This window comes from Poromitra crassiceps (genome assembly GCF_964638095.1).
Source record: "Poromitra crassiceps genome assembly, chromosome: 2".
Lineage (NCBI taxonomy): Eukaryota > Metazoa > Chordata > Actinopteri > Beryciformes > Melamphaidae > Poromitra > Poromitra crassiceps.
The window spans coordinates 13370369-13433312 of NC_139624.1; the positions used below are offsets into that span (position 1 = coordinate 13370369).

At 44.4% G+C, this 62944-nt stretch overlaps 1 protein-coding gene across 1 annotated transcript; it reads right to left on the minus strand.

The window, feature by feature from the left end:
* Window positions 1-25998: 25998 nt before the first annotated feature.
* On the minus strand, window positions 25999-54934 carry LOC310798410 (NLR family CARD domain-containing protein 3-like; the record flags this gene model as incomplete). The annotated part of the gene is made up of 8 exons (XM_083660960.1): window positions 54867-54934; window positions 51072-51215; window positions 50326-50445; window positions 49557-49679; window positions 40600-40704; window positions 37348-37472; window positions 34369-36265; window positions 25999-26080 (listed from the first exon to the last, which is right to left on the minus strand). Exons 2-8 carry the CDS (start codon window positions 51194-51196, stop codon window positions 25999-26001), a joined length of 2577 nt encoding a protein of 858 aa, XP_083517086.1. The 5' UTR covers window positions 51197-51215; window positions 54867-54934.
* Between the last annotated feature and the right edge of the window lie 8010 nt (window positions 54935-62944).

Consider the following 62944-nt stretch of genomic DNA (forward strand, 5'->3'; position numbering starts at 1 on the left):
CACATTAAAGCAAACTGGCGAAATGATCTTGTCTAAGCCTAATAAGAGCAGTATGTCAGCTTGCTGATTTCCGAAGGCAACCCCGGACACATCAAACGAAGCCAGTCTGTAAAAAGTGCTTCAACGCACGCAGGTGAACGGATAAACATCGAACCAGCAACTATTTCTCTCAGACACGGATCCCAACTTCTTCAAAGTGCATCATCTAATCATTCGCGCACATCAAAGCAAACTACTTCCACATTTCGCTTGTGCATTTGCTTTCTCATACATAGGCTACAAGCGTTGGGCAGCTTGCCTTGCAAGCCTCTGCCATTCTCGCTGTGTCTGTCCTGTGTCAGGCTGCTGTATGGAGAGAGGACTGAGTGAAGTTTTGCCGACCCCCCAAATAAGCTCCCCCCTCCCCCCTCCCCCGCCCCCAACATACCGGCTATTTGACGACTAGATTCTCATATGCGCGCGCTAAGGTGTGAAGGGAAATTCAGGGAAATGTCCGATATTGACTTACAGGTAATTTTCCGGTACGCATGTGGGAAAAGGGCTTTGAAGACAGCCTGGTCCCCGTGCTCCAGCCTGGCGCCTCCTTCTACGACAAAGAAAACCCACCCCGCCGCTGGAGAGAGACACTGTTTTCCTACGGCTCTCAGATATAAAGCACACAAGAGCGCCACTCAAACTCGGGCTGCCCAGAACAACATAATCGTCCTGGCCTCCTCCGCCGATTCCCTGCTACAAGACCGGAGCAGCGAGGTCCCCGCCCAGGTGGTGGGAGAGCTGGTGGCATCTCTTACGGCTATCATGCAGCTGGCCCAGGTGTCAACAGTAACTTCCTCCTGCACCATGGCTTGGACAACTCAGATCCAGAGGAACATTTGACTCGAGAGCTCCATCCTGCCACAACAGCACCAAACGCTGCTGGAAGGGCCGATAACCCCAGCCGGCTTATTTGGCCCGTCCACACAGGCGGCTCGGGATGAGCTCCACCTCAAGAAGGAGGTGCACCCGGGGAAAGAAGAGGGCTTCTTCTTCTTCCTCCTCTGCAGCTCCAGCTCCAGTCCCGCCAGTGTTGCCAGATGGCAAATGTTGAATTATCGTACCAGAGGGTCAAAATTATCGTTTTTGGAGTGAAATTATCGTACGCCCCGTCCCCAGCGCGGCGCGCCTTCGGCGCGCCTATGTTGGGGGGGCTGGCTGATCACAGGCTACTTTTTGGACTTGACATGATTTTTCAACACTGTGATCTCAGCCTGCATTGCAACAACAACAAAACACCCTGCAACAGCTTTGAGCCAGCCAGTGAATAAAGCGTTGGATGATTGTATAAACAGATAGAGTGATAGACGTAGGATTCGACGGAGTGTCACAAAATGATGAAATTATCGTACATTTGGGGGATTTTGGGATTATTGATCGTACATCGTACAGAGGTCGAAATTATCGTACAAATACGATAATTATGGTACGTCTGGCAACGCTGAGTCCCGCTGAGTCCTGCTCAGATGAAGAGGATGGAGCAGCTCAGTGTCCCCCCTATCCCATCTCCTTCTCCCCGGTCCTCACCACCAGCCAAGCAGCTCAAATATCAGATAGCAGTGGAGTTTGATATAAAGCCTAATATCACCCGCCTGGTAATAAAAACACTATAAACCCCCTCCCTCTTAAAACTAAGATATCAGAGATAAAGTGTAATGTGTTTTTTAATAGTGTACAAGCATTAACGGCTTCGGCTCCAAAGCCCAATTCTCCAGATGGGGCTGGTGCCATTCAGAAAGCTAGTTTGTCTAAAACACTTTTTGAGTCTAAAACAGGAAAACGATTAAATAAAACGTTTCCCGCTGGACCACAGCTTTATAATAATAATAAAGCTGTGAAAGAGGCTCGTGCCTTTAATACAACATCACAAAGCTGTGTGTGTGTGTGTGTGTGTGTGTGTGTGTGTGTGTGTGTGTGTGTGTATGTGTGTGTGTGTGTGTGTGTGTGTGTGTGTGTGTGTGTGTGTGTGTGTGTGTGTATGTATGTATATGTGTGTGTGTGTGTATGTATATGTGTGTATGTGTGTGTGTGTATGTATGTATATTTGTGTATGTATGTGTATGTGTATGTGTATGTGTATGTGTATGTGTATGTGTATGTGTGTGTATGTATGTATGTGTGTGTGTGTGTGTGTGTGTGTGTGTGTATGTGTATGTGTATGTGTATGTGTATGTGTGTATGCGTGTGTGTGTGTATGTATTAGAGCAGGGCTACCCGGCCCGTCGGACTCGGAACCCGAACCCGGCCCGACTTACGGGCCGGGTTCGGACAGAAACATTGAAGTCGCGTTCGGGCTCGGGCCGGGCTCGGTCACGTAATCAGTCACTTGTTTTTGCCTTCAAATATATCTATCATCAGCTCCTGAGCTAATTTACTACGTTAATGAAAGCACCTGAAGGCATCGAATGAAACACGCCCAGACATGCACTCTGCTGCTCTGCCCGGAGTCAGCTGCGTGTAGGCTGGTGTCGCCGACACCGTGCAGTACTTCTTTCAGCGATGTGGGACTGTGTGGGCAGTGCACGGCACGCACGAATTAGGCTGTTTGGTGCTTTGCTTTGTACATTACGTATTAATCATTGACTGCTTTGAATTACGAGGACTGATTTTGGTTTGGGATTATATAGGGCTGTTTATAGGCTGGACAGACTCATTGAATTATGCGCTCGCTGCGCTCCGAGGGGAAAAAAAAAATCACGGAGGGGGTTCGGGCCGGGCTCGGACAGATTATCAATTGACACCTGTCGGGCCGGGCCGGGCTCGGCTAATAATGTGACGGGCTCGGTCGGGTTCGGTAAGGAAAATTCAGCCCGAGCCCAGCTCTAGTATGTATGTATGTGTGTATGTATGTGTGTGTGTGTATGTGTATGTGTATGTATGTGTGTGTGTGTGTGTGTGTGTATGTATGTATGTATGTATGTGTGTGTGTGTATGTGTGTGTGTGTGTGTGTGTGTGTGTGTGTGTGTGTGTGTGTGTGCGTGCGTGTGCGTGCGTGTGTGCGTGTGCGCGCGCGCGCGTGTGTGTGTGTGTCAAAGCTTGGTGACTTCCACAATGCCGTCAAATAGGCTCATTCTCCCTCCATAAGAGGCCGGGCCGGCAGCTCCACGCTCAGCTTCACCCGCTGCCTCGGCGGTGCTCTGAGAGGGCCTCAGAGGTTTTACAGCAGAAAACCTCAGACAAAAGCAAGCCTCCTGATTGGCCTATAAGACTCACCCTTTCCGTCCAATCACAGGAGGGGAAGAAATGCACCAGAATTCACATTTCTCCCCACGTGGGCTCACTCTGAAAGAAGTGAGATTCCGGCTCGCACTCTACCCCCTCCTCTCTGGGACGTCAGTAACCACACCTACTCCTCGCTCTCTGTCCTATCACAGGAGGGGAAGCGGTGTTTGCCTAGGCGGCCTCATTCAAAAAGAGATGACTTTTCCTCTCTCACCTGCTTTACAACAATACCAGAGGAGAGACAGAGCAATCCTACAAGAGATAACGCTCTCACTCTCTTTCATAGTGGCCCCTGCGCACACAGCAGCAGCACGGTGGGTTGAAAGCTGCTGTTGAAACAAATGAAACATACAGACCCATACAAAGTACAGCCTGCTGTGAAGAGAAATCTCCCAGGGCCAGAAATGGCTTTGGAACACAATGACAACAGGTTAAACTCTGCAATTCAAAACAACACCCTCCCATTCAAGGGCCAGCTGGAAAGTATATTTCCCAGATGGAAAGTTGGCTCTGGAGACAGAATTGCAAGATCTTCTATTAAGAGACGATTTCCAGAGTTCCCCTGAGGGAAGTACAGAGCGGTTTCATATTCCTGTTACTTCCTCACAACCAAGAGGTCAGGTGGTGTTCGACCGATTCTGGATCTGTCATATTTCAACAATTTCATAATAAAGTGTCAGTTTCGCATGCTGACAGTCAGACATCTGATGTTGTGCAGAAAACAACACGATTGGTTTGTGACAATAGACCTGGCGGATGCATATTTCCATATTCCAATCTGCCAGGCACACCGCAAATACCTGCGCTTCGCCTCTCAGGGGGTAGCCTATCAATACAACCGTCTCTCCTTCGGTTACGCGCTAGCCCCTTAAACCTTTACCAAGTGCATGCTAGCCTTAGCCCCTCTATGAAGGAGAGATATCAGGGTCCTCCACTATCTGGATGACCTGATTCTGCTGTTCACACATGCTTCCCTCTCCAGATGGGGGGGGGGGGGGGGGGGGGGGGGCACACCCCCCTCCCTGCACATAAATGCCCTGGAAGCACTTTGCCCCCCAGCTGTCAGGTTATCACGTGCTGGTCAGAACCATTGAGATATATATGAATGGAGAAAGCGTGCCTATCTCCTCCCTGTATAGTCTATTGAAGCCAAAATCTTCTCAGATCAGAGAACCAGAGTCTGCACAGTAGCCCCCCCCCCCCCCCCCCCTCTATCCCCTCTATACTTTCTTATGTAGAGCTGCTGTTTCTAGATTTGCGCACAGTGCGTTGTGTAGTCAATCCTCTCTAGCTCTGTAAATATGGCACTTTAAGTTCTAATATTTTTTCTCTCGCCAAAAGTAACCATGTAGATTCCCACTACGAGGTCAGTTTATCAAAATAACGCCTGTATGGAAATCACAATTTCGTTGTCGGAGATTGCTCCTACCAGCCAGACTCCGGGGTGCTCTCTGGCACAAACCGTCACAGGGGGAAATTATTATCCGATGAACTGATCTTTGCAGGTCTGTTGATTAGCTAATGTTTCCGTAGCATTTGATTAACATTATGATTTAAGATGGCTTCCGGTTTGGCGATGAACGGGTGAGACGTTTGTTTGAGGGTCTCCCGTTTCACTACCTGAATTTACTTCAAAGCACCAAAGCTAGAACGAAAAGTGGCTTTTATTTTTCGTTGAGAGAGTTGCGGGGGGCGCCCGGACTATATGATGAGTAAAAAAGACAAGAAGGACTCTATCAAACAACAAGCTGTCCGAGATACACGCTTAGCTGGGAAACTAGCAGCAATGGCCGACGCAGAGAAGAACGCCGAGATTGGAGCAGGTGCTATCACAATGGCTCAACTAACTGCGGAGCTGGACAGACAAAGAAACGGCTTCAAAGAAGACATGTCCTCCTTAATAAGAGAATCAATCGAGCCTGTCCAGTCCTCCGTGGATTCACTTTGTAAACGTATGGATGCACTCCGGAGCCGCCTCGACCACACAGAAACTTTAGCTGGCGAAAACTTTGGAAAACTCACTGCAGCCGAAATTACCATAAAATCACTGCAGACACAAAACACCTTATTACAGGACCGTGTTGATGACCTGGAGAATAGGTCCCGTAGGGCTAACCTACGTGTCATAAATATTCCCGAGGGTAGCGAATCTGGCCGGGACCCAGTCGTGTTCATGTCTGAGTTGCTGAAGGAGACTCTGGGCCCCGACGTGTTCCAGAAACCTCCCAAACTTGAGAGGGCACATCGTACGGGACCAAAGCCAGGACAAGGTGGATCGCTGAGACCCAGGACGTTCCTGGTTTGTTTTCATCATTTTCCTGAGAAGGAACGAGCTTTGCGCTGGGCAAGGCTAAATGAGGTAAAGTACCGCGGGGCCGTTTTGAGGATGTACCCAGACCTGAGCAACGCTCTCGCCAAGAAGAGGGCGACATTCAACAGCATCAAACAAGCTCTGTATCAGAGAAAGATAGCCTTTCGCCTGCTTCATCCTGCCCGACTACAGGTCACATGGAGTGACAAAATGCAAGTCTTTGAGACACCCGAAGAAGCACAATCATGGTTTCAGAGTCATGTTGAAACAGGTTAATTGCATCGCCGCGACCCGTCTATTTCCTGGAGTTGGCGTTCATCGAGCCGATCACCGACTAACGTTAATCCCTTTCCCCGACCAAAAAGACAATGGAATGGACACTTCAACCAGCTGATTGCGTGGGACTTTATTTTTATTTTTCTCTTTTCTTCTCTCTTTTACTCTATCTCTCCTGTTTTTTTTTTTCATATTATACTACTATTTCTTTTGAAACCAGCTCGACTCTTTAGACCGTCTTGTTTAAATATGATCAAAAGTACTCCCCCTACCGCTTTCCGCAGAGGTATGTTGTTGCTTTTTCTTTAAGTAGTTTATTATTTTTTAAATAAATTAACACTGTAATTGGTTATATTATTATACTTTGGACACGTTTGAGGCCTCAATACTCAACGCTACTTCCACACTAATCTCTTATTTCTAAACTTGAAATGGAACTAATTTAATCTGAAACCTTTCTCACCTGTGGCCACTGGCCACTGTCTCGGGTTGCATTAAGGCTTGCTTTAATTCTCTAATTGCTAATCAGTCAGGCTTAAGCCTATATGTTTTTTTGTTTTTACACTTCTTGTTGGGGGGGGGGGGGGGAAAGGGGAATTGTTTACACGTATCTAGTGGCATCATAATGCGTGTGTGTGTGTGTGTGTGTGTGTGCGCGTGTTTTTTCTCGTTTTTGTTTTGTTTTTGTTGTTTCTTTTATTTCTTTCATCACCATAACTGCTGTTCACTGGGGCGAAATCATTAAGATGTAACCCTGAGCTTACACTATAAACTGATGTAAAAAAAAAGAAGGTAAAGGATAGATGTTTGTTTATTAATTTTCTTCTTAATTGATGGAAGGATTTTGATTTTGATTTTTTTTTTTTTTTTTTTTTTTTTTTGGGCTTTATGTGGTGAAACCCTTGCATTCGCCTCCTATACATAATGAACCTGATTTAGAAACATTGATGTAGGTACTAATTTAATCTAAAAGCATTTTCACCCTTGGCCACTGTCTCGGGTTGTATTTAGGCATGTTTTAATTTTCTAATTGCTAATCAATCAGGTTTAAACCTATATGTTCCTTTCACATTTCTAGCGGGGGGGGGGGGGGATGGGAAGAGTTTTCACTCCTATAGTGATATCATATGTCAAGTGTGTTTTATACTTGCTTTGTCTCTTATCTCTCTCACCTCCAAATAACAATCGCTTTTTGGGGTGAAATCACTAAGATATAACTCTAAGCTTATACTGCAAACCGACGTAAAAAGGGGAAAAAAAAAAGGGGAAGAAAAGGAAGAGACAAATGTTTATTTGTTTATTTTGTTTATTTTTTATTTTTTATTTCTTAATTGATTAACCATTTAGACGTTGTTCTTTTTGGGCCTTGCTTACATGATGAAACCTGTGTACCCGCCTCTTACATATAAATGATCCCTACTTGGGAACATTGAGATGTTTGAGAAACACATATCTGCGAAATGGTACAGATGTTCATATAATGGTTGCCAATTAAAGTAACTCGGGTAAGCTATATGTTTCGATTTGAAAGAGATATTATGCAAAATAAGGTGAGTCTAGTCAGACTGATTTATCTACTCACCTATTATTATTTATTTATCTACACCTATATATACATGACTAACCCCTCAGTATTTTGTTTTTGTTTTGATGTTTTGAATGTTGTAAGAAACAATGGGAACCCTCTCTATCGGAAGTCCAAGTTTAGAGTGGGATTTAGGCAAGCCTCAGTTAGGGGGGCTATCTTAGGGGTAACTGGTATCTCAATGGGTTTTGGTTTCTATGTTGTCTATTCGTTTTTTTGTTTTTGTTTTGTATGTACGTTTTCTTTTTCTATCTGGATTGCATTGTATATCGCAGCTAATATGTCTTTACAGCTCCACTGCTACTATTGTAAAATGGTCAAGAGAATTCAACCCCACCCGACATTGCTCATTTTGCCCCCAGTAGAATATGGCTAATTCACCAAAGAGTAGAAGAATTGGAGGGGTAGGATCAGAAGTCCGCTTTATAGCTGGAACGTAAAGGGGCTAAATGGACCAGTGAAAAGGGCCAGGATTTTAACCCACCTTAAAAATCTAAAAACCGATATAGCGTTTCTTCAGGAATCACACTTGAAAAATGCAGATCACACCAGATTAAGGAAACCCTGGATAGGACAAATCTTTCACTCAAATTTTAACACTAGGGCAAGGGGAACAGCTATCTTGATTCATAAAAAAATTAACTTCACTGCAGAAGAGATAGTTTCAGACCCACAAGGGCCCTTTATCATAGTCTCTGGTTCATTATTTCACACCCCAGTTGTACTTATAAGTGTCTACGCTCCTAATTGGGACGATGCAGCGTTTATTAATAATCTAATTTCTTTAATCCCCAATCTAAATTCTCGATATATGATTTTCGGTGGCGATTTGAATTGTGTCTTGTATCCAGCTCGTGATCGTTCAAACCCTAGATCACTGTCTCTATCTAAAATGGCGAAAACCATCTCGACTTTTATGACTGAGACAGGATGTATCGACCCCTGGCGCTTCCTCTACCCCCATAGTAAAGAATTCTCTTTCTTTTCACATGTCCACCGTACTTACTCAAGGATAGATTATTTCTTTATAGATAAAGCCCTTCTTCCTTCAGTCAAAAAGGCTGAATATTCAACTATTGTAGAATCTGACCACGCCCCTGTGCTGCTTGACATAACTTTTGCCCTTCATCAAACAGAACGCCCTAGTTGGCGATTAAACTCAACACTATTGGCAGATGAAGGCTTCTGTAAACATATATCCACAGCTTTAGATAACTTTATATTAACCAACAAATCAGATTCAATTCCACCGTCACTGTTATGGGAGACACTTAAAGCTGTAATTAGAGGAGAAATAATATCATATTCTTCAACACTGAATAAAGCAAGGAAACAAAAATCAGAACAACTTATTGATTCCATCAATGCACTGGATCAACAGTACTCTATCTCCCCTACACCTGAACTTTACAAAGAGAGGCTGGATCTTCAGACACAATACAACCTGCTATCAACCGAGAAAATCGAACAGTACCTACTACGCTCCCGTGGGCACGTGTATGAGCATGGGGAAAAAGCAGGTCGCCTTCTTGCACACCAATTAAAATGTAAAAGCGCCTCACAACTTATCCCACAGATATATAACACTTCCCATGTAGTAACAGTGGACCCTGTAGAAATCAATGAAACTTTTAAAGACTACTATGCACGACTATACACTTCTGAGTTCCCAGATGACATAACAAAAATGAATACATTCTTTGAAAATCTAAATGTGCCCACCATAAGTCGTGACCAAAAAAGCAGATTGGATGAAACTGTACTGCTCGGGGAGGTGATTGATGTAATTAAGAAGATGCAGAGTGGCAAGGCCCCTGGTCCAGATGGTTTCCCAATAGAGTTCTACAAGAAATTCTTTCCCAAACTAGCTCCCTTGCTACTTGAAATGTTTGAGTACTCTCTGGAACAGGGGACCTTGCCACAAACCCTCACTGAGGCATCCATCACGCTTTTACTTAAGCCCGGTAAAGATCCACTGGACTGTGGTTCATACAGGCCCATCTCACTCTTAAACTCGGAGGCAAAAATTTTGGCTAAAATTATTGCCTCCAGATTGGATAACATCATGACAGATATTATTTCAACAGATCAGACAGGTTTCATTTTGGGTCGTCAATCCTTTACTAACATCCGCCGGGTGCTTGGTGTCATTCACTCCTCCGCACCCCGGGAGACTCCTGAGGTGATTGTCTCCCTGGATGCGGAGAAGGCGTTTGACAGAGTGGAGTGGGAATATTTGTTTACAGTGTTGGACAAATTTGGTTTTGGTCAAAAGCTTATTTCGTGGGTTTGCTTGCTCTATTCTTCCCCTAAAGCCGCAGTTGTCACAAATAAAATACGTTCTCAGTCTTTCCCGCTTTCAAGAGCTACGAGACAAGGTTGCCCTCTTAGTCCTTTATTATTCGCGCTCGCCATAGAACCACTCTCTATTTCACTTAGACACTCAACACTCTTTCAGGGTATCCATAGGGGAGGGGTAGAGCATAGAGTTTCGCTTTATGCTGATGACCTTTTATTATTCATTTCAGATCCAGTATTAACTGTCCAGCACGTAGTGGAGACTCTATGCAACTTTGGTTCTTTCTCGGGATACAAGTTGAACCTGTTGAAAAGTGAATGTTTCCCTGTTAATAACCTTGCATTACAAATGGAAGAAAGAGCTTTGCCTTTTCGAATGTCTAAACTTGGTTTCAAGTATTTGTGCATTAACATCACTCGAACTCTTTCCAGCCTGAAGGACAATAATTTGACACCACTGATTGATAAAATCAAACTTGATCTCCAGAGATGGAGTGCCCTCCACCTATCTCTGGTTGGCAAAATCAACTGCATAAAAATGAATATTTTACCAAGATTTTTATACTTATTTCAATGTTTACCTATTTTTCTTTCCAAATAATTTTTTACATCCATGGATAAATTGATCTCATCTTTCATATGGGGAGGTAAACATCCCAGAATACGTAAAGAATTTCTGCAACGTAATAAAGCGGAGGGGGGATTAAGCCTTCCAAATCTCAGGCACTATTATTGGGCCGCAAATATCCATAAGATACTTTATTGGTTTCACTCCCCCAATGTTGACTGGTGTCAGGCAGAAACAAATTCCTGTCCATTAACATCACTTCCAGCTTTGGTTACAGCTAAATTACCTTTCTCCCTTGATCAATATACAACCTGCCCTCTTGTATCTTCTACATTAAAAATCTGGTCTCAGTTTAGACAAAACTTCCATCTAACTGACTACTCCATGTCAGGTCCAATATGTAACAACCATTCTTTCCTTCCTGGTAACCTGGACAATACTTTCTCTCTCTGGAAAAATCGGGGTCTCCAGAAGTTTAGCGACTTATATATTGATGGAATCTTTGCAGATTTTAATACTCTCTCCATTCATTTTAATTTACCCCCAACACATTTATTTCGTTATTTCCAGATTCGACAATGCGTCAGGCAAATTAGTCCAACATTTCCAAATCTGCCGCCCAAAACAGGATTGGACACTATCTTGCAACTCTCTCACACCCAAAAAGGTCTAATATCTCAACTATTACATATTATCTCGTCTCTTAGAAAAACCACAATGGAGAAAATTCAGTCAGGCTGGGCAGAAGAGCTGGGTTTAGAGATATCTGAAGAGACTTGGAATAGGGCTTTATATAGAGTAAACAACACAACCACATGTGCTCGCCTGAGCTTGATACAGTTTAAAGTCTTACACCGTGTTCATTTGTGTAAGGCCAGACTTTCTAAAATGTATGTTAATATTAATGATAAATGTGACCGTTGTCATATTGCAAAGGCAGATCTAGCACACATGTTCTGGCAGTGCCCTAAACTAACAGGATTTTGGGCTGCAGTATTTGGAATTCTGTCTGACGCATTTCATATCGATCTTCAACCTCAAGCTGAATTGGCCATTTTCGGGATATCAAATGACACATCTCTGACAAAGTGTAAAAAAGATGCAGTTGCCTTTGCCTCCCTAATAGCTAGGAGAAGGATTCTGTTAGAGTGGAAATCTGCTGAACCACCCAAAGTCTCTGTCTGGCTGAGTGACTTGATGCTTTTCCTCAGGCTGGAAAAGATAAAGTATTCTAATAAGGGATCAACCAAGAGATTCCACTTAACCTGGGACCCTCTTATATCCCACTTCAATAGATTAAAAACTCTTCCCTTAAATTGAACACTACAGTTGTTTTTCTCTTCCTTTTTGCTTTCTCTTTGTTGCTTTTTTTTTGTTTTTGTTCTATCCATCTCTTGTGTGGTACGATGATCTGAGGATGTCTAAATACTTTCACAGATTGCGGCTGTATAGACGAACATCCATACTGATGCCCCTGTCAACCAATAATGTTGGGATGTAGATAGCTTATATTTCGGATTTCTATAAATATAGCAACAGAGCTTGGTCTCACGATGGAAGCGGAGAATCAGAACCTTGATGTTTTTTGCAATCCTGTAATTTTTGTTGTTGTTGTTTTTTTTTTTTTTTTTAATGGTCGTTATTGTTGTTTTTGTTGTTGGTTATCGATATCTCTCTCTCTAGTATACCTACCTTTACTATTTGACGTGTGACTGAGAGAACCTGCTAACTACACTTTCATATTAGTTTGTTTTTGTTGTGGTGGTTTTGTTTGTCAGTTTATTTTTGGAAACCCAAAGATTGTGAAAATATCCAATATCAAACATGATGGGTGGGAGTGGGAGGGGGTGGGGGGTCAAGGGTGGGAGAAAATGAGACAAATGTTATGATGTTACCTGTATATTATCTGACTACTCACTACTCCAATAAAAACATTATTAAAAAAAAAAAACATTATGATTTAATTCATTTTGTAACAAATATTTAACCTGACGCTGCCAGATGGACGGTATAGCTCCACATACATTTTACTAAACCAGTCGATCTGGGAATGCAGTAACCAGACCCGCTGACGGAGGCAGGCACTTTTTCCAAGCTACTTGGCAGGTGATTGGATGACCCATCTGTCTATCACTGCTGGTGGGTGTTAACTTCAACCAATCAGATCGCCGAAGGTGCTTGTGCCTGATCTCCGCGGTATTCATTGATTGAGTCCTCACGGTCGTAAGGTCACCTTCGAAGCATTTAGTTAGATTATAACGAACTAGTTGTGTGGCTTAGCCTTCCCAAATGTTGAGGGTCGTTTTTTAGAATTTAATACATAGAATTGGGAACGTTACATACAATTTCATTCAGACTGCCTGCCACTTCCGCGGCGGCAGCCATGTTGACGAGTGAAAAGAACTACAAAGACCATGTACCCACTACTTGCCCAGACGAGCCTGAGCCCGCCTACGGCTGCCGCTGATTCGTCCGGCCGGCATGGCTCGACCAATCATCTTAACTGCCTGTGCATGACAAGATGGATACGTCGAGAGAATCTCTTTTGATCTCGCGAGGTTATCCATCTTGCAAGCAAGGTTAACAAATATTGGTTTAACAGGTGAAATCGAACAGAACCTTTGGCTACGTTGTAACTTACGTTTACTGACTGGGCAGCCCAGTGCTGCTGTCTCTCAGTCGGGTCATTTTTCTAACTAACGTTATCCAGCTGCTATCCTTATACAACAGCTATGAGGAGAGGAGCTTGCGAACATCCCCATAATAAAAGCACTTCCCAGAGATATCCATAATATAGGCTAAATACTCTCCTCGTGCTTCACCCCAAATAAAACCCAGTGTCTGTTTGCGACAGGCTAAACCGTTAGCTATTAGTAATGGCTGGTATTGTGTAGGCCTCATTTTATACCCGGGAGTTGTAACGTTATAAAATACATTTCCTGGCATACACAGGCAGTTGGACAACCTGGTAAGTTCTGAAAATATGTGTTGTTATTCCAGTTATCGTTATCGGTTGTTAGGTTATAGTAATATCAGTGGCGGCCAGCCACTAGAGGGCGCCAGGGCGCCGCCCCACCTACACACATAAAGGAGGGGGAAATAAAACTTATATATACAGTATATATATATATATATATATATATATATATATATATATATATATTTTATGAGCGAGGTGAATATTAGATAGTGAGTAGCCTATATAATCTGCAATAAATATGTAGATTCATAATGATCTACATGTGTACTGTTTTGGGTCAACTACTTTCTGCCACGGACGCCGTCCGGGGATCTGTGTAAATTGCACATGCGCTGTTCGCCCTCAAAACAAAGGGATTCGGGGCGCTGGTATCTAGCGACCAGGTGGAGGTGGGGCCAGGTAGAGTGACGGCAATGCATTCTTGACGGACTCTATTTGCATGCACGAATGTGCTTTCCTCATAGGTAATGTAATGTAACTCATTCACATGCTGTGGTAAGTCCTTCTTCCAAAGTGTTTATGCCATGTGCTTTTCAAGTAAATATGGATGCTAAAGGGAAGTTTGATGTATACAGAGGGCTGCTGACCAGGTTACTGTCTATTTCTGTAATCTGCTCCGTGATTGATATGCCTACTAATCTGTTGCCCATATGATTCAGAAGGTAGGCTACTAGTAGGCTAACGTCCGTTACTACTTGCTTGATTTAGGGCTGGAGTGGATGATAATTCAATAGCCTATTATTGTTTGTTGTCTTTCAATAGAATCATCGTGATGATATGAAGTTATTTTAATAGTGACATTTCTGCTGTCTAAATTGATGATGACAAGGAAATGTTACTTAAAAACTGATCAAATGAGGTATGGCAGGAATATTATTTGAAAATATAAGGTTTGTTTGACATCACCATTCAGTTCAAAGAGATGAACACTGATTTTGTATACGTGAAACATATGATATTGATATTGAGAATAATCCTTATGATTATCATATTGATTTCACCCCCATTGTCCAGGCCTGTATTTGGTATAGCCCTCCTTGGACAAAAATGCACCAGTCACTACTGAGTAATATTAAGCCGACAAAAAAACAGCTGGGTAAAACACAAGCAGCTAATGCTAGTGTTACACCACTTACACAGCGACAGCAGTAAAGGTGTAGGAAAATATTAATTTATTACTTCACACGGTCGGCAAGGCTGGCAAAAACTTCTGATGTCTCAAGATACAACCGCATCGAACACACGCTTCTCAAGTCTCTCTCTTACTCGTCTTCTTCTACAGAGGCTTGTAGTGCTATGTCACAGACACCTTACACTGCCACCTACTGGTGAGTGAAAATAAGTGTATCGAACAGAAATCAACAGAAAACTAATGTCAGTCAGTGCACAACATAATAAATCAAAGGGATCTGCATGTATCAAAACAAATGCTTCTTCGACCATTCTTACAGGTGCTACATTCCTCCCGTGCAAAATAAATGTTGTCCTCAACATTAGCATTATTTTTCTGTACAACATGAAATATAGTATATCAAAACAATTTTTTTTTATTTTTTTTTATTGTTTATTTAGCACATATTCAAACATACAAAACAAAAAAAATACTGATAGTTATCAACACGACAATAAATGTGCAAAGTGGAGGCAGGAGACCCGCAAGGGCCTATACGAGGCCTCTACTTGTATAACAGAAGTAGAAATAAAATCAGTAAGTATGAAATAAAATTAAAATTTAACGAACAAAAAGAAAGAAAAGAAAGTAAAGAAGAAGAGATAAAAACATGTATGCAGATAAGAGATGTTATTGATTTAACAGGGTTTTTTTCATTCTAGATTTAAGAATAGGCAATGATTGACAGGTTCTGATTGAAGGGGGGGTGGAATTCCATAAGGATGGACCTCTATATCTAATGTTAAATTGACCTAAATTTGTGCGGGAAAATGGAAGGTGAATGTTATGTGATTGTCTGGTTGGATATGAGTGGACATTAGAGTTCAGTACAAAGAAATTATAAAAAACAGTAGGTAAAAATAATTCTTGGTGCATACATTTGTACATAAAAACAGTAGTCTGATATACGTTTATATCGAAGATTGATAATATGTTTAGTTGCTTGAACAGAGGGGCCGATGGCTCAAAACGATTTGATGACGTAGCCAGTCTAAGAAATTTCTTTTGAATTAACAGGATTTTCTGAAGAGAATAAGGATATGTACTGGCCCAAACAATATTACAATATGATAAATAAGGATATATCAGACTATAATATAGTGACAGAAGACAGGAGCGATTTACCAGTGATGAAATCCTTCTGATAATGCCATAAGACTTCATAATTTTGTTACACACATAATCAATATGGTTTTTCCATGATACATTTTCATCAACTAAAACACCAAGAAATTTTGAAGAAGACACCTGTTTTATTTCAGTATTATTAATGAGAAGTTTTGAATTCTGCTTGGAATAACTTTTGTTTTTATTTCTGAAAATTATGAAATTTGACTTCTTGGCATTCAAGGAAAGCTTGTTTAACTGGAACCAACTTGAGGTGTATGTTAAAATTGTATTGGCCTCTCTGATCAAGGAATCAAAGTCCGAATGTGCGACAGCAATGTTGGTATCATCTGCAAATAAGATGGACAAAGCAGATTCGGACTTTAATGCAAAATCATTTATAAAGATTAGAAATAAGAGAGGCCCAAGGATTGAACCTTGGGGCACCCCATAATATAACTTGGTTCTATTGGAATTATGACCATTAATACAGACATATTGCTCCCTGTTTTCAAGGTAATCACCAAGCCATTTGAAGACAACATCATGAAATCCATAACGATGGAGTTTTGACAGTAGAATACTATGGTCCACTGTATCGAAAGCCTTCGATAAGTCCAAAAAAATACCAATTGCAAACATGTTATTATCCAAGGCTGCAGATATTTTATCAATAAGTTGCAAGAGAGCCATATAGGTTGAGTGGTTTTTACGAAATCCATATTGGTGTTTGTACAGAATGTTATTGTCGTTGAGGTGTTTCAACACTCTTGCATAAACCAGTTTCTCCAAAACCTTGGAAAAACAGGGTAGAACAGAAATAGGACGATAATTGTTAAAGACATCAGGATCACCTTCTTTAAAGAGTGGTAAGACCTTTGCTACTTTAAGGTCACTTGGGACCACACCAGTTTTTAAAGAGACAGCAAGGACATGAGTTAATGGCTTACTAACTAAGGAAGCTACTTCTTTTATGAGCTTGGTCTTGATTTCATCATGACCCGCTGCTGAGTTGTTAAGTTTCATAATAATGTTGTACACTTCATTGTATGTAGGAGGTTCGAAGCTACATAGGGCAGGAAAGTAGCCAGTAATATTATCTATAGGGCTGGCATTTGTAAGTGGAATTTTTTTTGCAAGGGTGCTACCCACATTAGAAAAGAAGTCATTGAAACCATTTGCTATGTCAGAGGGACTAGAGAATGAGGTCTCACCATTTGTAAATTGGGATGGGAATTTCGACTGAGCCTTTTTCTTATTTAATAGTTCATTAATTACATTCCATGTAGTTTTTATGTTGCTAGTAGATTCTTTAAATTTATCAGAATAATATTTCTTCTTTGCTATACGGAGTAGATGTGTAAATTTGTTTTTATATTTTTTATACTTCTCATTATTATGCAGAGTTGGATTTGACAGAAATCTTTTATATAATTTGTTTTTTTTAATAGAGGATTTCATTAATCCGGAAGTGAACCAAGGTTTGCTTAGACTATGACGCTTGTTGGTTTTGAGGCTCACCAGAGGAAAACAATCATTGAAAACACCTTTGAAAAGCTGGAGAAAAGATTGATATGCCAGATTAGCATCCTGCTGAGTATAGACATCATCCCATTGAACATCCTCAAACATTTCCTTAAAGCGTATAATATTAGCTTCACTAAACTTACGGAAACTTGCTTTAACATTTTTGTCTCTATGTATACTGGCATTTGCTGAAGAGAGGTGGAATATAGGGAAGTGATCTGAAATGTCAGTATACAGTAACCCTGATTTCGAGGGATAATCAAATGAATTAGTTATGATGTTATCAATTAGGGTGGCTGTTTTAGAAGTAACTCTAGTTGGTTTGGAAATGAGAGGATAGAAATAGGATGAATACAATACATTTAAAAAATCGGCAGTAGGAGAATGATTTTCACTATTGAAAAGATTGATGTTGAAATCCCCAACTAGGAAACAAAGTTTACCTTCCTTATTAATTACATCTAAAGAAGCAGTGAGTGTATCATTGAAGCAAGTGATATCAGTATCAGGTGGACGATAGATACAACCAATAATGACATTCTTGCCACCAAAATGAGAACATGACATTATTTCCAAGAAAACAGATTCCACTTCAACTTCATTCAATATCAAGGCAAGATCCTTTCTTAGTTTAAACTGATATTGATTATGGACAAGAATGGAAACACCTCCTCCAACCTTCCCCTTTCTATTTGAAAAGGCAGAAGTGTAATGAGGTAAGCCATAGAGCTCTGCAATTTCATCAGTGAGCCATGTTTCAGTTAAGGCAATGATAGAAAATTCATGATTCAGGGCCGACAAATAATGAGTAAATTGATCATTATTTTTAGGGAGGCTGCGTATATTTAAATGGAGCGTAGAAAAAATGTCAGACTTCTTTGTTAATTTGTCAATCAATGTATGGAACTCACTTTCATTATAATAATTGCACGGACTAGAGTCATTGTTTACTTTGTGGAAAAAGTTAGCATCTGGATCATATGAGTCAGTATAGTCAGCGGATTTACACGCATTTACAATAAATGGGTTAAAGGTGTCATTCATGATTTATAGAGAAACGGATCACCCACATGGACGCACGCACGCATACATATACTGTACATAAATACACACATAGACTCATAAGTGATGACTGATTTGGATTATTGAGATGTGTAGTAGCAGCAGTTTGTATTAATGTTGACCAATAGAATGTAGTCCGGTTTACGTCAAGGTCCAGTGTCACAACTAGACACTTGTGTGAAGTTACCTTACAGTCCAGATTGTGATGATGAAGACGACGATGACAACGATGATGATGATTTACGATCATTGATATTTGTCCAGTTCCTGGATGTTTCTGATGACTAGCACTTTGGCCTCCTCCGGTGTTCCATTCAGCTTTATGAATATTTTGCAGTTTGAAGTCCATGTATTTTGAATGTTCCTCTGTTTCTTCATGTAGCGTGCTTTTCTTGCAATGTCAGCATTGCGTTTTGTCAGATGGTCATTTATGTAGACGTTTGAACCTTTTAGTTTCCTTCCTTGTTTCAGTAGTGCAATCTTGTGTTTTCTGTTGGTTTTTACAGTTGATTAACAATCAACTGTAATACTGTATTAAAGATATAGCAATGGATTTTACTCACTGGCAATGGCTTTCTTTGAAAGTTAGAAACAAGTAAATGGTTAAAGTGCATTTCACTGGTTTTACCATCATAATACTTTACTATTGTATACCATGTGATCATCACACTCCACTCTTTAACTAACGCTATAGTGTTCACACATCAGCATAGCTAAAATTAAGCAATTGTAAGAAATAGTGTAGTATTAATTCAACCTGAAACAAAACATCTAGTCAATTCACTATCTTCTCCGGAGACTTCTGACCATTGACTTATTTTGATTTTTTTTCATTTTACTGTTTCAATGCCATAGCTTAATTCCAAACCATTTTATGACTAGGACTTCTTTTCAGTTATTTTAACCATATAGAAGTATCATTTTTAGAAATATCAACCAACTCAACATCAACATTTCGTTCAAACCAAGTAAGTATAAACAACAAATAATCACAGTGGATGACTTTACATTCAAGGATTTTCTCTTTTTTTCACAGCTTTTTCTTTTTTTTCTTCTTCGCTGATCTCAGTTCTTATTGTTCCTTGACACACATACTGGACAGTAACTACTCAGTCCGCAAACAGTCCATGTTACTGTGTCCATATTTCACGAACAGTCCCTGTTAGTGTGTGTATCTCTTACAGAATTATCTGCAACAGTCCATCAGTAGTATCCCACTGGAACAAGTTTAGGATAAGCCATGTGTGTTGAAAACATCTGTGGAGGTGGCCAGGGCACACTGTATTGTCCATATGCTGGTGCCAGTGTATTTACATACAATGGGTTTGTGTGAAGCCCCACCACACGATGTGTGGGTTGGCCTAGTGACTCATACGTCAGTGTCTCTTTAGGTCGCCTTTGTCTCTGTGACCTGCGTGGCGGTGCCTCAGAAAGTCCTGGCTCCTGCCTGCTGGGCAGGTCTACAGCCTGACCTGTTTGTGTCACTGTTTGTGTCACCTCTTGAGTGTCATTGTCCATGAGCATTTGCACTGGAATCTCCATTCTGAACTCCTCTGCTTCAGCATTAAGTCCAGGCTCATCTCCTATTTCAGTAGGAGCTGGAGCTGCAACATCTTGTTCTCCAGGCTGATGCTGCTGGTGGCGGTGGTGTCTCAGCCTATTAGCCCAGAGATATTCCTCCTCATCTGAGTTCTCTGACGTTTCAATCGTTTTATTCTCCTTATGTCTCTGTCTTTGAGTGTGAGGATTTTGTCGTACCCCAGTTGTTTTTGCTGGTTCCTCAAGTGGCAAGTGGCTCCTCGTCTAAGGTACGTAACATGCATAAAAGCGATCTATTAAATCGTTCAGCTGGGTTCCCTTGTGGATGGTAGGGAGTTGTTTTTGAGTTTGCAATACCAGTATATTTTTGCAATCGTTTGAATAACTGATTCTCAAACTCTCTGCCTTGATCGTGGTGTATTTTGGCAGGAAAACCAAATTTCAAAGAAAAATCGTTAAAGATTTTCTCTGCTGCTGTTTTGCCAGATTTGTTACGGGTTGGATAAGCTTGGGCAAACTTAGTGAAGTTGTCAATAATCACTAAAATATACTCATACCCTCCCCTGCTTTTTTCAAGATGAAGATAATCTATAGAAACCATCTCAAATGGTGCCGTTGCAGGTACATGGCACATGGGAGCTCTGCTTTGGACAGTAGGTTTTTTCTGGATGTTGCATCTACAAACTCGGGTTATAAAAAACTCAATGTCTTTCTGCATCCCCGGCCAATAAAACCTCTGTCTAGCAAGATGTAAAACCCGTTCTACCCCCAGGTGACCCATTTCACAGTGAAGGTACTTGTATACCAGTTCTTTGTATTTCCCCGGAAGCACGATTTGAGTACATGTTGCTGTTTTGCGTTTTAAAAGACCTTCTGGAGAAACATATAGTCTCCTCCACTCATGTAAGAGTTGCTTACTTTTACTCCTGTCTGGTTCTCCTCCAGACTGTTTCAGCTGGAGTACATAGGAAATGTCAGTGTCTTGCAACTGTGCCTGCAGTAACTCCTGCTGTGTTACTTTTATGTCTGGTTGGATCTCTGCAGCTATCTCCTGCACATGTGGGCTGCAGGTAATGGCTGAGATCCAGTCCACGTCATGATCTTTTTGTGTTTCAACTGCACTGAATATTGCACCTAACACATCAGGAAAACACTGCTCTGTGCACTCCTCTATGTAAGAGTCCATACTCACTGGTGCGCGGGACAAGAAGTCTGCATCTATATTTGTCCGTCCTGGACGGTACTTCAGCGTGATATTGAAATCGGCTAGCTCGGACACCCAGCGATGTCCAGTCGCGTTCAGCTTAGCTGTGCTCAGCACATACGTGACAGGGTTATTATCACTGTATACTGTTACAGAGGGCGCATAAAACAAATAGTCCCTAAACCTGTCCGTAACAGCCCATTTTAGTGCTAAAAACTCCAGCTTCCCTGAATGTAAGTGGTAGTTTTTTTCTGCTGGTGTGAATGTCCGTGAGCCGTACCCTATAACTCTGAGTTTGCCGTCCTGTCTTTGATATAGGACCGCTCCAAGTCCCTCTTCTGAAGCGTCAATGTGCAGAATGAATGGATCCTCGAACCTGGGATAAGCCATTACAGGTGGATTAGTCAAGACATCTATTAGATAGTCTAAGGCTTTCTGGTGAGTATCAGTCCACACTATTTTCTGATATGGGGGAGGTTGTCCCATCCTAGCTGGCCGACAGTTGGACTTTGACTTTGAACTTAGAGTTCCATCAGCTGAAAGTAAGTCGTACAGGCTTTTTGCATGGCGAGAGAAATCTTGCACATAGCTTCTGTAATAACCTAGGAAGCCAAGAAGTTTCTGCAGCTCTTTGATGTTTGTAGGGGGTTTTGTTTTGAGCGCCTGCACTGCAGCGACTTCCTTATTATCCATCTTGTAACCCTCAGCTGAGATCACTTTTCCCAGATAACGCACTTCGTTTTTGAACAGATCACATTTATCTGGTCTTAACTTAATTCCCCAGGCTTGCTGACGTTTTAGGACAGACCTCACATCCTCAACATGCTGTGTGAACGTTTTGCTGTAGACCAATACATCATCTAGGTATGGAATACATATTTTGTCCCTGAGACCTTCTAGGTTCTCTTCCATACTGCGCTGGAAAGCTGCGGGTGCGTTTGTGAGGCCAAATGGAATTCTGTTCCATTCGTACAGCTTCCATGGGGTTGTAAAGGCTGTGACTTTCTTGGAGTCCTCACTAATGTTACCCTGATGGTAAGCTTTGCCTTGGTCCAGCACACTGAACCAAGCGTTTCCACCAAGACCATCAAGTATCTCCTGTATTCGCGGTATGGGGTGCCTGTCTGGAATTGTCTTTTTATTAAGCCCCCTGTAGTCTATGCACAGTCTTAGGCTTCCGTCTCTTTTTCTCACGCAAACCACTGCAGATGCATATGGGGAAGTGGATTTGCGGATGAATCCTTTGTTTAACAAGTCCTGGATGTGGGTCTTTACCTCGTCATACAATGCTCGCGGTATGGCATTATATGTTTTGGCTACTGGAATATCATCAGTCAGTGTAATGTCCATTTTTAGATTTTTTATGTGGCCTACATCATCTTTGTGCCTAGCAAATGCACTTGATTCCTCCCTGAGCATTTGTTTTGCTATCACCTGCTGTTCAGTGGTCAAGCGGTCCACATTGACAGGTGGATCCCACAGCTTGTCTTGGGAATCACTCTGTGATTTTTCTGTGGTGGAGTTAGGTGGAATTTGAGGATTTTCAACGACTACTGAATTAACCTGGTTTTCCTCAGAGTACACTGGGTAACAGTCTGTTATCCTCTGTATGCTCCCTATCACCACTTTTCCTGGCATTGTGAGATCATGATGCATGGCATTTCTCACAATGATGTTCACTTTACGTGAGGAGCGAGAAACGTTTACTAGTTGACATGTAATTTCAAGTCCCTCCTCTAAAGAAAGGTTTCCTACAGGTTCAAAGAGCATTTCAGTTTTTATTTTAAGATCTGTTTTGACAGGGCAGCTAATACATTTTGTTTGTCCCCCTGGAACTACAATGGAGGTGCGTCCTGTTTTAACATAGTAACTACCATTCTCATTTGTAGCTCCCTGAATGAGGTTTAGCAGCGCTTCTGCCTTTCCTGATCCTAGTCTCAGTGACTGTCTGAGCAAAGCTACTCTTTCACTGGGCTGAACCTGGTCCTCTCTCTCTCTCATCATTTCCTCGATGGCATTAAAGCCTATTATGGGCTTTTGTACTATTTCCCTGCTCACAAGTACTGGGACTATTACCTCTTCCGGTTTTGTGGTTGTTTTAGCTTTTGGGTCACACAGACTGAGACTAACCTCAACCCAACCCTGAAATGGTATTACTGAACCATTGGCAGCTCTCAAGTCTAGAAGTTCGTCATCACTTAACAAATCACTGATGGGATTGGTTTTTGCCTCTGGTAAATTTTGAGACTTCCATGCTTCACTCATGATGGATACTTGTGCTCCTGTATCCCATAGGGCTTGAGTCTTAACGCTATTCATTTTGCACCATACAAGACACTTTTTGCCTACTAGTTGTGCAACTCGCTTACGTTTTGTACCAGTGTTTTCTAGGTGAGATGATGGGTCTTTATTTTTTACTTTTGATTTCAAAGGTGCTGAAGGCTTAGTGGGCAGTTTTTTCCTTTCCCCTGTACTCGCATACAGATGTACAGGCTCTGTGGGTGAATTCAGTTTTGGGTTTGGGTCATTTTGGGACTTTGATTTTGAGGCTATGACGCATCCCCCTGACACAACCTCCTCCCGTTTCCCGACTGATTCTGTCTCCCGCCTACTCTGCACCCTTTTGCCCAATGTGTGTCACTCCCGCACTTGAAACAATGATTACAGTCACTGTTGTCCTGTTCACATGCTACACATCGTCTCTTTGGCCTCCTGAAAGCATTAGCAGGTGTTTTGGGTGGGTTATTATCACCTGTCTGTCTGCCACGCTGGACAGTTTGCACAAGAGATGCTACTTGGCCTGTGAGCTCCCTAATTGCTGTATTGCTCTCCTCTATTTTTATAAACAGGGTGTTTTCTTTGGTCTGTTTGCTAGGTTTAGCTGAAACAGTGGTTGACAAAGTGTCAGTTTCATCCCCGTTCTTCTCTACTGAGTTCAGACTTGCCCTATGTGTGGCTTTGACAGCGCCTTTAATCTTTTGGGCCGGCTCATTTTCATTATATTGAGCAGTCTGCATTTTCTGTAGCAGCAGCTCGTCACTACTATTCTCATCCTGCAGATACATCCTCATTTCTGCTCTTATGTTATCATTTGACAAGCCTGTCATAATGGACTGAGAGCATTGGCTCTGAACTAACTCCCTGTTGTATTTCAGGCCAGACTGGGCACGCTCAGAAGCAAATAATATTTTTTGCCGCAGGTCAAGTACTCGGACCAGAAAGTCAAGTGCTGTTTCTCCGGGTCCCTGTACAGCTTTTGTCAGTTGTTGGTACAATACTGTTGCATCCTTCTCTGCATAGTGGGCTCTTAATATCTGTCTGAGAGTAGCAAGGGTGAGATCTGTTTTTCCCTCTAAATAACTCCTCAGCTTCAACCCAGGGCTTACAGCACGTATCACTGCCTCCACGATTTCCATGTTGGGATAGCCCTTTCTTATGCCACTTTCAATCTGGTGCTCCAGGCTACTAAAGCTTAAATTGTCTCTTGAGGTTGACTCACCAACATGTCCGTTTATCCTGAAGTCCTTTCTGAAACCACTGGAAGAAGCATAGTAGCCGGTGTTAATGGAATCTCTGCCTCTGTGTTGAGCTCCATCACCCCGCGCTGCTGCTGTCTCCCGTGATGGCTGAAGCGGTGTGCTGCTGTCCTCTCGTTGTCCTCCCGACGCAGGCTGCTGCAGGCGAGCTGTCTCCTCCCCCTCCTCGGTGGTCACAGGTGAAGAGGAAACTGCTGGTGCTCCCGCGCCATCCGTCTCCGCTGGGTTCTCTCGCAGCAGAGCGTCCAGTACATCGCTCAGTTGCAAAAGCGCAGACATGCCCTCGTCTTCCTTCTGCAACAACTCGTCACGCTCGCAAAACTTTATAACGTGCTTCACCAGTGCACGACGAGTTTTGTCCTTAATTGCCTCGTTGTCTCTGCCGGCAATATCGCACTGTTCACAAACTCGGTGTAGTTGCTGTACATTCAGTTCAAGCAACTTTTTTTCAATGTCCATGAGAAACTCTTCTCGGTGCTCCGACATCTTGCTTCAATGTTTTGCACTCGTTATCACTCGGAAAAACAACAAAAACGGCTCGGTGTCTTGAGCTAGACGCAACTGTTAGCAACGATAGCCTAGCTTAGCTTAGCTCTCTAGCTGCTAGCTTGCTAACCTGTTGTCATGCACTGACACACCTCGTGTTTTTCTCCCGTTGGAAAACTCACTCTTCCGCCGTGAAGTACTGCTTTTATCTCGGTGGAACCTCCAAATTGTTACACCACTTACACAGCGACAGCAGTAAAGGTGTAGGAAAATATTAATTTATTACTTCACACGGTCGGCAAGGCTGGCAAAAACTTCTGATGTCTCAAGATACAACCGCATCGAACACACGCTTCTCAAGTCTCTCTCTTACTCGTCTTCTTCTACAGAGGCTTGTAGTGCTATGTCACAGACACCTTACACTGCCACCTACTGGTGAGTGAAAATAAGTGTATCTAACAGAAATCAACAGAAAACTAATGTCAGTCAGTGCACAACATAATAAATCAAAGGGATCTGCATGTATCAAAACAAATGCTTCTTCGACCATTCTTACAGGTGCTACACTAGCCTTCATCGGTTAAAACCATTGTGTATTAAAATAACTGATAACGTAGCTGGAGTAACTCATAAAACATATTTTCTGAACTTACTTCAGTCCCCAACCAACGTTACTTCCTTGCGCACCTTTCTCAAAACAATGTCCATCGATATACGGTCTGCTAGACAGATCAAGCAGTGTCTTCCTACTGTTTTACCAAGAAGTATCTTCTCTTTGTAAACTAGATCTATAAGGTGAAGAGCCTCTCCAGATGACGGCTTGAGACTGGCTGCCACAGCTGTCAATCATCCCTTTTTATATGTCAAATAACTAATTAAAAACACACTGATCAGAAAAATGACCACTTGCACAGGCATTAGCATGAGAATAACTATCTAAAACGATACAAACCACCTTTGGGAAAAGATTATCTAACGTGTACTGTGATTGTTTAATTTGTCCATTTCCCCATCCACTAACATGGGGAGGCGGGCCTTGTGACCTATACTGCAGCGGCTTCACTGAACGGGACCAGGTCCTCAGTCCATCTATTATATGTTGATGGTCAGAACAGACAGCACAACCACAGCGGCGTACATCAACCGCCAGGGGGAGACACGCTCCGCCACACTCCTGGAAATAGCAAGGGATTTGCTGATGTGGTCACAAACACATCTGCTATCCATCAAAGCTCTTTTTATTCCAGGGGTGGAAAATCAAGCCACAGACCTTATGTCACGTGATGGTCCTCATCCAGGAGAATGGAAGTTGGTACCTGATCTAGTGCAAGGAGCAGGGCAGAGGTGGACCTTTTTGCAAGCAAAGAAAATGTGCAATGTCCTCTGTGGTTCTCTCTGAACACATGAGACAAACCCCCTCTAGGGGTAGACGCGTTCTCCCATCAGCCCTGGCCCAAGTCCCTCCTGTATGTCTTCCCTCCTGTCCCCGTGATTTCACATCTCCTAACACAGGTTCAGGAGGACGGCCTATCTTTGATACTGGGAGCACCAGAACGCACGAATGCGTCGTAGTTCCCAACTATGATCCAACTCCTGAGAGGCAGACCGTGGTGACTGCTGAACAGGAGCGTTGGACAAGGCTAGGCCTGTCACCAAATGTGTTATGCAGGGCCTGAATGTGGGCATGGGATTGCAGGATTCATACATATTTTTATTGAATTCCTGCATATTTTGAATTGATAAAGGGGGAATAATCCTGCATTGGATGCGTGAACCCATTTATGTTGGTGCAGAACGTTGCTTTGCATTCAAACGATTGGTGGACGCGTTAGATGGTTACACGACCCGCGGACCAAATTTCACTTCCGTCATAGCACGCTCACTCTGTCCTCTCTCGACACTACTCTCTAGTGTCAGTGATGTTTATGATGAAGAACCTGATATCGATAACGACGTTACTGTAATAGTAAAGTTAATCCTCCCGATGCTGAGTGCCAGTTGATTCAGAGAATGAGGTTAACGATCCTGACACGCAGCACCCGTGCCAGGCGTGATCCTGATTGCTTTCAGCCGTGTGGAGCCGTGTTGAACGTTTGCTGATAAAAAAGTGAGCTTTCATCGACAAACCCGGACGATTTCTATTTCTCTAGAGAGAGAGAGAGAGAGAAACATGAGTGAAACATACAAGTGAGCTGCTGCATTGAGAGTAAGATGCAGCCAGAGGTGTGCAGACATTTTGGGGGCCCTGGGGCGACATTACAGAAACTTCCTAAATTCCAAATCCTATCCTAAATGATTGGTAACCATGGTAATTAGAGTTAGGACTTGATTTAGGAAAACACCCGTTACAGAACAACAGTTCCTAAGTCAATATTCTCATCCTAATTTAAAATGGGAAAAGCGTATTACAGAAGCGTCCCAACTCCCCAAAATCTTAAAAAAGCTCTCCTAACTTTAAGATGCCAGCTATGCTGTCCTAACTAATTTACGCTATTTTCAACTGGAACAACAGCCATCTTGCATCTCGTTATAATTTATATCCTATTTATAGCCTACCTACCTACGTTATGGCTGCGCTGCTATTACATTTGCAAAACCAACAAAATGTCAACAGGCGCAATTTATTTGCCGAGAGGCTCATGCGGGACCCGAATGACGTTTTGCGTTTTGATGACAGAACACTCGTTAATCGATACAGACTGCCCCGGTACATGATACTGCAGCTAGCCGAGGAGCTGAGACCTGTGTTGGAGAGACCGACTATAGGTGACACGGGGCTCTGCCTCTGCCGGTAGTACAACTTGCCCAAATGCACTTCGGTTTTTTGCGAAGGGAGATTTTCAAACTGAAGTGGCCGACATACCCAAAATATCTCAGCCTGCTATGTCACGTAATTTAACTGAGGTAGCAACAGCCATCAGCAATTTGGCTCCTCGGTACATACAATTTCCAAGGGGGAAGGAACGGCAGAGACGGTTTCCGCTATGTTAGCCCATTCCCTCTCTTTCACCTCGCGCGTGAGGGTGGCTGAAACTTTCCAGCCAGCAGGCTACTAGCGCTCCTACTTCCCCCCGCAAGTTGAGAAAGGAGGAGGTGTCTGTTGCTAGTGGTTGCAAGGGTAACAGACAGAAAAGTTGATAACCGATGCTGGATGAGTATTTAGGATTTCCTAACAAGACATAAGATAGGATTTAGCAAGATAAGATAGGATTCCTAAAGTTAGTTAGGATTTGCTTCTGTAATACGAAATCAGAAAAAATCCTATCTTAAACTAGTCCTATCCTAACTTAAGACATAAGATAGGGAGTTTCTGTAATGTGGCCCCAGGTGTATAAGTGAAAAGGGGGAACCCCTCTCATAATAATTTATAAAAAATAAAGTTACATACAGTCAGGCGTGGATTAACACTTGAAGTGCTACTAAAAATATTTGTACACAATTTGAAATCACACAATTTACCAGTGAAATACTGTAATTTATAGATGAATTATGCTATAACTCCTTTTTATTGATACTTATGCTTAAATTAACCCAGTGGCACTCATATTCTGGTTTATTTCAAGAAAAACATTTTGGCTAGTGGAAATTCTAATTGGCTGGTAACTTTAATTGGCTGGTGATCAAAAAAGTTAATTTCAAGCCCTGCAGGGAGATCAGGTGGTGACATGGGAGTGAATGAGAAAATGACCAAATATTGATGGTTAAGACTGAATAATGACATCACTGGCTTCAAACGACCAAAAATTTTAGCCGGCGACTAAGTAAATCCCCCCCAAAGTCTATAAATCCCCCCAAAATCTAATAACCCCCCCTTTCTGAAGAACCTAAAGGGGGAATTCCCCCCTATTTTGCAAAATGAATTTCTCGCCCTGGGTACGACCCTCCTTTATCTCCAAGTCTCTATATAGCTCCTTCAGATCAAGAACTATCTCCTTAGAGGCTTCCTGTCCTCCTCCTCACAGAGACCCCTCTGAGGAGGTGGCACACTGCCTGTGCCCAATACGCACTCTGACACAATATGTTTTACGCACGTCAAAAACCAGGTGGAGACAACAGCTGTTTGTCCACTAAAGAGTCCAGTCACCAGGGGCCGCCCTATCCACACAGCAGCTCTCCCATTGGTTTTGAGATGCTATCACAGAGGCCTATATGGAGACAGGAACCGAGCCCCCACAGGGCATCAGGGCACATTCCACCAGAGCCATGGCCTCCTCCATGGCCCTGTTGAGGAGTATGTCTGTGGCAGACATCTGTGCAGCGGCTTCATGATGGGCCTCAGCTGGTCCCTTCATCCGCTTTTACCTGAGAGATGTCTCAGAGAGCTCTCTGACCCACTCAGTACTGGGAGCACGAGAAAGAAGGTAATACCTCTTTCTATGCTTCTACAAGCACTAAATAGTGCAAACCCTAAACCAAGACAAATGGTGGGGTTTTCTTAACAGGGGTCTTCTTCCTCTAAAGAGGAACTTCCCCTGTCCCTCCTCCTTAAGGAAAGGTTATTAGGGCACAACATGCTTGCCTGGGTACCTTCTCCAGGAGACTATTTATCTCCCTTTCCTCCCGAGTTTCCTGTAGAAAGCAAATGGTGCTTCATGGACATGAAAGGATAGGCTAGAATCTGATTCTCCCTATTATGTCTTAAATGAGTTTTCCCCTTTGAAAACCACACCTGCTCCCCGGGCCCGGCCCGTGAGGATGCTAGGTGGTCCAAAGGGGAATACCCTGCCTGGTCACCCCAGCCTCTGAAAGGGCGGAGCCAATAGAATATAAACAAAGGTTTGAAAGTAAACCATAGATATTGGCGCAGCCCTTTCAGATCTGGGCACACTGCTCCACAGAATAGTGAAGAAAAATGACTATTTTGGGAGCAGAACGATGTGAGCGCCTGCCTTATATACCCCACATGCTGCCCTCAAGGGGAGTGATGTGCAAGGGGGCGTGGCCATGGTTGGTGACAGCAAGTAGAAACAATCTTCAGTCATCGCTGACGTGAGGGATTATTATCCAACATGCACAGCCTCTGAAAGAGCTGCGTCAATATCTATAAACTATGGTTTACAATAAAACCTTTGTTCTGCTGCTGAGTTGGACAAAGGGAGCAGCATTATGTATTATTTTGAACACCATATGGATATTGGAATACATGATTGTATTTTCAAAATGTAACATTTTATATCGGGAGGTTATACGGCATTGGTGATGTTGTCGTGGTTTCTTGTCAAATATTTTCAGGGCTTGTTTATGAAGAGACTCAAGCAGCTTTAGGGATGTCTTATGACCAACATGTCATACAATAGGAGAAATGAGAAAAAATAATTGTGTTTAAAAAGATCTTGGATGCCACAGTAGTGAGCGAGTTTCTGATCTGTCTGAAATTGTCTAGATTATATTTCAGTGTTTGGCTGATCTTCCTTATATGCTTTTTAACACGTTGACTGCCAACAACGAGTTGAGTCGTCAAACACAATCCAGCTGTTCACTGCCAACGACGACTTGAGTCGTCAAACTGTTTTTTCAGTGGTTTCCACTAGGTGAGGCCCTTGGGCAATAGGTGAATGTGGATCCGACCTCTCCCGCTGCCCCGGAAGTACTCTAACAAAGATTTCTATATAAGGAAGGCGGGCTCCTTTGATCAGCGTGGGTGTAGGTAAGTTTGAGATATAGAGCGAGACAGCATTACATAGCGATTTATTATACATAGAGAATTTCAGCAATTTAGCGTCAGATTTAGAGCGAGTTGGTTAGCGTAGTTGATTTAGTTTGTAGTTGTTAGTACAGTAGTAGTGTTTAGTATAGTCTTCATAGTAGACTTAGTTTAGATACTTAGTTCGCGCGTAGTTACAGTTAGTGTTCATTGTAGTTAGCTTAGCACATTTAGCCTTAGCGTAAGTTCATTTTAGTATTTAGCCTTTATTCTAGTTCAGTTTATTCTAGTTCAGTTTGATCGAGTTGGTAGCCGGTAGATTAGCCTTATTTCAGTTCAGTTTGAGCTAGTCGTAGCAGTAGTTGTTTTATTTCAGTTTAGTTGGGAGCGGGTGGCGTGTTTGTGCCATGCCGGCCAAACGCAAGCGGTCTTCGGCGGCCACACGCAAGCGATCGGCCGATCAGAGATCACTGCTTGATTTCTTTTCCGTCCGAAACGAGCTTGTGCCGGAGACCGATTCCGAGGTCTCGGATGATGAACGGGGTGAGCCTCTGGATGTCGCGGTTGCGGCTGCTGGACTGACTGAGTCCGAGTCGAGTGACATCACGTCTTCCCCAGACGTGGAGGACTCTGAAGATGAGTGGGCCCCATCCAGGAGCGAAGGTCCACAGAGCAGTGGTAAGACGATGTTTGAGATGACTTGTGTAACTTGTGTAAATGTAATTACTATGACTGTACAAAAGCCAGCAGTCAGTCAATTCATTTTACTGAATTTCAGACTCTGAAGATGAGCCTGAAGCAGCCAGCTGTAGCGGTACAGCACCTGGTGCCACAGCCTCTAGTGCCAGGAAAATGGGTAAGAGCACACTTCAGAATCAGGTTTATTTTCACATCACAGGTTCCAGCCAGAATTCCAGAAATTCTAGAACTCCAGAATTCAGTACCACACATATAAAAAACACTATTTTATGGTAATTATGTATTTCTATAATTTGCAGATGGAGCTGGAAGTGGGACACGTCCTCGGCCTGCAGGTCCTGAGTGGTGTGGCGTTGACTGGGAGCCAACCCACATCCCATTCACAGCAGAACCGGGTCCTCATAGTGGTGGTGCTGCTCAACCAGTGGAGTTCTTCCAGCTCTTCCTGGACGATGAGCTGCTCCAGGCCATTGTAGCACAAACTAACTTGTATGCTCATCAGTGCATCAGTCAGGTGAGCGAGGCTCTGCCACATTCAAGGCTTGGGAGGTGGAAGGACACTGATGTGGCAGAAATCAAGAGCTTCTTGGGACTGTACTTCCTCACTGGGATCGTGCAGAAGCCTGAACTGTCCATGTACTGGACCACAAATGAAGTGACTGCTACCCCCCACTTCCCCAGAACCATGTCTCGCAACCGCTTTCAGCTCCTGACACGATTCCTCCATTTCTCTAACAATTTTGATGTTGATGGTGCAGACAGGTTGTACAAGGTCCGGCCAGTATTGAATGACCTGTTAGGGAAGTTCAGAGCCATGTTGACACCAAGTCAAAACATTAGTATTGATGAGGGGATGCTCCTGTGGCGTGGGCGGTTGGCCTTCAAGGTGTACAACCCACAGAAACCCATAAAGTATGGGATAAAATCATACATCCTCTGTGACTCCCAGACAGGTTACTGCTACAGCATGAAGCCCTACTGTGGTGAGCGGTCCACCCTAGGCGAGACAGTGGAGTTCCTCCTCGGGGACTTGGCAGGGCAGGGGTACCATTTATACATGGACAACTACTACAACTCTGTTGGAATGTGTGCACAGCTGCTGGAGTGTCAGACACATGTCTGTGGCACTCTGAGGAGGAACAGGGGCGAGCCACCTGCTACAAAGGTTACCAACCACACCGTGAAGCTGGGGGAAACTGTCATGCGCCACAATGGTGGCACCATGGTTCTGGCCTGGCGAGACAAGCGCATCGTCAAAATGGTTTCCACGCTGCACGATGACATGATGGAGACGGTGCAGGTCAGGCAGAAAGGCAGCAGAGAGAGGGTCCCACATGCAAAACCCAAGTGCGTTGTAGACTACAACAAGTACATGAATGGGGTAGACAGATTGGACCAGAACATTGCCTACTATCCCTTTGCCAGGAAGACATCCAGGTGGCCATTCAAGTTTGTCATGTACATGTTTCAAATGTCTTTTTATAACGCCTTTGTGCTGTACAAAGCTAAACACCCAGCTAAACGCCAGAGAAAGTGTAAAACATTGATGGCTTTCATCCTGAGTGTTGTCACTGCATGGACCAGACCTGTGGTGGAGGAGGAGGTGGGGGCTGGGGTGGAGGAGGAGGAGGTGGGGGCTGGGGTGGAGGAGGAGGTGGGGGCTGGGGTGGGGGAGGAGGTGGGGGCTGGGGTGTGGGAGGAGGTGGGGGCTGGGGTGGGGGGTGGCGGGGAGGAGGTGGGGGGTGGGGGGGAGGGCAGTGACCAACCTGCAACCAGGCCGGGCCGGGCACCATACCTGGACCCTCCAAGCAGGCTGGATGTCGATCTAGCGGGCCATTACATGGCCATGTATCCAGCCTCACTCAAAAAAGCTGGCCCAACGAGGAGGTGTAGAGTTTGTACAGAGCTTGGTATTAGAAGCGAGACACGCTACCGTTGTGTCGAATGTAATGTCCCATTACACAGGGCTGCCTGCTATGAGGTGTACCACTCAGAGAGGAACCGTGCTCGGTGGCACAAGTAGGCATGGGTCGTAAAAAAAAAAAAAAAACTGCCTGTTTTTGATGCTCTTTGTTTGATTGTTTGCTAGCTAGCAGGAATACATAAAAAGCACCTGCCGATTTTCATGTAACTTTGTGGATGGGTGTAACATGGGCCAAGGAAGTACCCATTACATTTTGGAGCAGTTCTGGATTCGGTGTACGAGCCCAAACCGGTTTGATCACGAACCGAAAAAAACAATAAAAAAAAAAAACATGTAAAAAAAAAAAAAAAGCTGAGTGACCTGTGGTCTGCTGTTGTTTTGTATTTATTTTGACATTTATTTATTTTATTATGGTATTATTCCTCCATTATTGAAAACAACTATTGTTCAGATGTCTGATGTCTCACTGATGGCAAAAATAAATGGTTAAAGTGACTTTTCTGCCTGTTTGATTGAATTTCACAAAACTGCGATTATCTCAGCTTTCTGCCTCAGACACTGAAAACCATGCTGTACTCAACGGCTAATATCTACATAACTACTAACTCTACAAACTAACTCTTTTAGACAGAGAAAGTACACATTCTATTAGTACTTTTGAGATATTGTATGTTCACCAAGTCCAAGCAGAAAAGAATCCTCGGCTCTTGTAAAATGAGCCAGAATCCTCAAAAAACGCCTTGGCAGAAGCTACCTACAGCAAGAAAAAAACGGCTGGCAGTCAATGTGTTAAAGCACAGAGTGGGATCTACAATAACGTATTTAAACTCATCAACATTTTGTATTGATGAACATATACAACACAAATGTGATGTTGTATGAATATGATGGACTGGATTCAGACCCCAGGAAGACTAGCTGGTGCCATTGACATGAGTTAATGGGGATCCTTACTGTGTGTGTGTGTGTGTGTGTGTGTGTGTGTGTGTGTGTGTGTGTGTGTGTGTGTGTGTGTGTGTGTGTGTGTGTGTGTGTGTGTGTGTCTCTGTGTCTGTGTCTGTGTCTGTGTGTGTGTGTGTGTGTGTGTGTGTGTGTGTGTGTGTGTGTGTGTGTGTGAGTGAATAAATAAATAAATAAATACATACATAAATACATAAGTAAATAATAAATAAATAAATAAGATACCAGGACTAACCGAGCCTTCCTGCAGTTCCTCACAGCTGGGATCAGTCTCCGCCGTCCATCAGCTGATGTGTTGTAGTCACTCAGGTCCAACACATCTAGAACCTCCTCTGACATCTGCAGCATGTAGGCCAGAGCTGAGCAGTGGATCGCAGAGAGTTCCTTATGTGATCTGTTCCCTGACTTCATGAACTGTTGGATCTCCTGATGTACTGACTGGTCATTCATCTCCATCAAACAGTGGAAGATGTTGATGCTTCTGTCAGGAGAGCAATCATCAGTGGCCATCTCCTTCAGGTTGTTGATGGCTGTCTGGATGCTTTCTGGGCTGCTGTCTGTCTGACCCAGCAGGCCTCCTAAGAGTCTCTGGCTGGACTCCAGTGAGAGGCCATGAAGGAAGCGGACAAAGAGGTCCAAGTGGCCATTTTTACTCTGCAGGGCTTTGAGCATGGCTTTCTTCAGGAAGACATCCAGGGATTTATTACTTTCAGTCCTGGATCTCTCCTTGTCCCAGTCTTTTCCCAGGAATGTCTCCAGTACTTTCTCAGCCCCGTTTGTGTAGCAGTGGAACAGGTAGACCGCAGCGAGAAACTCCTGAATGCTCAGATGAACAAAGCAGTAGACCGTCTTCTTTAAGTGCACACACTCTCTTTTGAAGATCTCTGTGCACACTCCTGAGAACACTGATGCCTCTCTGACATCAAGACCACACTCCTCCAGGTCTTCTTGGTAGAACATGAGGTTGCCTGTCTCCAGATGTTCAAACGCCAGCTTCCCCAGCTTCAGAAGAGCTTCGTTGTCAGTCTTCGTCAGCTCCTGTTGACTCCTCTCACGTCTCTCATTATACTTCTGCTTCTTCCTCTCTGTCTGAACCAGCAGTAAGTATGAGTACATCTCAGTCAGGGTCTTGGGAAGCTCTCCTCTCTGGTCTGTAGTCAACATGTGCTCCAGAACTGTAGCAGTGATGAAGCAGAAGACTGGGATGTGGCACATGATGTGGAGGGTCCTGGATGCCTTGATGTGGGAGATGATTGTGCTGGCCTGCTCTTTATCACTGGATCTCCTCGTGAAGTACTCCTCCTTCTGGGGGTCAGTGAACCCTTGTACCTCTGTCACCCTGTCAACACATGTAGGAGGGATCTGATTGGCTGCTGCAGGTCTGGAAGTTATCCAGTGAAGAGCCAAGGGAAGCAGATTCCCCTTGATGAGGTTTGTCAACAGCACATTTACTGATGATACCTGTGTGACGACAGACACAACCTTTGTGTTCTGGAAATCCATTGAAAGTCTGCTTTCATCCAGGCCGTCAAAGATGAACACAACTTTACAGACAGAGAGCTGCTCTGCTGTGACAGTCTGTAATGTTGGATGGAAAACATGGAGCAGCGTGAGAAGACTGTAAGGCTCATCTTTGATCAAGTTCAGCTCCCTGAACGAAAGCGGAATCACAAGACTGACATCTTGATTTTCCAAGCCCTGTGCCCAGTCCAGAGTGAACTTCTGCACTGAGAAGGTTTTTCCAATGCCAGCAATGCCCTGTGTCAGAACTACTCTGATTTTTATCTCTTTTTCTTTCTTTTCATTCTCTTGGCCAGGTAAGGGTTTAAAGATGTCGTGGCACTTGATTGGAGCTTCATGGAGGGTCTTCATCTTGGATGCTGTCTCCAGTTTGAGTGGAGCATCATGGAGGGTCTTCATCTTGGACACTGTCTCCAGCTGCCACACCTCATGTTGGGTATTAACGTCTTCACTTCGTCCCACTGTGATGTAGAGCAGAGTGTAGATCCTGTTGAAGGAGGTTCCAGTCCCTGCTTCAGCAGTTCCTGCTTCAGTTCCTTCTGTCACAAATCCACATCTCTTTATCAGAATGATCTTATGCTCATCTAAAACCTCCTGCAGAGCACCGTCCACTGGAAGACATGAAGGAGTAAATAAGGGTTACTCAAATACTGTATAGTATCTGGTATTAACTCATTGAGTGCCAGCCACTTTTGGAGAACGGACGCTCCCAGTGCCAGAGTTTCAGAGCGTTTTCAGTGATTTCTCGAGGCCCACAGAATATTGTGTGATATTACTATGTAAACACCGAACACGCACAAAGAACGATGAGACTATCTTCTATCATCTGCAAAAAAAAGGTTGTTTTGAGCAAAAAGACACGTTTCAAATTAGAAGCTGAGTTATTCCGCCTTTTGTGAAAGAAGCATTTCAAGCACATTCACTGAGTCTGAAGATAATATTTTCTGATGTAGTGACGTGGTGTAGTTGTGTGGTGCCTGCGTGCCCCACCCCCCTCTTCCCCCCTCAGCTGCAAACTCCTCCCCACACTAACACACAGCCTAACACGCACCCAGTCTATTTTCGGAGCGCTCCGTTTTTATGCGCCGGCTCCCAGCGCGACACGGAAATGCCAAACCGGACTGCAGGGAAAGGTTTGGCCCTTCGGCGTCGGGTGCTGCTTTTCTGGTGGCTAATCGTGTGGAGAAACTATACAGCAGAGACAGAGAGGCTCAGTTGTGGGCGCGGATTGACTGCTGTTCGCAGCCAACGTCAGCTGCAGACAGAGCAATCTATATGGCTCTGGCTGCAGCATGAGCGGTTTCTCTTTGATCACGGCTTTTTCCTGCTGTTTTCCGGACCTTTCTCTAATCTGGAGAGCACTGTCGCCACCTAATGGGTCGGTAAAATAGGTTATACACATTCAACATGCCCCAAAATTTTACAGGAGATGGATCTGGCTTTGATCCACGTCCCACCGTCAAAAAACGCAATTGACGACTTTAGTCGTCATTGGCACTCAACGTTACTAAAGCAATTGACGACTAAAGTCGTCATTGGCACTCAATGAGTTAATGTTATGTGTGTGTGTGTGTGTGTGTGTGTGTGTGTGTGTGTGTGTGTGTGTGTGTATACATACACACACACACACACACACACACACACAAACTGTGTATATGTTGCATGAGAAAGAACAATGTGTCTGTAGCAACACAATAAGTCCTGGTTGTAGAAATGGTGACCACAGTAGATACACTCCAAGTCTTACTTTGTACGATGCTGGTTTGACTGGATGTCTGCAGTCCAGGTCTCCGTCTGTCATCACTCGTCTTCCTCTCTCTGTGGAGATGAAGGCAATTCATTATGACACATTAGAAACGTTTATAAATGTAGTAAAACAACTAAAAAGGTTTTAACTATCTTTTGTTGCTGCAAGCAGAGTATGGAATTAATGGAAAGTATCAGTTGTGGTGACATCTAGTGGACATAAATCACGAGTACAGGTTTGGGCAAGGAGGGGCAAAGTCACATGGCCCGCAAAGGACTATGGGATATGGCCTGAGGTATTGCCACGTTCTGGCTTAGTGATTCAGTCTATCTTGTGAGCAGCGATGGAATATGTAGAGTACTAGGAAATAAGCGGCTCCAGCTACTTGCTGGGCCAAAAGGGAAGCGTCTTGTCTCTCTGTTCCTGCGTCTCTTCACAGAAAGACATGTAGCATCTTTGTTGCTAACTTGATGACACAAACATAAACCTGTCAAGTGCAGTCGATCACTGAGTACACAGATCATAGTGTGTACACTACATTACTGGTGGGCGGGATGAGACAATTTGATTGACACATGATGGACGTGCTATTGATTAAAAGTAGTGTTAAAAGCTGCATCAAATTAAACAGGGTAGTGAAGCAGTACTTAATTAAAAGAAGCAGCTGCGTTTGGAAACACATTAAACTGAAATGCTGAAATTCCTTTTGAGTAAATAAATGTTGGCAAATATCGGTTATCGGCCATAACAGCAAAGTTGATATCGGTTATCGGTATCGGTCACAATTTTCATATTGATGCATCCCTAGTCTCGCTGGCCAGCCTCCCCTCCCTACCGTGAGAGGAGTCTGGCACCGCAGGTCTCCATAATGGGATTGCCATGGACGCCGCTTAGCGGCACTGCCCACGGAAAATAGTTTCCAACAATCCAACTTGCCGTTTTCAGCATGTAGCAATGAGCTAGCGTGGAGGTTTGTGCCATTAGCTGGCTAGCTACTTAGCGTTGTTGTTTTCACTGCGGCGGCAGGGCACTATTTACAGCGACACACAGGGAGGAGGGAGCGGAAGCCGCTCTGATTGACATGGTCGGAGCCAATGACAGAGCTTGTAATAAGCCGGGAGCGGACATCCGGCAGCGACTGAAACAGTCGCTCCAATGGGACAGCAGAGTAGAGCAATGTTTTCAAGGTGCTTCTTTGGTGCTGTGGCAGCAGTGAGGGGGTGCTGCTGAGCTGCTGTGGCAGCAGTGAGGGGACGCTGCTACGCTGCTGTGGGAGCAGTCTGGGGGGTCTTTTGTAAAGAACAAAGAAAACATTTAAATAACAAAAACACCACTTTTACCTGCTGTGTACTGCAGCAATACAGCAGAAAAGTGGCCAAACTAATTGAGTAACACCTGCAGCTGAATCACTTGGTTTGACCAAGTAAAAGTATTTTTATCAGCATTTGACAAAATGTCTATGGAAAAAGAAATGGAGGATGAAATCCCTTGGTTCACATCTATGGTTCATATACCTAAAGTGGGCTTGACTTTGGCTCTATTGAATCTGTCTCTTTCTTTCGCTGCAGCAAACTTAGGTCTGTTCAGGGCTCTTAGTGTCGGGCAGTTCAAGTATTTTCCATGATTTATTCATTTAGACCAGTACCTCAAAATTAATTGAACTTTTCAAGTGTTTTGTCTTAGATTAAGCTGTCTTCATAACTTCTGTGCAACATCATGTGTGCTTTACACATTAACTGTCATTAAGTGTAATACACCCTTTAGGACAGTAGAGGGCAGGGCATAATTTTTTGTTATGTGAGGAAGTCAGTGTAATATGTGCATGGTCAGGTGTCAACACATGCTGTATAAATTTAAATTACAGCAATTGTACTATTTTATCCTTCTATTTCTAAATGGGGATGTAGAGACATGCAAAGTGTTTTGGAGACTAGTGAACTACATGTAATTAAACTAGTAGTTTAACAACATTTTGCAGCAACCTGCTGGTAGTTCAACTACATTCATATTTGCATCATGATTTAAGTAGTTAAAGTACATTTTTTGGGCTCAGCCCACAGTAGACTAATGGAATCTGGGCTCAATGTGAGGTTGAGATTGTTTTTTGTTATTTATTGTTTTTCTCAGCTACATTCCATTGTTGGGCTGTTTATACGACTTTTCAATGTGTGGCTCCTTGTGAGGGCCTCTATTGCCTCACCTTTGGAGGCTGTATACTTGTTGATTGTATATAGTTCTCCCTGTCAGGTTGGGATTGTGATTCCTCCTACTACCTCTAATCTGTGGGCATTGTTTTCAGCACTGCTCCCACTTGCAGTGCATTTACTGCATTCTGTGTCTCTCTCCCTTTTTGGGTACCCAATTTTTGTTTTTAAACTTTATTATTTTTATTTTTTTATTTAACCTTTATTTATACAGGGTGTGCCCTTGAGAGCATGCTCTCATTTTCAAGGGAGCCCTGATTACAATATGCACACATACAGTACAGCAGTTACATGAATACAAACAAGAATAGATAAAAGAACAAAATAAAAAAAAGAAGAAATATACAATTATATAAAACATCATAGACATTATGGACCTTCTTTACTTTATCCATCATGTAGGCTATTGATGCCTTATTGTTCACAATGATTGTTGATGCAGGTTCTCTGTGAGACACAGGTGTGTCTGGGAGGTCTACTCACTGATGGCTGAGTGATGTCACTATATATATATATATATATATATATATATATATATATATATATATATATATATATATATATACATATGTGTGTGTGTGTATGCATTCTTGTGTTGGGCCTCTACCCTGATGAAGGCTCTGCTGAGCTGAAACACGTAGGTCCCTGTTTGAACTTTGTTAGCCGTGCCACAATAAAGGCTTTTTCATTATTACTTCTGAAACAGTTGTTGCCTTGGAGTTTTTCCAAGTTCTCCTGCTCTCCACTCCTTTTTTACCTGCAAGGATCCCACTTAAACCTTTGACTCAACTTATTACATTATTGGGGTCTATTATATTGAAATGTATTACATCCTATCAGTAAAATATTATTACAATATCAGCCAGTACATTTTACTATATTATTGGTGAAGTTATTACATTATTAGGTTCATTACATTTTGGATCAAGTTAAGTGCAGATTTTACTACATCTTCCAGATATTATGATGTTATTGAATGCTACAGTCCTCTTACTTTGTGTCTGGGGGTCCAGGTTCATTATGTGGAGGTCTGCCTTTAGAGTGGTCACTCTTACAGCTGGGTGCTGGAGACTCTGCTCTCTGCCTGTGGTGCTGACCTCTGCAAACACAAATGTTTGATACATATCATCATTGGTTCTTTACACACACACACACGTATATATACGGTATATATATATGGGGTGGGCGATATGACGATCTTAGATCATGATCAGAATGGCTCCACGATCTGCCTTTCCAGACAGATCGTTAGAATCGCGCTACACGCAGTGCACATTCTATCAGTTGCATTTCTATGTGTGAAAGACGCTTCCCAAGTTTTCCTCCCCTCCCCCTTTTCACTTTGCAAAGTGCAGCAGCATGACAACACGGAGCGGAGGGGTAGTTGGTTTGACACACACACACACACACACACACACACACACACACACACACACACACACACACACACACACACTTAACCAGGGCTTGCCTTAACACGAAGGACCTCCCGTCATCCCAGGTGTATCATCATAGCGTTAATTAATTTGGGGACGGAGCCGGACGATAGCCTAAACACACGCTCTGCTCGTTACAATGAACAGCGTTAAAAATGACATGCCACACACACACACACGCTAAACAGACATGCGGGCACTGTTGATCTTAGATCGTTCACGATCTGCCTTTCCAGACAGATAGTTAGAATTGTTAGTTGCCTTAACACGAAGGACCTCCCAGGCACTGTCAGAGAGACAAACAGGCAGATAGAGCGGAACTCGCGCAAAAAGTGTCTGAATCTCGGCTGCTCTTTTTGATAGTTTGAGTTTCATTTGCTTCAGTCGGACTCGGCAGTTATTTTAAATGCGAGGACGCATATTTGCTCCTAATCTGCCCTCATCCTGCTGCCTCGTATTCTCAGGAGAGCGCGTTCTCTTTCAACATTTGTTTCGGTATCTCACTAAGGGAACACGCCCTCTGCGCTGTTTCCTAGAAGCATTTATTGCATTACGCCAGTCCTGACTGGCTGACGGACGTGACGTCTGCTCCCTAGGGGGAGGGAGCTTCCCCTACTATAAGAGCCTGACGTCACATCCTTACCCTCAGTCTAAAACCTCTTCTCGCTCCTGAAGCATACCTCGGAAGGACAGTACGGTGGATGAGGGACTAGCATCACTGCTTACAGAGCGAGCTTACACCTCGGTCAACGAGCGCTATCCCGACACGGTACGGTTCCACTTTCTGAGTCTAGCGGCTAGTTCGTACCCAAACGTTAGCTGCTACGGCTAGCCATCATACTAGCCTGAGCGATGTCGGAGCCGGCAATTATCCCCACCACGGGTAAAGCCAACCCTCCGGCGGCGAGGACGTGCATTTGCGGCAATAAAATTTCGGGAGCAGACACTTACCAAGTGTGCTCAGCGTGCCTCGGGCTGCAACATGCCCAGGACGCGATGCTATCCCCGACTACCTGCGAGCACTGTGCACGCTTCTCAAACAAAACTCGCAGACGCAGGCTGACACGCCAAGCCAGCATGCCTGCGATGGATCCTATGCTGGGGGTATCCACTCCCCCACCACAGGAACTAACTGAGAGCCCCCGAGGAGACATCCACGCGGGGGCGAGCTGGGGCGACCAGGTCGACGAGCTAATCCCTCTGACCGGCCCCGACGACGAGTTTGACGACGGCCTCGCGGCCGGGGAAGACGACGTCTTGGGCGAAGCCTCTGAGTCGGGAGACGAGCCTGTCAGCTTGGGCTCCGACGATGAGGAGGACAGCGGCTACGCGCCGTTTGACATCGCACCGGCTGCAAAGCCGATGGCTGTGGGATTCTTCGGCGTCGGCCCTCCAGACCCGACCGCCGGCACGGACCTGCACGATGTTTGCCAGAGAGCGGCTGCAAAGCTAGGCATAGTGTGGCCCGAAGCCCTCGCCGAAACCGCAAGGTCTCGTTACGAAGGGCGGAGACTGCCCACAACCAAGCCCTCGGCAAAGCAGCTGCTGCCGATTTTCCCTGAGTGCTTGGAGGAGGCTACCCGGTCATGGGATAATCCCCTAACGTGTAAGAACCCCGTCCTGGGAGGGTCGTCGTTAGACTGGGCCGGGATGGAAGAGAAAGGTTTCGCCCACCTGCCGCCGGTCGAACCGGTGTTGGCTTCCCACCTCCACCCCACTCAGAAAAACACCATGGCCTCGGCGGGGCCAGGCCTGCCCTCCAAGGCTGAGTGTTTTCAATCATCACTGACGGAGAAAGCGTACAAGTGTGTCGCCACGTCAGTGAAGGCTTTGAATGCATCGTCCCTGCTAATAGCCTACCAGGCCGAATTGCAGGACGACATGCGATATTCACCCTCCACACAAGTGTGGGATGAGGTGTGTGTGGTCACGGATCTCTGCCTGCGTCTGCATAGATGCGCAGTTCAATCATCCGGACGTGCCATGGCGATGATGGTCACTCAGGAGAGAGCTAGATGGCTTAACCCAGCCTGTCCCAGAGGGAGAAGACCCAGCTCCTGGACGTCCCTGTGGACCCTAAGGGCCTGTTCGGTCCAGCCGTTGCCTCCATGCAAAAACGCTGTGAGGAGAAAAAGAAGGAAGGTGAAGCGCTACACCTCTGCCTGCCCAGGAGAGCGCCACCCCCTCCCCACCCCGCTGCTGCACCCAGGCAGTACGCCCAGGCCGCCGCCCGACCAGGCTACCGCGGTGGTTCCAAGCGACAGCCCTCCACCGGCCCACCCCAGACGGGCGGACGGGGACACGGCAAGCCGCCAGAACAGAGAGGCGCGTGGGTGAAGAAAACCTTCGCCGCCGTGGTGACGCAGGGAGACCAGGCTGGTCCTCCCGCCACGACGGGGGCGAGGAAGAAGAGGCGTACTTAGTGCGCTGTTGCCGGGGGAAGACGACGGGTCCAGTCAGACGACCGATTCGCTACCCCCGAGGGATGTTCTGTTCCTAAACCAGTTCCAGAGAGCATGTTCCGGCTCCAAGAGGCGTGCAGAGGCCACATCGGCGCTCACAGTTCACAGCCACGGGAAGAGAAGGGTTTGCCCAGCAGAGAGCTCGGTGGAGCCACAGCTGTATCGCAAAAGTGTAACACAGTTCAAATGTTACACAAGCACATACCAGTGTCCCTCCCTTCCCAATGTAAAACGTTCATTAAAGATGTTTACAGGCGCGCATCCAGGCCACGAGCCGAGGGCGCAGCCCAATATTGTGAAAACAATAAAAGAAAAAACATTAAAAATAATGAATGTGGCGCAAGCCAGGAACATGAGCGGGCAAGTCCTCGTTACGCCGCATGGGGGAGCCATTGCTCTGCCTGTGGTGCAACGACCAAGCCAGCAAGACACAGTGAGTACGGGTGCCGCGAAGGCTCATCTCACAGTGTCTGCTCAGCCCGGGTTAGCAACGAGGCCGGCTTTGGGCCCGCTTGCGGACCGGGCTCAGCAGTGGCGGGCGTGTGTGGCGTCAGATTGGGTCATAAAGACTGTAACAAAGGGTTACAGGCTCCAATTCGCATCAACACCACCGCGGTTCAACGGGATACTGCAGTCACAGGCCCGTGGGGAAAAAGCCTGTGTTTTGCAGGAGGAAATAACCTCGCTGCAGAAGAAGGGGGCTATTCAGATGGTACCATCAGAACAGAACCACAGCGGTTTTTACTCGAGGTATTTTCTGGTCCCCAAGAAAGGAGGAAGTCTGCGACCGATACTGGATCTGCGGGCTCTGAACGGATACCTAAGACGGTACAGATTCAGAATGCTGACAAACGCAGCCGTATTACGCAGTGTGCGTCCGGGCGATAGACCTGAAAGACGCCTACTTTCACATCCATATTTATCCGCCTCACAGAAAGTATCTCAGGTTTGCCTTCAAAGGAATAACCTACGAGTTCATGGTGCTCCCGTTCGGACTCTCACTGAGTCCCAGGGTATTTGTGAAATGCACCGAGGCAGCGATCGCCCCCCTGAGGGAGAGGGGCATTCGCTTGGCAACGTATATAGATGACTGGCTTATACTGGCAGATTCACCCCAGCATATCCAGGCGCAGACCAGGCAGCTTATGTTGCATCTGGGAGCCCTGGGTTTCACAATAAACTGGGAGAAAAGTGTTTTGACCCCCACTCAAAAGATCACTTTTATAGGTCTGCATCTAGATTCAGTTGCCTTCAGGGCACGTCTGTCGGCGGAAAGGGAGGAAGCCTTTCGGGCTTGTCTGACACTTTTTCGCAGAGGGGCGCTGCTCAAATTCAAGGTGTGTCTCAGGTTGCTGGGCCTGATGGCGTCAGCGCTTGTGGTGATCCCACTCGGCCGGTTATACATGAGGCCGGTTCAGCGGTGGGTGACGTCACTCAACCTGAGTCCGACGCACCACGGTCACCACAGGGTCTCCGTCTCATCGGCGTGCGCGCTCGCCCTGCGTCCTTGGAGACGCACAGCTTTCCTGACAACGGGCGTCTCCATGGGGACGATCCTGGCAAGAAAAGTCGTTACGACAGATGCCTCTCTGACGGGCTGGGGAGCCGTGTTCGAGGGCAGACTGGCGAATGGCACATGGAGCTCACAGCTGAGGGGGTTTCACATAAACTTTCTGGAGCTCCAGGCGGTCTCGCTGGCACTAAGGCATTTCCTACCCTTCCTGAAGGGGAGGCATGTCCTGGTCAGAACAGACAACACCACAGTGGTGGCGTATACAGACAGGGTGGGCTGCGCTCCTACCGACTTCACATGTTGGCACACAGACTGACTGTGTGGAGCGACGCTCACTTGTTGTCACTGAGAGCCACCCATGTGCCGGGGATATTGAACCGGGCTGCAGATTTGCTGTCCCGAGGCAACCCCCGTTACAAAGATTGGAAACTTCACAGCGAAGTGATGTCCCAAATCTGGATGAAATACGGTCGGGCGGAGATAGACCTGTTCGCATCGGAAGAGGATGCTCAGTGCCCACTGTTTTATTCCCTGACCGGTCAGGCCGCGCCGATGGGGCTGGACGCCTTGGCACACGAGTGGCCGCGTGTCCCCCTGTATGCTTTTCCCCCATTAGAGCTGATCACTCCTACTCTTGCCAGAGTGAGAGAGAGGGGCCATGCTCTGATCCTGATAGCTCCACGCTGGCCGGGGAAAACCTGGCTGGCGGAGATAATTCAGCTGCTGTGCGGCACGCCGTGGCCTCTGCCTCTCCGCAGAGATCTCCTGATGCAGGCTCGCGGGGAGATCTTCCATCCTCATCCGGAGCGCATGGCCCTATGGGCCTGGCCCGTGAGAGGCAAAATCTGACTACTGTCGGGCTTCCACGAAGTGTCATTGAGACTATTCAGAGCGCCAGAGCCTCCTCTACGCGCTGCGCATACGATGGTAAATGGCGCGCGTTTGAGGAGTGGTGCGTAAAAGCCGGGGAGGTGGCTTTTCAGAGCCCCGTACCGGTGATCCTGACGTTTCTGCAGGGGCTGCTGGATAAAGGCTTGGCTTTCTCCACTGTCAAAGTGTACTTAGCCGCTATATCGGCATGTCACATAGGCTTTGGGGACAAAACGGCGGGTCAGCATCCTCTCATTTGTCGGTTTATGAAAGGGGCACGCCGCCTGCGCCCGGTTTCAAGGGACTTGGCTGCCCCGTGGGATTTGGCTATGGTCCTTGAGGCGCTATCACGCCCACCTTTTGAGCCTTTACATCACGTAGAGCTTAAAATACTCTCCTTTAAGACCACTCTGTTGCTCGCTTTGGCTTCGGCTAAACGCGTGAGTGACATACATGCGTTGTCGGTGAATCCGGCGTGCATGCGGTTTTCAGGGGTGGATAAGGTTGTAATGAGACCTAATCCCGTTTTTGTGCCTAAGGTTTTCAACCCGGCAGTGCCATACCGCCCTATTGAGCTATATGCTTTTCATCCCCCTCCTTTTTCCTCGGGAGAGGAGGAGCGGCTTAATGCGCTTTGCCCGGTGCGGGCATTACGCATATACATTGACAGGACAGCTTGCTTCAGGAAGTCTGAACAACTGTTTGTGTCGTGGGCTACGTCACACTTGGGGAAGCCTCTCACAAAGCAGCGTTTGTCACACTGGATCGTGGGGGCTATTACCATGGCGTATGATAGCAGGGGGATTCCTCCCCCTGAGGGTCTGCGGGCTCATTCCACGCGTGGAGTGGCCACGTCATAGGCTCTGTTTCGGGGGATTTCTGTGGAGGAGATATGTGCGGCTGCCAGCTGGGCAACGCCTCACACCTTCACCAGATTTTACAGGTTGGATGTCACTGCGCCTACACTGTCTCACACAGTGCTGAGCGTGGGTTGAGACACCAACTGTCCCTGTTGACTATCGTAAACTGGTTGTATTCTCGGTCTTCGAGGTAAGCTTGTCTGACAATACGGGAGTCTCTATATCCCATAGTGAGATACCGAAACAAATGTTGAAAGAGAACTTTAGGTTAAGAAATTAACCCCTGTTCTCTGAGACATTTGTGAGGTATCTCACCAGACAGCCCTCCTTGCCTGGAGCGAGGAAGAGGTTGTGCTTGCTTAGACTGAGGGTAAGGATGTGACGTCAGGCTCTTATAGTAGGGGAAGCTCCCTCCCCCTAGGGAGCAGACGTCACGTCCGTCAGCCAGTCAGGACTGGCGTAATGCAATAAATGCTTCTAGGAAACAGTGCAGAGGGCGTGTTCCCTTAGTGAGATACCTCACAAATGTCTCAGAGAACAGGGGTTAATTTCTTAACCTAAAGTTTCTGCTCCACCTTATTTTCTCCCCCCCCGCCTCTCTCTCACTGCTTAAAGCTCAACGCTGTGTGTGTGTGTGTGTGTGTGTGTGTGTGTGTGTGTGTGTGTGTTGAGCCGCATGTCTCTGCTCTGTCCCCACGCTCTGTCTGTCGGTCTCTCTCTCTCTCCATTAAATTAGCAAATTGACAAATGACAATCACGCAACTCAATCGCAGATAGCCAATATATTCGTCCCTTCGCCCAAACCTACTGTATAAATAACAGTGAACCAAGACATAGATGGATGGATAGATAGATAGATAGATAGATAGATAGATAGATAGATAGATAGTGTTTGCATGCTTGTGAACATTCTTTTTTAGCACATGAATTATTGGAAACTCAGCATAAATGAATGACATCAAAATATTTATAAAACAAATTGTATTTTAAATTTCCATGAGTTTTCTAGGTTTCTCATGGCCGTACGAACCCTGGAATTAGTTTGGTTGTACTTGTACTGTTCAGTAACTTGCAAAATAGTCTTAAAAACCAATATGAAAAAGAATCATGATAAGATCGTGGATCGTGATCCTGCCTGAAAAAATCGTGATATGATATTTTTGCCATATCGCCCACCCATATATATATATATATATATATATATATATATATATATATATTCTATTCATTCAGAATCTTTATTGTGAATTTAAATGTGGAACACATGAATGTGTGTGTCTTGAGTGTAGTATTTTGCTGAGAGAAGATATATAGTTTTGGGAAAACATAATCCAGAGGAATATCTATTTTTGTTGAATAGCTGTTTTGCAGAACAGTGAACAGTTATGTTTTACTTTCCATCATATCCTCACTACAAGCTTTGCTTCAGGAATACAATCATCTCATACTGTGTCAACTAAACCAGTGGTTCTCAAACCTTTTCATGTTAAAGACCCATAAACGCACACAACTTAGACCACACCCCCCATCTGATAAGATTGTTGCTTTGAGATGTCACTGTATGATCTGGTTACATGTTAGTGATGGGCCATGAAACAGAAATGGTGTGCCAAGAAGCGGTCAAAACATAGCGTTAAGTCCAGCATGGGAATGATCGGACACGCACGCACGCACGCACGCACGCACGCACGCACGCACGCAGGCAGGCAGACAGACAGACAGACAGACAGACAGACAGACAGACAGACAGACAGACAGACAGACACGCACACACACACACACACACCACTTTGGGGTGAGCTGAACTGGCACGGTGGATTTGATACCTTCACTTTTCCTGTGGAGCGACTGAGTAGTCAAGAAGAATTTAAGAAATAATTAACTATATTATATATTATAACTATATATATTATTGCAATGCAGTTCTCAAATTCTCAATGGTTTAGAAGAAGCTGTATTGATGCAACAGAGACAATCACACACACACACACACACACACAGCACTTTGGGGTGAGCTGAACTGGCGCGGTGGATTTGATACGTTCCTATTTCCAGTGGAGCGAGCGAGTAGTCGAAGGTAATTCAAGAAATAATGAAGTATATTGCGATGCCGTTCTCAAATACAGCTCCAGTAGTCTGCATTGTCAATGTTGTACCCGACGTGAGGCAGAAGTTAAACTCACATCTGACTGTTTAGAAGAAGCTGTAGTGATGCAACAGAGACAATAACTCAGAGGATTTGCTTTATGGTGGGAAAGGACATGATGCAGATAAACATGGTGGACTGTGAGGGATTTTGTGAGCTACTGAACTACATTGAGAACCAGGCTGTCGCGTCCCCCCAAAGCACAAGCCACACTGATTTATTTATTTATTCATTGTGGTATGCAGTGTTAATGATTAACCCATTAATAGACTGTTAACGTGTTCAATTAAGGGTTAAGGAAAATGCATGAAATTCCCATCCCTATATGAAACCCATGACCAAAATAGTCACACATCACACAACTTAGACCACACACCCCTATATGATAAGATTGTTGCTTTTAGATTTTTTATTACAGAAAGTGTATGAAACCCATGACCAAAATAGTCATGCATTGTGTCATTGTGCTACTTATGAATGGAAGAATAGTGAAAATAACTTATTGCCGTTTTTAGCTGGGGACCCCTGGAACTGCCTCAGGGACCCCACTTTAAGAACCACTGAACTAAGTAACAGTGAAGGGAACCAATTCTACAGAACATGTTCCTTCATCATCATTACTCAAGTCTTCTCAGGTAGGCTGACAGTATAACAGTCCTCTTACCTTGTGTCTGAAGGTCCAGGTTCATCACTGAAGTTTGGATGAAGAAAACCTTTAGTCGAGTCACTCTTCATAGACCGGTAGCCTGAGTCTGGAGACTCTGCTCTCTGCCTGTGGTCCTGACCTCTGAAACAGACATGTGTTATACACATCATTAGACATTATTGTGACGGCTGCACCAAATCACCACACATCGTGTCAGTAAAACACCCTTACAAAACGCCTTTCCCTTTGTTCATCAGTTAGTTTGTAGCACATTTTATGTTTACAATACACATATCATCACCACCACCACATAACAAACCGACACATAGGCTTTGTTTCAAACATGGTCAACATTTAGTAGCATTATTGATATCATGTTTCTCATTTGAGTGCACACATTTGAGTTAACATGTTTCTATCATTTTGCTGTGGTTTATAGAAGCTCCTTTCTTTCTCCTCCTCCATGCTGATCCACACGTGTGTCTCACCGGGAGTCGTCCGCCACCTCTTCCAGACCTGGACAGGCAAAGACTGAGCAACCGTTCTGGACCCTACTAAATACCAATGGTGGGGGTGGTGGAACCTCATAGACAACAAACGGAGTAAGGATCCACTGCAGGCATAGTTGATGACGCAAGTGCACTCTGTTTTTGTTTCCGAGCGCAGAATAAATGTTGTAATGTGAAAGCTGACCAGAGGGGAGAGGGGATGGGGGCAATCGTTCCCGGGTGCGGAACGGAACGGAACAGAACGAAAGCAATCGTTCCCAGTGAGAAAGCAGCCTTACTTTGTGTCTGAAGGTCCAGGTTCATTACTGAAGTCTTTGCCGATGTCTTTAGACCGGTCACTCTTCATAGACACACAGCTGGGTACTGGAGACTCTGCTCTCTGCCTGTGGTACTGACCTCTGAAACAGACATGTGTTATACACATCATTAGTTCTAGTAAAGACAGACAACAATGCATGTGATGTTGCATATTGAAATGTATTGTGTGTTTGTTAGTGTGATGAAGATCACACTGCAGGTCTTGATTAGTTTGCTTCAATGTGATGGTTTCAGCACGGTGCTCATGTTCTCTGTCATGTGTTGGTTGGCCTGTCTCATGTGTGCTACTGTAGTGCTTTCAAACTGTTTGTGCCCAAGGCAAGTCAAGGAGGTTTCAGGAGGTCCCCAGCAGAAAGGGGAATATTTTATTTTCATTATAATTGCATAAGTAACACAATGACAGAATGTACGACTGTGGTCATGGGTTTCATACACTTTCTGTACTGAAACCTCTAAATATATATATATATATATATATATATATATATATATATATATATATATATATATATATATATATATCAAATGGGGGTCCGTGGTCTAATTTGTGTCAGTTTAGGGGAGCTTGACGTGAAACAGTTTGAAAACCTCATCAGCACAAGGGATTTAATCCACCTTTTTTGGGGGCCCATGGCCCTCCATCCAGAATAATGTTTGGCCCTTCATAGAAAATAATGTGGCACCTCTGGTATAACAGTCATCTTACTTTGTGTCTGAAGGTCCAGGTTCATCACTGAAGTCTTTAGACCAGTCAGTCTTCTTAGACAGAGTCGGACAGCTGGGTACTGGAGACTCTGCTCTGCTCTCCTCTTCCTCCACACACACATCCATCTTCTGGACTTCAGTCAGTCTGAAAGAAGCGTGCGCACGCACGCACGCACGCACACACACGCGCACACACACACACACACACACACACACACACACACACACACACACACACTTTAATATCTTTATTTGTGTTCACATTTAGAAAAGTACAATACTCCTTGGACACAAACAATGATAGATAAATAATGGTAAATCTCAGAATGAAAAATGTATCTAGTCTGAGTCTATGAAAAAGGAAACAGCACTTGCTCCAAATGTGGTGAAGCAATAGACCAATTATACGCCTACGTCACAATGACAACAAACAGCGTCAGATGCGCAAGACGGAGGCAGAAAGACAGACTCCGCGCAGCCCTGTCAAGTAGTTTTCCAGTGGTCCGAAAACTATTCGAGCAAGACATGTCTTCGTGTTGTGCAGTGGGATGCCAGAATCGGAAAGCTATTGTAGCAGAGTATTCGGGTCTGCCTATTCACACTTGGTTAATAAAATAATAAACGATAGAGCCAGGCTGTAACGTTATAACCAGCTTCACCTTTATTCTCCCCACATATCCTGTTCTACGGTAACCGGAGGGAACATACACAGCCTCGCACACACGCAATAGAACACAACACAACACTGAACAGTCTGTTACACTATCAACAAAGCAAGGACTAAAGTTTTACCGAATCCCGTCAACTCATACTGCTTTTAATGCTAACCGTAGGTGTCTTTGGTTGCAAGCCCAAAGAGGAAATCGTTAAAAATGCCCGACTTTGCAGTGCTCGCTCATTTCATATCAGGTAGCCTATGCTGTAGTAGGCTGCTAATGACAGCCACATCGCTCGGTTAGTTAACAACCAAGTAACGTTAAATCAAATGTCATTATTGAGTTGAACTGATTGGAACGAGGACATCATTAAAAATGCCCGAAATGTAGTGCTCTTCATAATCAGGTAAGCTGCCTGAAACTGTAGGCTGCTCAGCCACATCACTCGGTTAGAACGACCAAGTAACGTTACATAATGTCATTATTGAGTTGTGTGCATTATCAACATAATATATCTTTGCAAGTTACAGAATAATTATCTACGCTATCCCCAGTTATAAAGGAATGCACGATATATGTATTGCTGGCCACTCTAGGCTTGGCGAATTGACAGCGCCAGTGCGTATGGTATGGGTCTGTAAGACGTATCCCATTAACCAACGTTAATTTTGATGCATAACATTGCTTATCACTAGGCGATAAGCTGTGGTAGTAAGCCGAGAACTGCATTTTAAAACTAAAATCTAACTGTGTGTCGCAGATGAGCACAGAGCAGTCCTGACAGCGGCGTCTTTCACACAGCTCTGTCTGTGTCAATGAGCGGCTCCGGGCTTTTTGCCTACACGATGTGCGCGCAGCTCCATGTTGACAAGCTGTATAAGGGGTCTATAGACCTTTTTCATGGCAGCCATTTTGTGTCTCAAAGGCAACACAGGTGCAACCAAAACATTAATGAGGGCCCCTGGGCACTGGAACACCTAAATGGAATGGAAGTTGGAAACAATCATTAATGTTTTGGTTACACCTGTGTTTACCCTGCCTTTGAGACACAAAATGACCACTGTGAAAATGGTTGCAGAAATAGAGCAGAATTTTGCCAGTGCCTTTCTGTAGCTTTTTGGGCTGTCCTGCCCTCTGCAGGCCACTTCACAGCCAGCCTGTGGACATTACCTAGGCTTCCAAATATAAAGAGCAGCAATTTACGTTTGTACCCCAGCTGTATAATAGCATCCTTGAGCAGTTGGTACAGAGGAAGAAGCAGAAAGTGACTTTGCTGGTTCTACATTGCAAGCAGTGGTGTATTGCCAACATAGTCTCACAGACAATTGTAAAATAGCAACGTTTTGGACCAACGTTGTTACAATTTCGGCTCCAAAATTGTAAAATGGTAACGTTCTGAGATTTTAGGGTTAGGGTAGGGGGAGGGGTTAGAAACGGAAAATCTCCATAAACCACACCCACCCCTGTAGAAACGTATGTTACCATTTTACAATTTTTATTTTTATTTGTAACTCTAGTTATTTTTCCAGCACCTTGGCCGAGACTTGGCTGGGTCGAGCGGTGGCCCTCCCTCACAATTTTGGAGCTGAAATTGTAACATAGCAACGTCGGTCCAAAAACGTTGCTATTTTACAATTTTTTTGGAGATCGGGTTGGTATTGCAGGGTAGATGCAGATAGACGGCGTATACCCTACCCACTAATTTTTCAGCTGGCTTTGTGTCTGCACTTCTACTGGCAGATTCCACTGGGATACGTTGCATTATGACTGCGAGGAAGACACTGGAGCTGGTCGCAGCCTGTCTAGCACCCTGTGCAGACTACAGTGACGTTTGTCACCTGCTGTCGCCTGCTGGTAGCTTGGTGCTGCAGCTTGATTGGCTGTCTTCCAGTCTTTCCGTCTTCAATAGACCCTTCTCACGGGGGCCATTTTGTGTCGAGAAGCCAGGGGAAACATAGGTGCAAGCAAAACACTAATGAGGGTTTCCAAATCCCAATCATGGAAGTTGGAAACCCTCATTAGTGTTTTGGTTGCACCTGTGTTTACCCTGGCTTCTCGACACAAAATGGCCCCCGTGAGAAGGGTCTATTAGTCTATTTCAAATTGGTCCCTCCTTTCGTCGCTGCCGTCCGACGCTCATCTCTTTGCAAAGCATGCTGGGATATTAGGCGGCAGACTGCAGCGATGAGAGGAGGGGGCAGTTTGAAATCGACCGATTGAAGATGGAATGCGTAGTCAGTGAATGCCTGGGTCCACCAGACGCAGTGCTTCGCGGCACGGTCCTGAAGCTTCCACTCTGCTCCGCTAAATGCGCCCTGTGCATTTTCACTTCCCACTTGGAGTTGTGTCAAGCAGCACAGAGCAGGCTAACCTGACGCTGCCAGATGGATGTAGGTTGGTTCACATTTGTTTCACAACCTACATCCATCTGGGTTTGGCCAAGCTACCCTGCTGAAGAGGGCGGTCACTTTTTTCAAGCTACTCGGCAGGTGATTGGATGGGCCGTCTGTCTGTCACCGTCTGGGCATGCCAACGCCAACCAATCAGATCGACTTGCCTTCATGACGCAGCTGCAGCGCCTGGAGAGAATTGTAAACAGCTAGGACTACAATTGAATGTTAAGAGCTAAATGAGGAAGGGCTTTGCCCGAAACGTCACCTTTTTTTGTGGTCAAATAAATATTTGGGAGCAGCTGCCAGTGTGCGGACTCTATTTTTATTACTTCTTTGCACTTCGGTCCACCTCTATGATCATGGCAATAACATCAGCCAAATGCTTTGATACAATATAATGATTTAACGCTACTATTTAGCATTAAGGACTGGTGAATTTTATCATATCTGTCAGTGGAATGGTAGATATTTACGCATGACTGGAGAATGTTATTTGCTTACTTTTGTGATAGTAAACTAAACAGAGAAAAGACGGCCGTGTGGTGTTGTTGTTACATAATCTGCTGGTCTTGAGGCACCATTGGATAAAATGATAAGATAAGATATGTATAATTGCATATTATCAAATCAAATCAAGCAGAGGGGGTGGAGCAATGACCGGGACAGCAGGGGGAATTGGCCAAGTACAACTGGGGAGAAAATGGGGAAGAAACAGGAAGGGGGGGTGGATGTGAAGGTGTGTGGTACCTGTGTGGAGACAGACTGGACTGTCCTTTGATGCGCTCAGCCCGTTCACCAGCTGCCCTCTGAAGGGGAGAGTCTGCAGAGACAACCCTCAGTCACTCACCAATCACAGCATCACATAGAATAGCACTCCTGTTCTGAAGACCAATCACAGCATCACATAGAATAGCACTTCTGTTCTGAAGACCAATCACAGCATCACATAGAATAGCACTTCTGTTCTCAAGACCAATCACAGCATCACATAGAATAGCACTTATGTTCTCAAGACCAATCACAGCATCACATAGAATAGCACTTCTGTTCTGAAGACCAATCACAGCATCCCATAGAATAGCACTCCTGTTCTGAAGACCAATCACAGCATCATATAGAAAAGCACTTCTGTTCTGAAGACCTATCACAGCATCACATAGAATAGCACTCCTGTTCTGAAGACCAATCACAGCATCACATAGAATAGCACTTCTGTTCTGAAGACCAATCACAGCATCATATAGAAAAGCACTTCTGTTCTGAAGACCAATCACAGCATCATATAGAATAGCACTCCTGTTCTGAAGACCAATCACAGCATCATATAGAATAGCACTCCTGTTCTGAAGACCAATCACAGCATCATATAGAATAGCACTTCTGTTCTGAAGACCAATCACAGCATCACATAGAATAGCACTCCTGTTCTGAAGACCAATCACAGCATCATATAGAATAGCACTCCTGTTCTGAAGACCTATCACAGCATCACATAGAATAGCACTCCTGTTCTCAAGACCAATCACAGCATCACATAGAATAGCACTTCTGTTCTGAAGACCTATCACAGCATCACATAGAATAGCACTTCTGTTCTGAAGACCAATCACAGCATCATATAGAATAGCGCTCCTGTTCTGAAGACCTATCACAGCATCACATAGAATAGCACTTCTGTTCTGAAGACCAATCACAGCATCATATAGAATAGCACTTCTGTTCTCAAGACCAATCACAGCATCACATAGAATAGCACTTCTGTTCTCAAGACCAATCACAGCATCATATAGAATAGCACTCCTGTTCTGAGGACCAATCACAGCATCATATAGAATAGCACTCCTGTTCTGAAGACCAATCACAGCATCATATAGAATAGCACTCCTGTTCTGAAGACCAATCACAGCATCATATAGAATAGCACTTCTGTTCTGAAGACCAATCACAGCATCATATAGAATAGCACTTCTGTTCTGAAGACCAATCACAGCATCACATAGAATAGCACTTCTGTTCTGAAGACCAATCACAGCGTCAGATATAGAATAGCACTTCTGTTCTGAAGACCAATCACAGCATCACATAGAATAGCACTCCTGTTCTGAAGACCAATCACAGCATCATATAGAATAGCACTCCTGTTCTGAAGACCAATCACAGCATCATATAGAATAGCACTTCTGTTCTGAAGACCAATCACAGCATCACATAGAATAGCACTCCTGTTCTGAAGACCAATCACAGCATCATATAGAATAGCACTCCTGTTCTGAAGACCTATCACAGCATCACATAGAATAGCACTCCTGTTCTCAAGACCAATCACAGCATCACATAGAATAGCACTTCTGTTCTGAAGACCTATCACAGCATCACATAGAATAGCACTTCTGTTCTGAAGACCAATCACAGCATCATATAGAATAGCACTCCTGTTCTGAAGACCTATCACAGCATCACATAGAATAGCACTTCTGTTCTGAAGACCAATCACAGCATCATATAGAATAGCACTTCTGTTCTCAAGACCAATCACAGCATCACATAGAATAGCACTTCTGTTCTCAAGACCAATCACAGCATCATATAGAATAGCACTCCTGTTCTGAAGACCAATCACAGCATCATATAGAATAGCACTCCTGTTCTGAAGACCAATCACAGCATCATATAGAATAGCACTCCTGTTCTGAAGACCAATCACAGCATCATATAGAATAGCACTTCTGTTCTGAAGACCAATCACAGCATCATATAGAATAGCACTTCTGTTCTGAAGACCAATCACAGCATCACATAGAATAGCACTTCTGTTCTGAAGACCAATCACAGCGTCAGATATAGAATAGCACTTCTGTTCTGAAGACCAATCACAGCGTCAGATATAGAATAGCACTTCTGTTCTGAAGACCAATCACAGCATCATATAGAATAGCACTTCTGTTCTGAAGACCAATCACAGCATCACATAGAATAGCACTCCTGTTCTGAAGACCAATCACAGCATCACATAGAATAGCACTTCTGTTCTGAAGACCAATCACAGCGTCAGATATAGAATAGCACTTCTGTTCTGAAGACCAATCACAGCATCACATAGAATAGCACTTCTGTTCTGAAGACCAATCACAGCTTCAGATATAGAATAGCACTTCTGTTCTGAAGACCAATCACAGCATCATATAGAAAAGCACTTCTGTTCTGAAGACCAATCACAGCATCACATAGAATAGCACTTCTGTTCTGAAGACCAATCACAGCATCACATAGAAAAGCACTTCTGTTCTGAAGACCAATCACAGCGTCAGATATAGAATAGCACTTCTGTTCTGAAGACCAATCACAGCATCACATAGAAAAGCACTTCTGTTCTGAAGACCAATCACAGCATCACATAGAAAAGCACTTCTGAAGACTTGAGTCTGACTTGTACTTTGATGACTTGAAAAGGTTTCTAAAGTCTTGACTTGAGATCTTGTGTTTGTGTAAATTACTTGGATTGAAAGTGATGAGATTTGTTCCAGCGGACGACTGAATTTAAATTATGTTTTCAGAATTTCTATGGAATGATTAAATTTATTGAAGTTGAAACTGATGATAGAAATCAGACTCATGATGCTCTTACCAGGTTGTGATCCTATTCAAAGCATATTGCATTGAAAAGTCCTGGATATTTAGTTTGATTTCACATATTAAATTGGGACTTGATCAGTGCTCTGTCAGATGTGTCGCTGCACTAATGTGACGATGACAGATTCCTCCACATTAGCAGCACTTGGTGACTGAAGTTATTCTTCATGATGTGTTCTGATTATTCACATGTAATTATCTACTGATTTCTATCTACATATTCCTCTAACACAGCGCTTTTCAAAGTGTGAGGAGTGCCTCCACTGGGGGGCGCCAGCCAACTTCAGGGGAGGCGCGACGTGGCGCGCAAAAATCAGAGAGAAGAAAATGCACAGCCTCCACTGGACATGTCCGCGCCGTCACAAAAGTAGCCTACGAGGTTGTCTGCAGAGAGCAGCACTGATTAATTATTTTTAAATGTACAAAAAGCAAAAGTAGATGTCTGGACATTGTAATTGATTTGTGCGTTACCCAACCCATGCCAACGGCACACAGCAATTAATTTCACCAACATGCAACAATGTAGTGACTTACTGGAAAGCCACTATTAGAAGTTTTCAATACAAAGCTGTGATTGAACAACATTGACCAGCATGCAATGGGAAACACTCACCAAGTCACCTGGTGGCCTGGAGGTGAACAAACAAGCACAGGGCCAGTTAGATAATCACCTGACCTGAAAAAGATTCAGACAAAATTGAAAATCTCACCTACTCAATCAAACAAAATGAGGTAAAGCACAAGATTAAATTGATTTTGGCATTTTTTATGAGGATGTAATTTAAACAAGTTATCAAAATGACAACTGTATTTTACTCAGTATCTTCTATCTAAATTATATTATAAAAAGGAGCAAGTGGGCAATGTTTATTTGTTCTCTGTTTCAATTTTTGTCCCGCTGATATTGTCATACGAGGTATTGTGACATTGCTGATGATTGTCAAAATGAGTACGGTGTGCCCACATCCCCTCGAACCCCACAGTGACTTAAGGCCTAAACATGGTCGTCCGTCCGCCTCGAATTGGAGCCGTCTCGCCGTCTGGCGGCGCCAGCGAGCCCTACATGCTCGGACGCCACTACGCCCTCCCTCCTCCCACCCTCCCTCCTCCTGTGGGAGCTCCGTGTGAAAATGGCGGAGATTGTGTGCCAGGCAGTCTGAATGAAATTGAATGTAACGTTCCCAATTCTATGTATTAAATTCTAAAAAACGACCCTCAACATTTGGGAAGGCTAGGCCAAACAACTAGTTCGTTATAATCTAACATCATGCTTTGAAAGGCGACTTTACGACTATGAGCCAAGGCAACGGCCAGTCACAACTCTCGTGCAGCTGACGTCACGCACGTATCGTCGGCGCTGAGTCACATTTTCGAGCAGCCCCCGTCAGCCGACGGCGCCCCCTCCCCGTAGGACGGGGCGAGGATCTGACGGACGACCATGTTTAGGCCTTTAGGGTGTATTCACACCTCTAGGTCGTTTGCTTTGTCAGGGGCTTAATTGATACAATTGTTGCATTTGTGCCTTGGTTCGTTTGTGTTCACACAGCCACAAATCAAACGATCCAAATAGTATTGCCAAGCCTCCTGGATTGGCCAGCAGACACTCTGATAGGCTAATAGCCTCCTGGGATGGAAAAAATAATTCCCAGAGATTTTATATGATTATAATAATGTGTTTTGTTACACCTACATTGTAGGCTACGTCGAGCGTGCGCGTGTGAGGAGAGAGAGAGAAAGAAAGAGGGGGGGATCGGGAGAGAGAGAGTGAGAAAGTTATTTATTTATTTAGGCTGTCTATCGGGAATTTGGAGATAGAAGATCAAAGACCCTCGCAACCTCTGCTATTAGCTACTATCACGGAGACTTCAGAGGATTAGCCGACACATAGGCTATGAACACCTGTCCTGTCAGGAATAAAATATTAATAAATAATTTAATAATAGCCTACGGACATTTCAAGGAATACATGCAATCAGTCTGATTGAGCCAGACAATCTTATCACAAAGAAGGCTAGCTCTGATTACCACGACTTGTTATTTAATGGAGACCAGAGGTAAGATGATCGAGTTCAAACTGCATATGTGATGATGCACGGTTTTTAAATGATAAAAATGCTCGTTCTTCAGGCCATTACGCACAGCGCAGCTGACTACGGCAACTGTTTTATCCAAAAGTGCGCACTGTTTCCTGCTTTGTGTCGGATCGAGGTCGGATCACGTTCTCACTACAAACGAACCGCACCAGAGTTCGTTTGGAAGCGGACCGAGACCACCCGCTTGTTTTGTCCCGCATCCGAGTGCGATTGCTGTGTTCACACTCCCCCAAACGAACCGCACCAAGGGGGAAAACGCTCTCTGTTTCGGAACAACTGCTCCAAACCAGATAGGTGTGAATACACCCTAAGGGTCACATATCCTACAAGCCAACGTGCACATTCAGCGGAGGAGTGATGTCATCTAGGACACCATGGCTTGATGCTGCTCAGAGAGCAGCAGCCAAATGGCATGAAGAAAAGGAGAAGTTAGAGGTTATTGCATTATGATGGTATAATTCAGTAATTATTAGGGATGCTCCGATCCGCATTTTTCGCCTCCGATACCGATTCCGATATGTGGGGGTCCTGTATCGGCCGATACCGAGTACCGATCCGATACCAGTGCTTGACATTAACGGCTGTCCAGTTGCCCTTCGCAACCATAAAAAAAAATTGGTCTGTGGTTGCCTCAGTGGCAACCACATTTTAACATATAAACAATAGGGACAGCAAACAGCAAAATGTGCACCCCAAAATAAACATGTTTCTAATATTCCTAAAACCCTAAATCGATATTAATAAGATGACATCACACACAGACTGTCTCTCTCTCATCTCCCCAATGCAGCCCTGCGACTCCACAGTCGCTAGGCATCAGCTTTTGGTTGCCGAAACTGTAATATGGTTGCCATTCTTAGTCACCTTATATTTTGAGTAATTAAGATACTATGCACTTAGTCAACTGGCATGGGTTGGTGGTACAATATGGAAATGATTCCTGTCAGAGAATCCTTTGTTGTTTGATTATTTCCATGAACTGAGTGAACATACAGATATTACAGGGTCTGAAATAAACATAAGCAAATAAATGGTCTTGAGTTTAATGTAGCCTAAATCCAAATATAACAAATATGACGATTATTTCTGTTATACAATAGCTAAGTACACTGTGTATTGAGATACCGTAAGTAACTAACTTTACCTCTTTTTTTAGCACATATTAACAGATTGTCTTAATAAGGGAGAGTAATAAACATTTCAACTGTGTCCATACACCAATAAAGCCATACAGAATTAGGCCTGACCAGCACTGATAATAAGGTAAGGTAACTTCATCTGAAAAGTAGGGTACTTAAACCGTCAGTCAATTGAGCAAGATGTCGGCAAGTAGGCTATGCTAAACAAACAAACAGAATGAGGTAGAATTATTCACAACTGAAATATCACAGCTTACATGTAGGCTATGTCCTCACGCAAACTTCAGGGTTATAGACAGTCCATATTATTGTCTCTGGACAGCGTTTCAGCACATACGAGCATGCAACAGCTGCTGCTCGTTAAAGATCGTTAACTAGCTGCTAGTAGGAGTTGCTCTTAATCAAGCAGGGCTGCGTCAGGGAGATGAGAGAGGGAGAGAGAGGGTCCGTGTGTGATGTCACCTTATCAACTGGGCAGCTGTTAATGTCGAGCCCTGTGTCAAACTGGTTGGTGTAGCTAGAGTGAAATACCTCCAAATAGGGGATCCTTTGGCTTGCTCCATGCTGTTAGCTGCTGCTGCCTAGCCTACATCAGTTTGTTTGGAAACAGCCAGGCAGGCGTGCTGAGCACGTTGCTAGCGTATGACATCACACGCTGCACATACATAGAATTAGAGTGAATAGAATGGCCCCTATGGATCGGTCTATGGATCGGGCCATTTGCCACCGATACCCGATCTAGAGCCATTTGCCACCGATACCCGATCTAGAATTTTGTGCTATATCGGGGCCGATACCCGATACCAGTATCGGATCGGCGCATCCCTAGTAATTATGAGGTTTATAATCAGGTTTTGTTTATGTGTTTAAGGGTGTATTCACATCTGTAGGTCGTTTGCTTTGTTCCGATTCAGGTACTTAATTGATACAATTGTTGCATTTGTGCCTTGGTTCGTTTGTGTTCACACAGCCACAAATGAAACGGTCCAAATAGTATTGTCAAACTTCCTGGATTGGCCGGCAAACACTCTGATAGGCTAATAGCCTCTCGGAATGGACAAAATAATTCCCAGATATTTTCCTATTATGATTATAAAAATGCGTTTTGTTAGACCTACATTTTAGGCTATGTCGGGCGTGCGCCGTGCGAGGAGAGAGAGAGAGAGAGAGAGAAAGAAAGAAAGAAAGAGGGAGGGATCGGGAGAGAGAGAGAGGGAGAAAGTTCTTTATTTATTTATTAATGTATGCTATGTAGCCTATGTATTTATTTAGCCTATTTAGGCTATTGGGAATTTGGAGATAGAAGATCAAAGACCCTCGCAAATTCTGCTATTAGGCTACTATCACGGAGATGAGGATTAGCCGAGACATAGGCTATATAAACACCTGTCCTGTCAGGAATAAAATATTAATAAATAATTTAATAATAACGGACATTTCGAGGAAGACATGCAATCAGTCTGATTGTCTGATTGAACCAGACAATCTTATCAGAAAGAAGGCTGGCTCTGATTACCACGATTTGTTTTCCTTTATTGAATGTGTTTGGACCTTGCTACTTTGCTTGTGGCTTCTGCTTGTTCCTCCAACCCAAGGCCTCTGCTTGGCAAGAAATCAAACATCTACTCTTGAACATTCTGCACTTTTGAATGAAACACCGACTTTGATGTTTTTTGGACATGGACACTTCATTGCTTATTCAATTTTCTGGCAGAAAGATATTTACAATATAACTTCTGGCAATGATAGCAAACAAGCTACCAAAAGCAGAGGGCATGCCTACAGTCTTATGTTGTGTTTGCTGCTGCTAAGTGGGGATATTCAATTGAATCCTGGTCCTTCAGCAAGCAGTCGGCTGCCTAGCCAAACCCAGGCAGCTACTGCAGTCTGGCAAACACCAGGGCAAACCTTAGCAGCAGCCCAGCAAATAGACTGGGCCCAGATCTCAGCAGCAGCCCTGACA